The sequence below is a fragment of the Mus musculus genome, chromosome 10, assembly GCF_000001635.26.
Source record: "Mus musculus strain C57BL/6J chromosome 10, GRCm38.p6 C57BL/6J".
In the NCBI taxonomy this organism is placed as follows: Eukaryota; Metazoa; Chordata; class Mammalia; order Rodentia; family Muridae; genus Mus; species Mus musculus.
The window spans coordinates 87,746,882-87,815,578 of NC_000076.6; the positions used below are offsets into that span (position 1 = coordinate 87,746,882).

The window sequence follows — 68,697 nt, forward strand, 5'->3', positions numbered from 1 at the left end:
TCAGTTGAAATCATGTCAACATTAAGATTCTGTTTCTGAAGACATGGATATGTGTTTATTATATATCTACATTTAAAAAATCACTAAATAAATATCTGCCATGGTGATATGGGTTTTCTTTGCCGTGCCTCTCTGTCTTTTTTCAGAATTTTCAACCATTGGCATGCATTTCTCCTTAATCGGATGAAAACAATAAATGTTACCCAAAAACTTGCAAACTAAGTTTGCAGCTGACCACAAGGCCCATCACAAATAAACATGCTGGAGGGAGCCATTTCAAGAAAACACACATAATAACTGACGGGGTGGTGGGAAAGCATCCGAGCCAAAGGTTCTTCTCCTTCAACAAAGTAAAGATTATGTTCTTAAGACACCCTGGGAAAAGAGTGGAGCCATCGAGGAGCATGAGCATCCAAGAACTGCTGGAAGGAGAACATATAGGTTTACATCTGCCGTTTAAATATGTCTTGGAGGAAACTTTAAAGCAAACAAATCCCTGCTCTGCAGTGGTCGAAGCGAGCTGCCAATCCACAGCCTGAGCCAATTCAAGCTTTGGACCCTTAACTTGAAGGCTCTTAGTGGAAAGGGAATAAGAAACTTAAAAACTGAATTCATAGCCCACACCTCTTCTTTGTGTACACTTTGTTTGGCTTCAATTCTACTGCCGACCCACATGATTGAGAAGGGCCATTGACCTTCTTTTCCTAAACCCCAGATGGTGTCCTGTCACCAGGACATCAGGATAGATGTGGGGCACTCTCTTCCAGCCCTCTGTCCTTGTCCTTGTCCCATCTTGCAGGGTGTTAACATATCTCCATATGTGAATGTCCCCCTCATAAAAATCCTGGATCTCATTTCTTCTTGGATCTGCACTATGGTCTGACTCCTTAACTGAGTTAGGAGCACAACACCCACAATTCCTCTTCGTTTTCCCATGTGCTGAACTTGAGTTTGGATAATATCTTAACTGAGTGAAAGATGATGGGTGTGTATTAATTATTTGACTGGTAGACACACACACACACACACAAACACACACACACACACACACACAAATCCCTGAAAACAGTCCATAAAATTCTGACGGGACAGCATCAAGTACTATAGATGCTCTCACATGGGTGGCAAACACATGGTTGCCTCTTTGACACTGATTATCTGGGACAATGCTAAGCTGCTTAGATTTCAGCAGTCTGAGCTTTTTCTATAGGACCCCTTCCTAATGATACATCTCCAAACAATTGCACTTCCATGCTTCCCAATCCTCAAATATGACCATTTCTTTATCTCTACCACATACAGCATTTGGTTTTTCCTTTTCTTGTAGCTTTTCTTTACAGGTTTGGAGTCTCAGTATGCACACACACAGCAGTATTAATATCTCAGACTCAGAATTGCTCCCTTTATCCTCAAACATGTATTCCCACATCACAGAAGGGCAGAGACTGCATGCCTCAGCTCCACCTCCAACTCTGTGTTCAATACAGGACAGGCAATACCTACCCACATGGTAGGTGTGTGGAAATTTTTTATTAAATGAGTAATTGGGAGATACATACTAATGAAAAGGTCCAGGAACTGATATTTTCTGGATCCGTGTTCCAGAAATCAGACATATATATCTCCTAAGTAAACACAATCAGTTTCAAAATTATAATAAACTGGAGGGATTTTCTGGATTTTGAAATATCAATATAGCTACATGTGCATGCTATTCAGATATTATTAACATCCAAAGACTTTGAAGACAATAAAGTGTATTTAATACAGGACTTCGACTAAAAGTGAGCTCAATTTTCTTTGATGATTCAGAAGGTACTCATGACCAAATAATACCCTAGGGCCATCATTATGCATCAATTACCCTTCCCAGCAATAACTGCTAATAGAAATTTCTGGTAGTTAAATGCCAAATTAACAAGCTGTTCCTGCCTTTGGAGCCCATGTGCACGCAGACTCTGCCAGAGAGAAACTGAACGAAGTATTTTTTGATTGTACTGCTTTTAGGGTTTTCCCAGTAGAGTAATACAAAATCTAATTGCTTTTGGGTAAATTTCAACTGGTTTACAACATGACTAGTTCCTATACCTGCCTCCAAAAAAGATGTCATTTATTATACATCATATATTGGCAATGGGTAGCAACAGGCCTGGGCTCTGCTTTTTGTGACTGTGTGTGGCTTAGAGAGAGAAAAAAATTACTTCGCTTGTCTCTTGAGAATTTCAGTCTTTAACTTCAGATTTTTAAATATTGCTGTTATAATTATCATCATTAATTATCCATCCATCAGCAATGAGGAAGGGTCTTACTATGTATCCCAAGCTGACTTCCAGCTCATGGTCACTCCATGCCACTCTCCCTGGTGCTGGAAATATAGGCATGTGCTCCCCTTGTAATTAATAGATATTATAACTATGCCTTCTTCAATGTACTTGATTTCCTGCTCACCACTGACACAACTTCCAACTAAAAAATATCATCCCTTCACATTGTTATTTATTAATTTGGATTATTCAGCATTTCCTATTAGTATCTACTCTAATTTCTAAATCAAACATGGGTAATAAAAGAAGAAAAAAAAGAATCAACATCTGCCTTATAAGAACTCATGGTCCAATGGAGAGACAGATACCATCAGAAGGTAAGAAAGCTATCAAGTATGTGCATATGTGCAAGCAAGAACAAGGATGGAGTGACCAGACTTGGGAAGGGCTTTTTTTAGGGGAATCTTAGCAGAAGAAGACAGAGTCAGGTGACTGTGAGAGGCTAAACACCAGCAGTTTCAGGTAAAGGACCACTTACCTGGAAACAGAACACCAAGCAAAAATAGATGTGCTCACAAAGAATGGAGACTTCAGATGGCTTAGGATCACTGAAATAGAAGACATAAGGCAAAGAGAAGAGAACATAGAATGAGAGCAAGAAGCAGAGCCTAACAAACAAAGGTACTTTTAGTTCACTGTTTCTCAACCTGTGGGTCAAGTTCCCTTGAGGGAGGGTCAAAGGACCGTTTGCAGAGCTCACATATCAAATATCCTGCTTCTCAAATATTAACATTATACTTCACAAAAGTAGCAAAATTACAGTTTTGCAGTAGCATCAAGAATAATTTGATATTGGGGAGTTATCACAGCATGAGGAACTATAGGAAATGGTCCCAGCATTAGGAAGGTCTGAGAAGTACTGTTTTAGATCATGAGTCGAGGAAGTCATTAAAGCCCTCATACAGCATCATTACCTTAGTCTTCCTGCCCTTTGCATGGCTCTAAGAATTTCAGACAGCTGGATTATTAGCCAAAGTTTGCTCCTAAACTAATGAGTATTTAGCAGGCAGACTTTGGACTGAGTTTGGGTCAAGATCTTCAAGAAGGAAAGATTTCCAGAAGAGTTCATTTGGTCAGGAATGCCTTATTCTTCCTTCCAAAGAAAGCCCCCACATAGGCAGTGAGTGTCTAGATTTTAGAAGTCTAGAACTGAGCCCTGACTTCATATAATTCATGTGCCCTGGCCTTAATCTTGGCACTTTAGTAGTGCTAAAGGTCCCCAGGCCCTCCCTTAGGGTCAGAACATGGTTAATAAGAGACACAGGGCATGTGATTACAGACTAGCAAGAGTGTTACACTCACAGGTGCCTCAGCCCATGAGTCATGGCTTGTAGCCTTGCATTCCAAGAAGTTCTGGATCCCTGCAGCTCAGCCAATTTTGGACATTAATGTCCCCAGAACAACAAGTAGATGCTGTACTGTGGCCAAGGCAACAGCAGCTGCTTCTGATGCTACCATGAGGTAAAGAAGGGACACAAAACTAAATTCACCTCATATAACAAACAAACCAGAAGAAAAATCAATTAAACCTCCAATACTTTTTTTATTTTTATAACCTAAAAAACTATATATACACCTGGTAAATATGCAATGTAATACAGACAATTGTGTTTTAATTTAAATTATTTCTCACAAGAGGCTTTTTTAAAAAGTATATTCACTAAAATATTTGGATCATTGTGAAAACTTCATTTACTGCTTGAAATATCTAAAATTCTCTACCTCGCTTGGTTGTATGGACACAGTTCTGAATTGCATTTACCTCAAAGAAAAATACCAGATATGCTGATTTGAAGGAAAAGAAAAAAAGCTTGGCATTTGAGAGAAATAATGAACCTCCTCAAAGCATTCCTTTTTTTTTTTTTAAAGAGCTTCAGAAAAATCAACAAGAAAGAAAGGCTGATATGCAGTGCTTTTAAGCATTCTGTCAGATTTGACCATGTACAGATCCCCACATATCCACAGAGTTGAAACATGTTCTCTCAAATTTAAAGCAGACTACCTGAGTGATCACATTTAAATCCCCCTTAATCCAGAAAAATGTGAATGGTACACCTGCCAACACATCAATAATAAACGTGGTCACTTAGGCCTTGAGGAAGAAAGTCATCCAACAATCAAACAAGGATGTGGTCTTTGAAGGGGGCTGTGTTGGAAGTCTGTCACCATATGTTAAGGATCTCAGATACGTTTCTCTAAAACAAGCCAGGGAACAAATGGATTTGAATGTTCAGAGAACAGATAATCCAACAACTTCAGCTCAAAGATTTTCAGGATGAAAGCCAAGACATTAATCACTTTTCCCTCAGTCCCAGGTCATTCATGTATCTCAATATTTTACTAAAAATTCACTGCATGAACAAACATGGAGGGGATACTATGATGGTTTGCAGGTCCTGGTTTTCTATGTCTTTTTCCATACTCATTCTTAAGTTGGTCCAGTAAAATCCCTTCATGTGAAGACATACACACCAGACAGTGCTTACAGTTGCAATTGTTTTGAGGCTTGTTTATATATCACACCAAAGCATAACACAGATTTTAGTCTGCAATCTACAAGAACCATCAGACTTCGGATACTAGGAAGTTCTGCAGGTCACTTTACATTAAGCCTCAGATCTGTTCACTGATAATGTATTTGTCTACTGAGGTTATACCTCTGCTATCAGATTAGAATTTCCAGAAAGACAAAGATTGGGATTTCCCTTCATAATAAAGGGCTGGTTCTGGTACGAGACCAGGAAATGTAGTGTGTGAGAAATGTGTTTAGTTGCTTACTGATTCTCTGACCATGCACAGTTTTGTAAGAAGATACACGATTCACTCATGCTTTCACATTTAAGAAATTAAGTTTAGGGGTTGGTTGAACATCCTCAGTGGACATGATCCCTATTTGGGGTGGGTGGAGTGGCATAGCTCTGAGATCCCAGTTGTGGTTCATACTATGTGCTTGCTCTTGAATAACTACAGATCTAAAGCTAAGTCAAAACATAACATGTGGGAATTGAGCACAGCGGCCAATTTCTAGTTTCTATCTGTCAGATTTTGGAACACTACACCATGAGAACATAAGCTCTGAACTCCCCAAAGAAGCCTAGAGGATCACCAAGCTAATCAACAAAGCAGAACTGGCTTGGTGCATAGAAGGGGATACATCCTGGGGAATTTGCCTGAATATATGGAGTAAGCAGCTCTGCTGCTTTCAAAGAGGCCAAGGGAAACAAATAGGGCTGGATTTGGGGTTATATGAAATGAGACCATGTCAGAGACATAAATCACTGGGGAAATGTTTCAAATCCAAGGTAAACCGTCACCAACTGTTCTCTGTCTGGACAGCTCACCCTCCAGGAGATCTGTATTTACTCAAGGGCAAATGAAGACCAAGGTCAGACACAGGACCTGGAATTAAATCTTTAAATCACAGCTTGCTCCAAACCTAAGCTAAGTATTAGAATCAAGGCAAATACAAGTCTCCTATCTGAAATATGTCAGCCTTGAGTAGAACAAATTAAGTTCACTGAAATAATATAAAACTTAGTTTTAAACAACTTCGTTTTAGACTGAATGGAACCTTCACTTTGAAATGTGAAGAGGGTCCTACATGGATGGAATCCACTTGCCAACACCAAACTGACACTGAGCAATGTTCAAAATCGGTAGGATACACAAAGACCTTTTGTATGCATCGCCTAATTTGACCCTCTCAGCTACCTTGTGAAAGTAGGTTGCTGTCTCAACTGCAGCATCCTGAATCCACAAGAGGTTAAAGAGTTTCAAAACTTTACTAGCGAACAAAGGGTGGTGCAAGCAAGCATAGTCACCAAGTAAATGCAAGTTTAGTGCTCTTGCTGATGGGTGTGGAATACAGTTGGCAAAATGGAAGGAATATAACTAGGACGCATAGCCTCAAGGAATATCAATGAGGATGATAATAAATATTTAAATGTAAGAAACTCTCAAGATGTCCAAAAATTATATTTTTCCAATGGCATTAAAATATGAGAAAAAAACATATGTGATGCTGAATTAAGGATTCCAAGATGTGATATAAAAGAAATAACCTTCTTCGAACCCATAACCTAAAGCAATATATATTGACATAGGATGAATATAACCCTGCCGATATACTTTTATTTTTAATCTTGCAGATTTACAAATAGTTTAGAAAGATGTGAGGTGACATGGGTGTGACATTGCCAAGCTGAAGTTCAAATCAGTTTCATTGCCTCATGGAGCTTTATGATCGGGAGCGGTAGGAAGAAAGCCAGGTTTTGGGTGTGACACTTGTGACATCTTCCAAGGTTTCTTGGTAGGAGTCTCTAAGGAGTGGAGAAATCATTTGTTGCATGATGTGAGCCATAGTTTAAGTTACTCTTTGGGGAACTTTAAACCAGTAGATCTTCATGTTGATATATGTGTGACTACTAAACACACTGCAATAAAAATAGAATTCTGGGTAACAGAGAAGGAAGTGAAAATGCCACATCAGGCATTTTATATGTATTACCTAAAGCTGGACACAACATGTCAAGACTAAATGGAATTTTCTAAACGATTTTGGGAATTCCCCATGCTTTATGAGCCATGTTAGACTTGAAAGAGGCTCTTTCTGTCTTATGACCTTCAGGACTCCCAGGAAACCTGTCTCAGTCTCAGCATCAGCTCTACCAAGGACCAGAGGGATGGAAACTCTGCCTGGGTCATGGGAATGTAGAATCAGCTGTGTTAGAAAAAGCACAAAACACTGGTTAAATAGGGGGGATATGAAGGAAGGCTTTCTTCCAACCTGAAGACAAATGATGATTTAAATCTAGCAGTTAAGTATGTATTATGTGAAAATGCTGGCTTTATCAGGCATGTTCTTCCAGACTCTTATCCCGTGGTGAAATAAATCTGAGAAATTCTGAATATTAAATAGTCCTTCTAAAGACTCACAACAGACATCAACACAGTGTTGTCTAATACAGTGTTGTTTAGGTCCTACAATGTACAGAGACACCTATCTCATTTTAACATTTAAGTTGGCAGAATGGGCTTCAAATCTGGTAAATCTTGAAGTCTGTATTCTTAACTGTGCTGACATATTCCATTTTTTTTTTACTTTTTATTGAAAATATTCTTTTCTCATACAGCATATCCTAATCATAGTTTCCCTTTCCTCTATTCCTTCCAGTTTCTCCTCACCTCTCCTCCCATCCTGATCCACTCCCTCTCTGTCATGAGAAAAGACAGACTTCAAAGAGATAACAACCAGACCTGATGAAATAATCTGTAATGAGATGAAGCAAAAACTATCATATTGAAGGTGGAGAAGGCAATCCAATAGGAGGGGCAGAGCCCCAAAAGCAGACACAAGAGTCAGAGACTCACTCATTCTCATAGTCAGGAGTCCCTTAAAAATCCTAAGCTAATAGCTATAATATATACAGAGGATCTGGTGCAGAGCCATGTAGGCACTGTGACTGCTGTCTCTGTGAGCTCATATGCACCTTGCTTAGTTGATTCAGAGGGTCTTATTCTCCTGGTATCCTCCAGTCCCTCTGGCTCTCACAATTTTTTCTGCTTCCTCTTCCAAGGGATTTCCTAAGCTCTGAGGGGGGAGGATTTAATGGAAACCTCCCATTTAGACTCTCCACTCATAATTTCTGGCTGTGGGTCTCTGCATCTGTTCCACTCTTCTGTCAGAGGAAGATTCTCTGATGATGACTGAATAAGGCACTGATCTCTGAGTATAGCAGAAAATCAGTAAGAGGCATTTTATTGATTTTTAAGACTAGTAGTGTTTGGTTTTCCATGGGCTATCTAGTTTCTGGTTTCTGAGGTAGAGGGAGAGAATATAGGAACAGATGGATAGAGCTGGAAGGTATTGGGGGGAGATAGTATGGAAATCTAATATGGTGGAAACTTCCTAGAATGTCTGAAGTCAAATGTAATGAGGATTCCTAGCAATAGAGGATACAGTCTCAGCTGGCCATCTCTTGTCACCAGGCAAGGCTTCCAGTAATTGTACTGGGTTGTATTCATTTGAGTTGCTGGCTAAGAGGGTCCTATAGAAGGTTCCAAAGAACCCAGGATTCTGCTAAGACAAACAGACAGCAGGGTCTCATTGTGGAGGACAATACCACATAACTCATTGGCTATGGAAAGGTTGGACTGGTTCCTGCATGGAGCCTTCACCCCTATGTTCTAGTCTCTTTGATGTGGAAAGGTACTCTCTCTGTAGGCTAGTAAAAAAGAAACATAGACACCCATAAAACCTCTGACCTACAGTCTGTCCTGCCTGCATAGTATATTAGAGCAATGGTGTCACAGAACTTGTGGGAGGAGCCAAAAAGTGTCTGATGTGACTTAAGGTCCACTCCACAAGAAGAAACCCAAGCCCGGCACTGCTGGACACACTCCATTCTTAATGAATATTTTCCTAATTTTCCTGGTTTTGTTGTTGTTGTTGTCATTTGTTTCAATGTTGAGAACCGAAATTATACTTAAAAAATAGTGAAAGAATCATACCCATGTGACTGACATGAGACATAAAAAAATACTAACATTTGTTTGTTTCTGAACTTTACATTAAAAAAAAAAGAGCACTGATATAAAGGTGTATAAAAGTGAAGTCTCTTTTGCTCTCCCTACCATGTGCCCCCTTTTTCCCAGAAGTAAATACTATATTGAAATTGGAATGGATCCTTAAAGGTATTCAACATTACGGCAGATGTGTATTTTTAAACAGTACAAAGTATTCAACTTTAAAAATGTTTTATGAATGCTCTCCAGCTGTAAGTACCATTCTAAAATTTTTCATTCAATAGACATTTATGAGAGCGGGCTATTGTTTTAACCATCTTTACATGAAGAGAAGAGAGCACTTTTTATTCTTTACAGATGGACATGAGGTTGCTTCCAAGTTTATATTACCAAATGTCCTTGTTCTTCGGTTCTTGAACTCCTTTAAAGACAGTCTTTAGAAGCCAACTAGCCAGGCCATAGAGTTTGCATGTTTTCAATTTTTGATTGTCAAATTACTATCAAGCAACATTGTTATCTTAGTCTTTTGAGTCCATGTACTCTTCCAAAGCCCAAGACACTTTTGAGAAAAGCTAAAAAGTAAAAGTAAATAAATACTAAAATCAGCAAATTTGAGCTCCAAGTGCCATGACACTCAGGCAGCAACTAGAAATTCCTATGTCTTATTTCTCAAATAGAAAATGAGGATAACAATATTTTGCCCAACTTATTCCCTGGGCTTTGATATAGACATAAATAAAATCATGACAATGAATGCTCTCTGTAATCCCAGACATGCTGATTACTTTGTTTAAAAAAAATGCATACATAAAATGATCCCCTTCGCTGCTCAAATCTGAGTGTTAATGGTAAATAAAGTCTTGACTTCTACTTGAAAAATGTGGATGTGAGCAGCTTCATTTAAAGGTTTTCAATTTCTTAAATGTTGAGAACTTTGTTCATATTTCTGATTTATGACAGCAAAATAAAAAAAATTTTTCCTTTGAAATCCAAAGCAGGGTGCGCAACAGGATAATCTGATGGTCAGGTGATCTTCATCCAAGATGGCCTATGACTTATTTGAGAGAAGGGGGACTCATATACATGCTATGAGCAGCAGAAGGAATTTAATATGATTTAATAACTTAATATATTCCCTCTAATAACCCCATGCTATAAACTCACCTTACAAGGAAGGGCTTTGTAGCATAGAAAATTTAATTATCCTACTTGAGGTCACTCCATCAGAAAACATTAGAATCAGGTATTGAACACAATGCTAGTATTATCAGCTCTTAAAAAAACAAACAAACAAAAATGAAAACAGAAACAAACCCACCACATTATCTGACCACAAGTAGCGACACTGAATGCACATGATGACAAATGCGTGGCAAGAGAAAGCATCAGAGATTCTGGGAATGTGTGTGCCCTGGACAAAGCCACCTCACCTCCTACCACCTCGCAAGCATCCAGCAGAGCAATTTGAGCTAATAGTACTTCCCTTTCCAGCAATGATCTCAGAAAGCATTAGTAGAGAAAAGGCACTACAAAGAGAACGTATTTCCCTGGGATTACAGACAGAGCTGTTTCGCAAGCCTGTCACAGCAGAGTGGTCGGTCCTGTAATATCTAACATGTGTGTAGCTTTCTGTAGCCCACATGCAGAAGGTATTTGTAATATGTAAAAAGATGAAAGGTAACCTTGATATATGATTATTGGGGAATTTAGAGACAGTTTTCCCTAACTCTATTTCCCTCCCAAACAAATGCTCATAATTCAAAGTGCATGTCTACACTATATAAATTACTATAAACATGAACTTTGAGACACCTATATTGAAACCAAGTATGAAACCAAACAAATTTCCCCCCAAACAAGATCCTTTTCTATCAAATGTTTATAGAATCATCTTTAAAGATTAGAATTTTGTTTGAAGCAGCAATAATCAAATCAAATAAATAATGAAGTACACGGATCAGCAGCAAATTTACAACTTACCTATGAATAAGATTAAGGTTGCAAGAAAAAATATATAATAGGTTAATCTCACAGTGGGCATTGTCTGATTTGACATCACTGTTTAACTTTACAAAATATGTTGGATGGAGTTCACATTTTCTTTTATATTATTGGGAGTTATCTATTCCTTAAAGGTTTGCTAGAACATCCCCATGAAGATAATTGGGCCAGATCTTTTTTTGAGACACACATGGTTTCTACCTCTGTTTCCTTTGTGTTTATTAGACTATGGTACTGAGATTATTTTGTCAATTTCTTTAATTTTCTTGACTTATTTAGGATTCAAGTTCCTCTGTACAAAATGGTTTGTGAAATTTCTATAATTTTCAAAACATTTTTGTACCCTCTGATGGTACAAAATTTGTTTCTGATCCTATTGTCAATTCAAATTCTATTTGTGTCTTCCTTTTTCTTCCAGTTATTATTTTTCCAGAGTTTTAATTACTTTGTGAGACTTTTCACAGAATTGGCTCTTGGTTTCACTTAGTAACTCTATGATTTGATATTTGTACAGTTTTCTAATTTCAACTTTGGTTTTCTGTTGATAATCCCCATTCTAATATTTCTTTATTCCTTTTACCCCTAGCTTCCTGGATGGGAAGACTAATTTATTTTTAAACATTTAAACCTTTTTAAACTTCCAATAAGCCACTTACGGGTATAAATCTCTTTTCAAGAACCAATTGACTACTATCCTATAATTTTTATTTTCATTCAATTCTAAGCATTTGTTATTTTCATTAAACACACAAATCAAATTAACTCATTTTTGTTTGTTTTAATGTGAGAATATACAATCCTTTCATAAGCTACATATTGTCATTAATTGTTAGGCTTCTGCTACTGCAGTCACTAAATATGATTCACACAGTATTTCTCCAGGGGCTTCCTGTATGGTCATACTGCATCAATCTGCAATTGTTCCATTCCATTGTGTTAAAAGCCAGATCACTCCTATTTATTGAATTCAGAGTCTTATTATTATTATTTGGACATTCTTGCTAACTGTATAATTGCAACTACTATATATTGTAATACTGGTCCTTTTTCAGTTTATTCTTACATTCATCTATGCTTTATCCTCACTAAGTTTGTGCTTCACTTCACATCTTTTGAACATTTGTTTAAATCTGTGCGGGTTTTGTCCTTTATGTCCCCATTGCTCTAGAGCTGTGCAATCCACTTCTCTTCAAACAGTGCTTATCTTTGTTTATTTAGCTTTCAATCTTTTTCTTCAAAATCATATATTTCAAATTCGGTATTTGTCTTATCTCCCATCACTAATAAGTCAAGAACTTTAGACTGTGGTCATTCCTTTTAGTGATTCCACGCACTTATAAACTCCCGAACATGAATAGTTCTTTTAAGTCTTAAGTGTTTATATTTGTTTTTTTGACTTTGGGAGCTCAAGATGTCAAAAGAAGGTTGTGACAAGTTCACCAGAGCAAAGTTCTAGGTCTTTCTAGGTTGTCACGTAGGTTCTGTGACCAACCATGCTGGCAATACAGGAGCCAAAAATGTGGTTATCATCTCTTGGAATGGAATCAAAGGACTGGCTGAACAGACTTCCGGCTGCTGGTGGGTGATATACTGATGGCCACAGTTAAGAAAGGGAAGCCAGAGTTAAAAAAAAGGTCCATCCTGCACTGACAGTTTGACAATGAAAGTTGTAACAAAGAAAAGATAAGGTGTGTCTTTGCTTTGAAGATAATGCAGAGGTTGCAATAAGCAATAAAGTGAGGTGCAAGGACCTGCCATCATAAATAGATCAAGTTGCAAAGAAATGTTAGAACTTATATCCCAGGGTTGCAGCCAATGCTGACAGCACTGCATGATTCTCCCTTGTGTTAGATAGATAGATAGATAGATAGATAGATAGATAGATAGATAGATAGATAGATGGATGATAGATAGATAGATAGATAATATATAAAGATATATTATCTATGTATATGTAAAGATATATTATATGTATATATAGTTATATATTATAATATATATAAAGAATAGATATATTCTTTAAAAAGTCTTTGCTCAAAACAAAAAGATTTGAGCTTTTAATGTTTATTGTTATTGTTGCTGTTGTTGTTATTCTTTCTCTGTGCATGTGGAGTCCAGAAATCCAACTTGGGTGTCTTCCTCTATCTTATTCTATTGAGACCTGGCCTTTCACTAAATCCAACACTTGCCATTTTTGCTAGACTGGCTGGCTAATGAGCTTCTAAGATCTGCCTGCCTCATCCCAACCTGTGCTGTAGTTATAGACAGTGCAACTCCACACGGCTTTTCCTGGGTGCTGGGTGTGGGTATTCAGGTGCTCACACTTATATTGCAATTGCTTTACCCACCAAGCTACCCTGCCAGCCCCAGTGTGTTCATATTGATTCCTTTGCTTGGATTCACTTTGTTGTTGTGTTTCAGCTGTGTGGTTGCTCTTTCCCCTTCCTCTAAGAACATTCTTGGTAGTTAACTTCTATGTCCACTGCTTATTTGAGAATGTCCCTATTTGATCCTTGTTATCCCATGAGAGATTGCCCACATAGAAATATCCCAGACTCAGCAATAATCTATAGAGGAATGAGGAGGACTCTTGGAACTAGAAGGGGATTATTAGGGAAGGAGGCTGAGGGAGAGGAGAGTAAGAAGGGATAGATATGATCAAAGTAAGCATATATGTACACACAAGAGTCACCAGAACACTCATTGTTTTGTATAATTAATACAGTCAAATGCCATTTTAAGTGCTTTTCTTGCTTATTTTCTATACCTAAGAAGAGATGCCCTAGTTTTTTTTTTTTTTTTTTTTTTTTATCTGTGTGGCCTTCTGGAACTGCAGACAAATCTCACAGCGTCAGGCTTGCTTGTTGTGAGTTTATCTTCTACAACAGATTTCCCATCTCTCTGTCCTCGGGTCTCCATTTCCCTCAAACTGTAGCTCTCCAGGCTGCGTTCTTCCTGTGTTCCTCACTGAGCCTTTTGTATAAACAATCCTAACTTACTTATGGTGTCTGTGTTCTCTCCTTTACACTCTATAGATTTTGTTTGGATTCTACAAGCTTTTTCTTTCCTGCTACCTATTTGTTTTCGGCCCTGGGGATTATTCACAGAGCTTCACATACCACCCCTAAGCCAACGCCAAGACATTCTCTGCTTTCTGGTGTAAAATGTGATGTTTTTTTTATTACTTAAACTTTAACTATAGCTTTTATGTTATTTTTCTGAGTTTGGCTGGGGAAGAAAATATTTCCATATGTGTTCATTTAATTTCACTCATCCTTTTCAGTGTCCGTATTCACTTTAAGCTCAGATCCCAGGCTGGGGCTGTAGTTGAGTAGTTGAGTATTTGCCTAGCTAACACCTATGAGATTCTGTGTCATTCTCCAAGCACAAAAACAGCCTCATTTCTCACTATTTGCTATTAGTATAGCTCTTTTTGCCCAGGACATAAATATGGATACATGTGCTTCCACAAATAGACTCATGTTTTTCCAGGCTCTGGTCATTGCACTGGGGAGGGGTATGAACCTGGATTCGCAGGAGGCAGTGGGCACGGAAGAGAGCTAAACCCTAGATGTTCCTGACAATAAATCAATGGCCAGTGGGAACAGTAGGCTTTTCCCTATGGTCTTTACAGCTGGGTGTGACAGAAATGATTGGATCATAGGGCAAAGAAAGAAGAGGCATCTCGGGACAATTTCTAAGTGTCTAATTTGGATGGCTGGGTAGATGGAGAAGGTGGAGGTTTTTTGATTTGGTTGGAAGGGTGATTTGGGTTTCATATTATCTAATTGTATTATCCTGCTAGAAATTTCTAGCTGAGCATGCTTCCCACTATAGCTGTGAACTCAGCATATAGATGTAAAAATATCAGCAAAGCTCAAGTGGGATGGGCTGAGTTGGCCGAGAAAGATGGGAAAATAGCCAAACCATTAAAGGGAGGAAACCATTAAAAAAGAGGAGGGGAAACAAAGGAAACAGATACAGACAAAGCTAAGAGGAAAGAAATCCATGAGGAGAGCATAGGCATGGGAGCCAGAGGATGCAAAGATTTTAATAAGGGATACACATCTACTGGGACAAATGCCATTTAGAGGTTAAGCCATTGGAATCAACTCTTGTTCTGAAATAACGTTGACTACCAGCCTCGATCTTCAATGTTATTGCAAATCATTTCTAAATCCCTTAATTTATGTGTGTCTTTGGTGGGAAATCAAGAAATGCTTCGGTAAAAGCCATTCTCCGGTTGACTTTCAAAACAGACATTTATGCTGCTATTGGGTTTTTGTTTTGTTTTTAGTGCTTTTGCATTTCTTGGGGTCAGAGACCATTTAGTTGCAAATAATAGTATCCTATTCAAATTAGGGTGTGCCAGAAAAGGGATGTTTTTACAATAATGTGAGTGAAATTTATAGAACCCAAAGTCAGGAAGTCTAGAGAGGCCTCTGGGGAGATCGGACTGGGAAACTGGAAAACTATCAAGGGCTAAGATAACATTTTCTCCCTATCTGTTTCTCCAAAATCACCATGTCCTGTCTGCTCTGATTTGTTCATCTTGCTATCTATTCCTCTCTGTAACCCAGGTCCATATTCCTATATGCACAGGAATGAGAATGGCCTCCAAAGTGCTCCCTGTCCTCTGAGTATAACCTGAGCTTGCTGAGTATGCCTGTGACTCTACTCCAATTTTAAAACATTTATGTATTTATTTCATGTTGGGGGGGTGTGTACTTGCCACAGGGCAAATGTGGAGGTCAGAGAACAATTTAGTCGAATCAGTTCTCTCCACCAAGGGGATTCTGGGAACAGTGTCATCTCACTTGGCAGCAAGCAGCTTTATCTGTTCAACATACATCAGACCTAGTGAAATTGCCAGTTCCCTGCTCTTCTCTTTTAAAAGCCCTTACTCTAGTTTTATCACATTAAACATAATTCTAGTTCCCACAGAACATCATTTCTGGAGATAGTGAGTGTCATCTGCCTAGTGTTAAATATGTAACCCTCCTTCTTTCCTCTGCCGTAAGTTTCTGCAGACCTAGAGGATTTCTTTTTCATGGAGTGTGTCTTGTATTCTCAGAGGTTTTTCTTCTTTCTGAAAGGAATCTTTCCTAATGAATGGTCACTTAACAGTAGACAGGAAGTCTCAGCTGTCTCCTTTCATGATGGAGGAGTGTTTCCCCACTGAAATACTGGGAATGGAGGAAAAGTTCATGGGAACAGGTTCTTTTTTTTTTTTTTTTTTTTTTTTTTTTTGGTATTTTCCTCATTTACATTTCCAATGTTATCCCAAAAGTCCCCCATACCCTCCCCCCCTACTCTCCTACCCCCCCTCCCACTTTTTGGCCCTGGTGTTCCCCCTGTACTAGGGCATATAAAGTTTGCAAGTCCAATGGGCCTCTCTTTCCATTGATGGCCGACTAGGCCATCTTCTGATACATATGCAGCTAGAGTCAAGAGCTCTGGGGTACTGGTTAGTTCATAAAGTTGTTCCACCTATAGGGTTGCAGATCCCTTTAGCTCCTTGGGTACTTTCTCTAGCTCATCCATTGGGGGCCCTGTGATCCATCCAATAGCTGACTGTGAGCATAACCATGTATTTCTTTCTTCCTTCCTTTCTTGCTTCCTCTCTTTCTTTCCTTCCTTCTTTCTCTCTTTTCTTCCTTCCTTCCTTCCTTCCTTCCTTCCTTCCTTCCTTCCTTCATCCTTCCTTCCTTTAGCCCATTGGCGAATAAATGATAATGATTTGAATTTGACTCTTTCTTTAAATACAAATGTCATCATGTCCATATCATTTATAAGGGCTCCAGATACAAGAAAGAATTTGAGTTTCAATTCCACTTACTTACTAGTCCCAAATCCAGACCCTTAAGAAGCTAGTCCTGTGTAGGAGAAATGCATGAGCTATGCCCTCATATACATTGTACCCTAGCTTTATAACATGTTTGCCATTTCATGAGGTCCAAAGGATGCTCAGGCTTCCTGACAGCCTTTCCTGTGGCATTCTCTCTGCCTGGACTATCTTCTCTTTCTTTTTTGCCTTAATAGTAAACTCCCACTGAGCAGCTCATATTCAGTTGGGTCAAATGTCCCTGGCACACAGGTAGGGTGGAACTACCAATCTTCTCTGTACCCACAGTATGAGAACTTGTGTAAGTCCCCCAAACCTGCTAATGCGCCTTGTTGCTATTGTTTTTTTTTTAAATAAATGTATCTGTTTCCTATCTAGAGTAAGAGCTCTTTGTGCACTAGGACCACATGTTTTTCATCTCTACATATCTGGAGACTGGTAAAATGCTCCACAAACATAGAATGAACAATTAGTATCATTGTTTATTCATTTCACATAAGTAAAAACAAAAGCACACACACTGGAAAATGGTTCATAATTATTTTGATTAATTCTCAAGAAGTTTGAGTTATTTATCAAGCCTCATATTCTTCACTCAGAAGCATTCATCTTGATCTGTAATCATCAGTCATTTCTTTTTTATATATTAAAATTCTTTCATTGAAAATAGATTTTCTTTTGTTCACTATATTCTGATGGCAGTTTCCCTTCCCCCTACCCCTCCCAGAACCTCCCCACCTCCGCATCTCTGCAAATCTATACTCCTTCTTTCTCTTTGACACTAAAAGACAAATAGGTATCTAAGTACTGCTGCTGCTGCTAATAATAATAATAATAATAATAATAATAATAATAACAATAATAATAAATAGTAGTAGTAGTAGTGATAAGGAGAAGGAGAAGAAGGAGAAAGAGAAGAAGGAGAAGGAGGAGGAGGAGGGGGAGGGGGAGGGGGAGGGGGAGGGGGAGGGGGAGAGGGAGAGGGAGAAGGAGAAGAAGAAGAAGAAGAAGAAGAAGAAGAAGAAGAAGAAGAAGAAGAAGAAGAAGAAGAAGAAGAAGAAGAAGAAGAAGAAGAAATAGCCCAAAGAAACAGCATCAGAAACACATAAAGATGATGAGTCACACACATCCATACACGCAGAAAATCCGTAAGAACCAAAGCAGAAACCATAATATTTAAGCAAAATATCTGTACAAGAAGAAATAAAAATGCATAGACAAAGCATTATGGGACAAGACAAACAAACAAACACCCTCCAAAAATACCACTGAGTGAAAAATCATGCTGACATCTACTGCTGGTCATGGGTATGCCCTTAAGTGTGCTTTATATATACAATGATACTTCTGTGGAGAAAGCCAGTTTTTCCTGTAAAAGCAATGACAGATTGGAGGTAGATTCTGCATTAGGGATGGGAGCCTATGTCCATGTCCCCTCCCATTGCTGGGGCTCTATCTACCTTAGACCTGTGCAGACCTGTGCATGCTACCAAGGTCTCTACCAAGCTCAAACAGGTGTTGATCCTGTTGTATGTAGAAGTCATGGTTTCCTTGGTATCACCCATCCCCACTGGCACTCAGAATCTTTTTAAAGATGTACTCGGAGACAAAAAGGTAAATAAACTGTGTATTTCTTAACAAAGCTCTTCACTCCTCAAGATCTTTTTGTGAATGAGCCAAGAGATGAATACATAGCTCAAGGAACATATAAAATATCTAGTGAAAGATAATCTCTTCATTTGTGAGACATTAAACAGTTTAAATACACTTACAACTCATACAGTCCTTAAAATAATACCCTATGAGAAAACTCTGACAGACCCATTTCACAGATTCACCAGAGACTTTCCTTTTCCTGTGATCGAAACACCTGACAAAGACAACTTAGTGTAAAAAATCTTTTGGCCCTTGGTCTCAGACTGTCACCAGGGGTGGGGGGGGGGGAGGCAGGATGGAGTTCCTGATGGCAGGAGTGTATGGCAGTGGCTATTGTCACTGCAGCGGACCTAGAAGAGGAAAGCAGGTGACAACCTTCAAAGGCCCTTCTTAGTTACCTTCTTTACTAGCCAGCTCCCACCCCCAAATGGCTCCACACCCTCCCCAAACAGCACCATCACCTAAGAAACAAGCATGCAGAATATGATCCTGAGGGGGGCATTTCAAATCCAAATCGTAACAGACACAGAGACTCCTAAGGCTCAAGAGGTAAAACAATGTGCTCAAAGATTACCCTGCCAAAAGGTAACGAAAGAAGCAAGTATACAGAAATCTGCTAGCTCCTTTGCTGGCCTGTTCATTTCATCTAGCAAGTTAGCAGAGAAACTCAAGGCGCTTATACATTCCATAACTTAGTCCACAGATGGCGCCTACACCAGTAACAATTTACAGTAATTTGGTTTATGATTTTTATGTTATTCAGAAGGCCTCATGCCCTTCCATTTGCTTCATGTAGCAACCTAGTAAAACAAACTAGTGTACATTCTTCTAATTTTTAGAAGATGAGAAGTCTGAGGTCTGAAGACACTAAGTGACTTTCTTTAGGTTTTGCAAATTTAGTGACAGATCTAATTCCTGGTCCTTCTTCTATTCATTTACCCTTGTTCTATTCATTTATTCATTTAGTTAACTGATGCTCATGTCTTGATATAATGAGAAGGTTCAGGAATAACTAAAGAGTGAATAGATTCTAGAAGAAGAGAGATAAATAAAAGCAATTAGTTTCCATCTAGACATCTTCGGGGCTGTTTTAATAGTTTTGACAATGAAGCAATCCCCTCTGTATAGATTTCTTAAGGATCTATCCAAATGTCCAGTTATGTTTTGTTCAGAGGAGCTTATTATTGGCTGTGAAGCTAGATTTTTAAATTAAATGGGAAATTCTATACTAGTAATTAATCTGCACTCTTCATTTTTTGGAGGCCATCTCTTAAGCTCTTTGAATTCTATAGTGTGCTTAATTAAATTTTATGTCTGGTATTGAATAATTCCCTTCTATCGAGTATACACACACACTTAAAAATATTTACTTCCAAATTTGCACATACACATACTCAAATATGGACATGATATTGCATAAATATCTCTGTGCATACAAACTTTATATATCTCACACACACACACAACCTCACACACAAAATCTCAAATTCAACACAGATTAACAGTCACATGAACTTTCAGGTCCTGAATATACTTATTATGCTTGAACTTTCCACTCTGGCCTGAGATTTCTGAGGAAATATTTTCAGGCTCCACAGGAGGAGAGACTTGGGCATGCTGCTCACACAGGGAGAACGTAATTTTTTCTCTTTCCAAAAAAGGAAAAAAAAAAGCAAATGCCACAGCAGTATCACAAACAAAGACATCTATCCACAAACACAATTCATCAGAAGGTTCCTTTGGTGAGCTATGCAGAGCCATCCTCAGAGTCTGTTTACATCCCTGGGACAGCCAGAAACCTAGATGCGCCTCTCATGCTCTCTGAGGTTCAGATTTCTCATGTGTAAAAAAATGACTAGATGGCACACTTAGTATGGTAGCATAGAGTAAGGGAAGGACCATGGCACATAGCAAGTGCTAACCCACCCTATAATACATGCTAAGCTCTTAATTCAAGATGGAATGGGTGTTTCACTTTGAACACATAAACTTAAGACATGTATGCAGGGTGCCATGTACAAAGGATTAGCACTGTAGCTGAATTTACCACTGATTAGAAAAATCAAGGGAAATCCTTACAAATAGAATGGATCAGGTTTTTCCTGATGTCAGTGGGATTTTTGTTGTTGTTGTTTTGTTTTGTTTTGTTTTTTGTTTTTTTTCCCCCACTTTACGGACCAATCACAACCTCCCTCCCTACTCTCCTCCTAGTCCCACCCTCACATACCCCTTTCCCCATTAAATTCTCCCCCTTCCCCTTAGAGAAGGTGAGCCCTGTGGGCCCCCCCCCATGTGTTCCAACTTACCCTGGAACATCAAGTCACAGCTTGACTAGGGACATCCTTGCCCACTGAGGCAAAGCGAGGCAGCTCAGCTAGAGAAAGGGGATCTAATGGCAGGCAACAGAATCAGAGATAGCCCCTGATCTAATGGTTAGGGGACCCACATGAAGACAAAATATCTGTACTTGAAGACAAAGGAAAGGACCTAAATCATTCAAGCAAAGAACAGGAAAAAGTTACAACACAGGAAATGAACCAGCAAAAAGGGACACCTAAAAGATCAAATCTTCAAATTACAGGCATAGATAGTGGAGAAGAATCCCAGGTCTTTAGCATAGACAAGATCTTCAAGAAGATCATAGAAGGAGGTCTGGAAAGCTATTCTGCAGAGGACATGGGTTCATTGCCCAATATTCACATGGTGATTTACAACCCTCTAACACTCCAGTTCCAGGAAATGTTATGCACTCTTCTGGCCTTCACAGGCACCAGCCATGCACATATAGGGATGTAGGCAGAACATTCATACACATAAAGTAAAATAAACAATTTTTTAAATTTAAAGCTCCTGGAAGAAAAGTTCCCCCAAATAAAGGAAAGACAAACCTATACAAAAGCACAGACACCAAATAGACATAACCAGAAAATAAACTCCCCACATATTATGTTAATTAAGCATTAAGTATACAGAACAGATATTTGGAGATATTGGGACGAGCAAGAGAAATACCACAAGTCAAGGAAAAAAATTATCAAAATAACCACCAATTTCTCAGTGGAAACTTAAAAAGCCAGAAGAATCTGGATCAACGCATTCCAAATTCCCAAAGACCATAAATGTCAGCCAAGATTATTCTACCCAGCAAAACTATCTTCCATGATTGAAAAAGAACTTCCCTGATATAAACAATTTAAAAGAATTTACATCAACAAAACTAGCCCTACAGAGGATACTGGAAGCAATACTTGAGAATGGAGAGAAACACAAACATATAAAAAGAAACTATATAAACATAAACACACATAAAAAGAGACTATAGAAAAGGAAACAAATGAAGCTATAATTACAGAAACACAAAATAAGACTAAAAGCACAAAGAGAAAAAATACCAACAAAATAGCAAGTCAATATACACATTTCAATAGTAACTTCAAATATTGATGACTCCATCTATCTAGCCACAAGAAACTCATCTTGCTTTCAATGATAGCAAACACATTAAAATGAAAGAATGGGGAAAATATCCCAAAGAATGGGCCTAGCCAACAAGCAGATGTGACTATCCTAGTATCTGACAAATATACTTCAAACTAAAACAATCCAGAAGAAATAAAGAAGGGAATCTAATAAAGGGGAAAGCCCACTGCTAAGACAATACAATACTAAACATACATGCACCAAACTCTGGCACACCCTATTTCATACAAAATATACTAATGGACTTGAAAGATATAAATGAACTCCAACTCAATAATAGTAGGTGACTTCAATGCCCTGCTTTCTCTAAAAGACAGTTCACCTGGACAAAAAACAAACGCAGAAACATCAGAATTTCATGGCATCCACAAAGAATACACATGGAGGGACCCATGTACATATGTAGCAGAGGATGGCCCTGTTGAACATCAGTGGGAGTTGGTCCTGTGAAGGCTAGATGCCCCAGTGTAGGGGAATGGCAGGACAGAGAAGCACAAGTGGCTGGGTTGGTGAGCAGGGGGAGGGGAGATGGGAGGGGGGATTGGAGGAGAAACTAGGAAAGGGGGTAACATTTGAAATGTAAATAAAGAAAATATCTAATAAAAGATATCAAAAAAATAATTACATGGCATCATATATAAAATGGATCTAACAAATTTACAGAATATCTGACCCACACGCCTGAGGGTGCATTGTACTGAGGAGCCTTCAGAAGCTTCTCTAAAACACACCACATACCAGAACCCCCAACAAACCTCAACCAGTTCAGAATAACTAAGACAATCCCATGTATCCTATCTGACCACAATGCAATAAAACTTAAAATCAACAGTGGGTGGATCTCCAGGGGTCATACAAATTCATGGAAATTAAACAACATTACTGAATAATGAATGGGTCAAAGATGAAATCAAGAAGAGAAATTTAAAAAATTCCTGGAATTAAATAAAAACTGAAAGGAGCATAACAAAACCCCAGGGAGGCAGTGACAGCAGTCCTAGGATGAAAATTTATAGCTCTAACTGTCTACGTTACAAAATCTGAACGAGTACAAATACATGGTTTAATGATGTGACTCAAGAATTTGGAAAAGCAAGAACAAACCAAACCCAAATCTAGATGGTAAAAAATAATAAAAATTAGAGCAGAAATTAATAATAAAAAAAGAAACAAAGAGAACAGCACACAGAATCAACAAATCCTAAGAGCTGGCTCTTAGGGAAGATAAGCAAGATTGACAGACCCTTGGCCCAATTAATCAAAGGAAGGAAGACCCAGATTAATGGAATCAGAGATGGACAGAAAAACATATTAGCAAAAGTCCAGAATATTATAAGGGAGTACCTTAAAACCCTATACTTCATTAATATGGAGATTCTAAAAGAAATGGATGAATTTCTAGATTTATCCAAACCACCAGTTTTAGACTATGGAGAGAGAGCAACAGTTTAAACAGATTTATAAGAAATAAGGAGATTGAAACAGAAAAAAAAAAACAACTTCAAACTAAAAAAGAAAAAAGAAAAGAAGTAAAGAAAAAAATCCCAAGTCTAGATAAATCCACAGGTCCTATCAGACCTTGTTCTTCAAAAAAATATAGTTTATTGTATAAAAGCCTTGCAAATAAATATATCCTCTCACAAAAATTGACCAGACCCCAAGTCTATACAATTAAATAAACTACTATATAGTAAGATTTGGTATTCAGAACCTAAGCTATGAAGCTTGACATTAAATTTTCATTTTCAGTATCAAATGTCTTTGATGTACCCATCTACCACCAAAGCAAATCTCTACTTCAAGGCTTGGGTAACATTGTAGAAGAGGGGCAGAGTGATTCTGAGAGCCAGAGGAAATCTGCTTAGAGATCGTGCCTTCAACATAGGTCAGGGAAGCTGTACCCATGAAATCTCAGCAATATGATTGCCTAAACAAGATCTGAAAGATGACAATACCAGTTCACATTCCTGTGTTGATGAAGAGCTAAAGGCAATTAATAACTGCTGAAAAGATAATTGGTCTTTGCTAGACATGAGCTCCGACTGGCTGTCTACTCCCAAGTGACACATAACACATATGAGCAACACCTAGTGAAGTCAGAAGGTGGGATTCATCAACAAGTGTGTGTGTGTGTGTGTGTGTGTGTGTGTGTGTGTGTGTGTGTGTGTGTGTACATATGCAACAAGTGAAAGTAAGAGGCCATGAATTTGAGAATCAGGAACATGGGAGGAGTTGAAGAAAGTAGAAGTAGGAAATATACACAGTACTCATATATGAAATTCTCAAATATCAATAAATTTTTTAAAGAATTATATGAGATGTAGCTTGCAAATTGCTTGGAATCAGGCTTAGAATACTGTAGTAGTGTTACATTTATGTTCTTATCCACCTCATAGTTTTATGGCAAACAAAATAAAAATCCTATAAATATTATTTTTAGCTTCATAAATCAAACTTTAACCCAGCTATCTGTGCTTTGAGGATATATATTTCCTAATTCAAGTGTCTTCATTCACTCATATCCATAAAATGTGTCTTGCCTTTACTCTTGCATGTCAGCATTAGCATGTCATACTTGCTCCCTTTTCTCTTGTCCTGATTTCTTCCCTCCCCCTTCATAGTCACTCTGCACTGTTGCAGCTCACTAAGGAGAACCACCCCCACCCACCTGTACATGTGTCCAAATAAGCCATGAATTCACCAAGCAACTGCTTACTAACAATATTTATAAAACACTTGTGTTCATCTGCAAGTTGTTTGGCCAGATGTAGCCATCCTACAAAGCTACAATAAAACATGAAATAAACCTTTCCATAAAACATTTAATAAAGCTGTAAAAGTTAAATTGCTCATCATAAGCAGCCATATAAAAGCATGCAGCTCTTCTCTGTGTCGTTCCCTTTCATTAGAGGTGGGGGCATAGTTCAGGCTGGCCTTCTGAGTGCCCAAGCTTACAATATGGTACTGAATCGCAGGTATTGTTCTCAGGACTCTCTTTACTGTGAAACCAAAGAATTCCCAATTATTTCACTGACTTGAATTTAACATGATCATATTCCCTTCTCTGAGGTTAAAAAAAAAAAAAACAAGTATTAATTGAAATGGGGTTTATTGAAATCCTTGAAATTTATTTCAGACAAATGAAAATGGAATTTTGTGCCTATTTCCTTGAGGGTGGCATTAAAAAAGGAGTGGGCATTTATTTTCCTTCCCACCATCCAGTTCTTCTCAGCAGGATCCTATTTCCTTAAAAAAGAAATAGTCTGCATTACATGGATTGTTGAGGTTCTGCAGCTCTTGCACAAACCAGCTTTCCTTTCGGCCATTGAGAACTGACAGGTAACTATCATGTGACTCATACCTTGTATTTTGAGACTGATGTAGACCTGGGCCAGAGTAATAGCAACAGTGTGCAAACTGGGCATAAAGAGTTGGCAATGATCAGTTTTGACATTCTTTTGTAGCATCCTATTAGAATGGCTCAAGCATCCCTGGTCCAACTCATAAATAAACCTGCCCATCTCCTTAGCTTCCCCTTTGCTGTTATAAGTCCCTGTATTGCTTACTATTGCTTGTGCTAAAGGATCCTAATTGCTACAAACCATCAAGTAGAAAGATATTCATTCCATTTATTTTCAAGAAAATAAGCAAAGTACAGAGAAGACTGAAAATTATGAAATGTCAATTTGTTCGTGTTAGCATTCCTCCCTCAAAAAAAAAGAATCTATTTAGAATATGTCTAGGTCAAATTATATCTAAAACAAACAAAACAAAATGACTCTCAAAAATATATAAAATATTCAACAAATGGAAAAGTATAATTTATATATATATATATATATATATATATATATATATATATAGAGAGAGAGAGAGAGAGAGAGAGAGAGAGAGAGAGAGCACGAAGGCATGGATTAGAAGCTTCTATTGTACACAAGATGATTCTTAAATGGCTCAACATCTGAGAAGTTCATATAAATCATGGCCTGAAAGATACCAAGAAGAAATTGAATCCCTGTGAGTTGAAACCTTATAGCTTATAGTTGGCTCTAAATCGTTTGAGTCTAAGAGGATTTATGATTTATAAAAGACCTGTATTGTTACTCTTGCATAAAACAACTACCCCTAGCAGGCTCGATTATAATGGGAGCTGTTCACTTGAGCCAATACGATACACAAAATGGAATACCTGGCTCTATGCTCTGTCTGAATCCTTTTGCTGTTCAAGCCAAGTCATCTGAAGTAGGAAAAAAATCAGAAACTTGGGGAATACATCGATATTTAATATAGTTCTACCAGCTTGCCTTCTCTCCCAAAGTTGCAGTCACTGAGGGAATCTTAATTAAGAGGGCAGAGAAATGTCACAAAATGTATTTGTAATGGATGGAATCTGATAGCACCTGAGAATGTTGCCTTCTCATGAGAGTCAGGGTGGAACCCAGCCTGATAGGAGGTTCACCAGAGGTTCAAAACCATCATGGAGGAATCCTGGATACTGTCTTTTTAAAACTCTCAGGGCTCAGATTGTAGGTCAGATTTCTTTCCAGTTCTCAGTGGTATGGGAGACATGGCCAGTATAAATCTTGTTGTCACAAAAGGACAAGTTATAGTATATATTCAACCACACACATACAAAAACTTTCAAATAACATTAACTTAAACCCACAAAACCAAAGAGTCTGAGGCAAAGCTGAAGAACCTCTGCCCTTAAGTCACCCCCATGTGTTTAGATATCAGATACCAAGGCCATCACGTGCTCATCGGGGCTGGTCCACACGATTTTAACACTTAGGTTAGATATACTAAAATACAAAGGGGAAAAATGAAAAGAAGGAAGAAAAAAGAAATAAATTGATGTGTAAGTCTAGTTGACAAAAGATCAATTTCTTCTTGTGATTTCCTCTCTCTCTCTTTTTTTTCCATGTCAATGTGTAGAAGTAGAGACCCTTCTGGTCCCTATTCAACACCAAGAGATGGGGGAAATTGAAAAGAGACCATGTCTGAAGCAAGTTGGAGACTTTGCCCCTAGAATAATAGGTTCTAAGTTCTAAGTAAGGACTTGATAAAACACATGTACCCTTTAGCTGAGCAATGTACGATCTTTAGTGCTTCATTCATGAGTCAAGTCTCTAATTTTTCGCAGGGTCACTAGATCTAAATGGTTAAAATACAAGCCTGTCCTTGGAAATCTGATCTGAAGTTAATGCCAAATATGACAGAGAAATAGTGCCACAAAGCAGTTGAGTCTAGGAGACTGAGGCGCTCCAATTTATAGCAAGGAAGACTGTTTGTATGACTGGTTGGTTGTTTTGCTTTGTTTCTTAACAAGGTCCAGAAGTCACAACTGGCCATGTGAATCCAGGCAGGGCACTTACCTTTCACTGTAATAGATATTGCACTTACAAAATAAGTCAAGGATCAAGTACCCCATAAGGCTGTTGGGATGAGTAAATGAAGTATCTCTATGTGTAAACCTTCAATCCACTGTCCTCATATCTGAAAACATCAAACTCCCAAGTCAAAAATAAGAGACTAACTCATTGAATGAGTCTGGAAGGAGGCTTGACGGCTTCTTTATACAGAAACTAACTTTCAGACAGGAAAAGGGCTCCAAATGCTAACCATTCATCCCACAAATATGCCAATCATGCTCCAGGCATGAGGGATGAATTCAAAGATGAACAGGAAAAAATGTCCTGGGCTCTCCAGAAAGTATTTGTCTAGAGGTAGCAAAGGCATGGAAACCAGTTAGGCAAAACCAGGAAGTCTGTTCACTGTTGCTGTCTGTCTGACATGGGGACTGTGCAGCCTAGCTCCAGAAATCCCACGAGAATCCCATCTTCTGTTCCCTTTCCACGTCTCTCTGGTCCAGCTAAAGGACCTGAAATCTTCCAGGGTTGTTGCCCTGGACCATAAGAGTTTCACGCAATGAGCAAAACACTCCAGTGACTGAGAATGAGAACTCCATTTGTCAGGAGCTGCAGTCACAACTCAAATGTTAGGAGCTAAGTCACCTTCTTTCCCAATTCTTAGGTTGAAACACCAGCTCCCTTTTCTAAGCGTTTCAGAGTATGACTGTGTTTGGCCTTTTATACCGTGATAAAGTTAAAATGAGGTCATATGTGCAAGTCCTCACTCGATCTGATTAGAATCTTTATAAGATGCAATGTCTACATGCAGAGGAAGATGCCTGTGCACGAACACAAGGCAAAGCTGGGTAAGGGCACACCAAGAAAGTGACTGTAAAGCTGGTGAACTGAGTAGCTGTTGCTGTCCAGAGGACCAGAGTTTGGTTCCAAACACTAATATCAGGCGGACCACATGTATCTCTAATTCCAAGAGATCCAGAATCCCTCTCCTGGCCCATGTGCCATATACACACATTGCTTCCATTCACAGGGGTACCAGAGAACTTTGTAATGTTACTGTACTGGCTAGTTTTGTGTCGACTTGACACAGCTGGAGTTATCACAGAGAAAGGAGCTTCAGTTGAGGAAATGCCTCCATGAGATCCAACTGTAAGGCATTTTCTCAGTTAGTGATCAAGGGGGAAAGGCCCCTTGTGGGTGGGACCATCTCAGGGCTGGTAGTCTTGGATTCTATAAAAGAGCAGGCTGAGCAAGCCAGGGGAGGCAAGCCAGTAATGAACATCCCTCTGCATCAGCTCCTGCTTTCTGAGCTCCTTGAGTTCCAGTCCTGACTTCCTTGGTGATGAACAGCAGTATGGAAGTGTAAGCTGAATAAACCCTTTCCTCCCCAACTTAATTCTTGGTCAGGATGTTTTTGCAGGAATAGAAACCCTAACTAAGATAAATTGGTACCAACAGAGGGGTATCCCTGTGAAAACCTGACCATGTTTTGGGGAGGACTGTGGAAAGACTTGGAAACTTTGGACTAGAAGATCCATTTGGTATTAAGAACTCTGTTGGATGTTGTATAGGAGCTTGGAAGATAATGTTGAGAACAGTGCAGAAGATGGAGGCCTGGATTGTGAAATTTCAGAAGGAAAATTAAAGACTCTTTTCAGGGCCATTGCTGTTTTGATTGTGAAGACTCTGTAGTTCTGGTTAGCTGGGGCTGAAGAATCAGCTGTGATTAACAAGATACCATAACTACTAAAGCAAAACCTTTGCATTACTGGGACTATTGATGCTGGTTAGCTGGAGCTAAGAAATTAGCGGTGATTAAGAAGAGACCAGCATCATTGAGGTGACATCTTCTGCGAAGTGTTTTCTGAGAGCACAGACTCTGTGTGTTCCAGAGATAGCCAAGGTTGTACTCCTGCTGCAGCGGGACTTGGTAATGTGTAAAAGTTACCCAGGTGGTACTGGTTTTGAAGGCATGAAGGGGTCACACAGAGCAGCTGAGGCATTGCACTGTGAGTGAGAGGCCATGGAAGGCCATTGGTGAAGGTGCATCCTCAGTTGCAATTGATGGCCCAGGAATGAAGGGGTCATGCAAAAAGAGTTGAGGCTTAGCACCATGAGGAGAGCCTATGAGAGGCTATTGTTGAAGCCAAGTTACATTGGAAGACAGCAGCATTTTGGAGATGCCAGCACCATGAGATGACCACCAAGAACAGCAGCACAGTGGAGTATGGGTGGCTGGAGCCTAGACAACAACGTGTGTGCTACAAAGGGCATGGCTGGAGAAGTGACCCAAGCCCTTGGAGGAGCCCAGAAGATCCTGAGTTGAATCCCAGACATTGGACAGTTGAGATTGAATTTTGCTTTTGATTGTGACTGTGCCCTGATGTTTTTTCCCTCTTGAAGGAAGTTTTTAGTGAAGCCCACAGTTAAAGAGACTTTGAATTTTAAAGTACTTTGAATTTTATGTAAATACTGTGGGACTTTTAAAGTTATTTAAGATCTTGGGGATGAATAAGAACTAAGGGTTGAGGCTTACCAGTGATGTATTTGTGTGTCAAGTTGACAAGGGGTCAATTGTACTGGCTAGTTTTGTGACAACTTGACACAGCTGGAGTTATCACAGAGAAAGGAGCTTCAGTTGAGGAAATGCCTCCATGAGATCCAACTGTAAGGCATTTTCTCAATTAGTGATCAAGGGGGAAAGGCCCCTTGTGGGTGGGACCATCTCAGGGCTGGTAGTCTTGGTTCTATAAGAGAGCAGGCTGAGCAAACCAGGGGAGGCAAGCCAGTAAAGAACATCCCTCTGCATCAGCTCCTGCTTTCTGAGCTGCTTGAGTTCCAGTCCTGACTTCCTTCTTGATGAACAGCCGTATGAAAGTGTAAGCTGAATAAACCCTTGCCTCCCCAACTAGTTTCTTGGTCAGGATGTTTTTGCAGGAATAGAAACCCTGACTAAGACAGTTACCATCACTGAATGTAGTTTTCTCCTGATGTGTAATTGTAATACTTTCTCCCTAGCCTTAGTCTAGAGAAGTCCTGGGGGAACACAAATGGGCTGCTTCCTTTTGTTATTACCATTGTCTAAAATGGTACTGATGAAAGTGAAGACAGTTAATGAGTGTTTGCAGGATGGATGCCTGAGAGGTCTCATGTCAGTGTGTATATAAACAGAGAGTTTATTTCTATTTTGACTAAGGCTTGACTGTCCATATACAGAACCCAGTTCTCCAATGATGAGGCAACTTCCTGGCTTGCAAAGCCACCCGAGCACAGATGTCACATAACTAAGAGGAGGCTGAAGGCATCGTATAAGTTCAAACACAGACATCCTCCAGGCAAACTTACTGGAATATGACAGTAAGCCGCTCCCTGAGTGAATTTTTATCTGTGATGAGAAAGAGAGAGAGAGAGAGAGATGAAGAGATGAGACATAGATAGCTTGATCCCACCACTGAGGACTTGGTTTACATAATTGACACAGCTCTATAGCTTTTTGTTGTTGTTGTTGTTGTTTTGTTTTGTTAGATATTTTCTTTATTTACATTTTATCCCTTTCCTGGATTTCCCCTCTGCAACCCCCCTATCCCCTCCCCCTCCCCCTGCTCTCCAACCTACCCACTCTCTCTTCCTGGCATTCCCCTACACTTGGGCATAGAGCCTTCACAGGACCAAAGACCTCTCCACTCGTTGATGACCTACAAGGCCATTCTCTGATACATATGCTGCTAGAGCCATGGGTCTCTCCATGTGTGCTCTTTGGTTGGTGGTTTAATTCCTGGGAGCTCTGGGAGTACTGGTTGATTCATATTGTTCCTCCTGTGAGGCTGCAAACCCCTTCAGCTCCTTGGGTCCTTTCTCTAGCTCCTCCACTGGGGACCCTGTGCTCAGTCCAATGGTTGGTTGAGACCATCCACCTTTGTCAGGCACTGGTAGAGCCCCTCAGGAGACAGCTATATCAGGCTCCTATCAGCAAGCACTTGTTAGCATCCACAATAGTGTTGGGTTTGGTGACTATATATAGGATGGATCACCAGGTGGGGCAGTCTCTGGATGACCTTTCCCTCAGTCTCTGTCCACACTTTGTCTCTGTAACTCCTCCCATGGGTATTTTGTTCCCCCTTCTAAGAAGGACCGAAGTATCCACACCTTGGTCTTCCTTCTTCTTGAGCTTCATGTGGTCTGTGAATTGTATCTTGGGTATTCTGAGCTTCTGGGCTTATCAATGAGTGCATACCATGTGTATTCTTTTGTGATTGGGTTACCTCACTCAGGATGATATTTTCTAGTTCCATCCATTTGCCTAAGAATTTCATAAATTCACTGTTTTTAATAGCTATGTAGTACTCCATTGTGTAAATGTACCACATTTTCTGTATCCATTCCTCTGTTAGGGACATCTGGGTGCTTTCCAGTTTCTGGCTATTATAAATAAGGTGCTGCTATGAGCATAGTGGAGCATGTGTTCTTATTACATGTTGGAGCATCTTTTGGGTATATGCCCAGGAGTGGTATTGTTGGGTCTCAAGTAGTACTAATTTTCTGAGGAACCACCAAACTGATTTACAGAGTGGTTGTGCCAGTTTGCAATCCCACCAGCAATGGAGGAGTGTTCCTCTTCCTCCACATCTTTGCCAGCATCTGCTGTCACCTGATTTTTTTGATCTTAGCCATTCTGACTGGTGTGAGGTGGAATCTCAGGGTTGTTTTGATTTGCATTTCCCTGGTACTAAGGATGTTGAACACATTTCTTTAGGTGCTTCTCAGCCATTTGGTATTCCTTAGTTGAGAATTCTTTGTTTAGCTCTGTACCCCATTTTTAATAGGGTTATTTGGTTCTCTGGAGTCTAACTTCTTGAGTTCTTTGTATACATTAAATATTAGCCCTCTATCAGATATAGGTTTGGTAAAGATCTTTTCCAAATCTGTTGGTTGCCATTTTGTCCTATTGTCAGTGAGGTATCCTTTGCCTTACAAAAGCTTTTCAACTGTATGAGGTCCCATTTGTCAATTCTTGATCTTAGAGCATAAGCTATTGGTGTACTATTTTGGAAAATTTCCCCTGTGCCCATGTGCTTGAGGCTCTTTCCCACTTTCTTTTCTATTAGTTTCAGTGTATCTGGTTTTATGCGGAGGTCCTTGATCCACTTGGACTTGGGCTTTGTACAAGGAGGTAAGAATGGAGTTCTATTGCTTTAAAAGAATCACATCTGGAGTCTATTTTAAAATTAATAGGCCCAATTTACTTCTTATTTAATGAAATTAGTGAGGACAGTGTGGCATGGTGTGTAAATGTGTGAGCCTTTTAATCGAAGAACTCAGACATACTCCAGTGTGTCTGATACTTAATATGTAAGTCAGGCTTGCACATTCATATACACATGCATATATGTCACTTCCTAGCCATACCCCTCCTCTTTATATCTCACTTATATGATCCCCTTGATAGCAGGGTTCTCAAAAGCATTACTTACACACATGCTTCATGTGTTTTTCATTTCATGTTCTCTCTGCTAACCCTGTTAGATGTTTACCAAGTTGTTCATATCAAGTCTGCCATTACCCTTTACAATATTCCCTTCCCCATTTTTGTCCTGTTGGGCCTTTCTGTTGCAGACCTTGCCTAGGACCACCTCCTCTGTCTGATGCATTTCTCTTTTCCCCTGATGACTGCAAACTGAACAAACCCCAAGATTCCTCTGCCTCCCCTGCTGTTTTCCAGCCTATTCTTTGTGAAGCATTCAATGCCTTGCCCTGGGATTTTTATTTAACCTATGTATTCCGGGAGCAACAGTAGATCCATGTAGGATACGTTGGTTCCAAACTCCTTTTTTAATTTGTATTTTTAAATTAGCCTGCTAACTAGTGGTTTTCCAAAAAGCTTTTTCAAGGGTCAATATTTTAATTTATCCCCCCTTACTGCCCCATTCCACTACCCCTGCCTTGTTTAATCCTTCAAACGCCAGAAGCCAGCTCTGTTCTTTCATGTCATATGCATTCTATCTTTCCAAATTTCATCTAGGCCCCACCCCACAGTTACCTGGCAACAGCCAGGTATGGTATGCCTGACTCACTATAAAAGGGGCTGCTTGTCTCTCTTGTGAGGCTATGGAAGTGCCTGGTAAGTACAGAAGTGGGTGCTCATAGTCATCTATTGGATGGAACACAGGGCCCCTAATGAAGGGGCTGGAGAAAGTAACCAAGGAGCTAAAAGGGGTCTGCAACCCTATAAGAAGAATAACTATGAACTAACCAGTGCCCCCCAGAGCTGTGTCTCTAGTTGTATATGTAGCAGAGGATGGCCTAATTGGCCATCAGTGGGAGGAAAGGCCCTTGGTCTTGCAAAGATCATATGCCCTAGTACAGGAGAATGCTATGGCCAGGAAGCAGGAGTAGGTGAGTTGGGGAGCAGGGCTGGGGAAGGGTATAGGGGGCTTTGGGGGTAGCATTTGAAATGTAAATGAAAAAATATCTAATAAAAAAAAAACTATCTTAAAAAAGGACTGCTTGCCCTCTCCTAACTCTCTTGCTCTTTTATTACTCTTCCTCTCTTCCCCCTCTCTCCACTTTCTCCTTATGCCCCTCCCCCTCTCTCCATATTCTCATGGCCAACCTCTATTCCTCTCTCAATCTCTCTCTCTCTCTCTCTCTCTCTCTCTCTCTCTCTCTCTCTCTCTCTCTCCCTCCCTCTCTCTCTCTCTCTCTCTCTCTCTCTCTCTCTCTCTCTCTCTCCCCTCTCCCTTCCTCCCTCCCTCCCTCCATTTCTCTCTCTCTCCTACCCCCTCAATTCCCTTCCCCACAAACTCTACTTTATACTATTCTATATGCAGTCTTGAGGCTGGTACCGCAAGGGGAAGGGATGTGTCAGCATGGGCCTGCAGAGGCACCCCTTTCCCCACACCTTACCACACCTCCACCAATCCAGTCCCTGGCTTCTTTATCTTTTTTATAAAACACAACTTCCATATGTTTTCCACAGCCCTTCCTTTGCTCCTCTTCTCCATGCCCTGATGTGCCTACCCTTGTGGTCCACCATGTTTAAGCCTTTACCCCAAAACAAGGAGGTGACTTTGCCCATCGTTCACTGTAGTATTTCATTAGCTCTGAAGTATTTTTTGTCTCTCTGTGTTATTCTTTCAGTTTACTGGACTGTGGGGTGACTTGAGGACCAGGGTTGGTACCTGGATTCCTCTTGCTTTGTCCTTTCTGAGATCCTCTGTGGTACACTATCAAGGAGTCATGACAGACAGAAGGACACTCTCTGCTGCTTACCAGAACGACAGGTCATTGCCTGCTTCCTGCTCTCAAAATCTCATTTATGGCTGGGAGAAAGCAGATCTCACTTTTTTCTCTTTTCCTTGGGCTGAACCTTCTCCGGAGATGCTCTCTAGATTAAAACACATATAGATTAAAACAAGTAGAACACTTCCTCAGTAGCATGGAACTCTCAGTACTCTGGCCTGGAGAGGTAACTGTTTCCTTTGTTTTGTGTCAGAGACTTGGGTGTGTGGGATGGAGGCAGTGGGTATCCTATTGTCTGTTTCACTGGGAACCTGTGAAGGAGACCCAGAAAGGGAGGAGGTGGGGAATTACCTTGCTCCCAATGGCATCTGCGTTACTTGTGAACTTGTGAATCCATCTTCAGCACCATAAATCATCATCTTCTGACCACATCCTTCCTAAATTCAGGATTCTAGCAGCAGCCATCAGAATGCTTCTGGAGAAGTCCATAAAGCTAGAATACACAGGCCCTAAAACATAGTATGTTTATATGGTTTCACTTGCTTCAGAGACAGAGAGAGAGAGAGAGACAGAGAGAGAGAGAGAGAGAGAGACAGAGAGAGAGAGAGAGAGAGAGACAGAGAGAGAGAGAGAGAGAGCAGTTAAAATGGTTACTAATAATTAAAAATTCTGGTAATTTTAAGAATAAGGTAGGGGAGGGGAAAAAGAAAAAATAAATAAAATAAAAATGAATCTGGATATTTGTTTTCTTTAAAACAATTTATGAGTCTCAAAACAGTGCCTGTATTTCCTGATGGACTCCCCAGAGCTGGGTAGGAGACCTCCTTCAGATGTATAGCCTCTCATTTCCTATATAATCCAATATCCCCTAACTCCCTAAAATCTAGACCTGTGTAACACACCAGGCATCCTAGTAACTAGAACACTGTTTTCTAAACCAATTGCTGAGAAAAATAACTACTTTATAAACCCAAGCTCAACAAAGAGAAATTAACACTAGACCAAGAAGACATCCTTCCTTTAGGCAAAGTGAGAACAGGAATATTTCTATTTGAAAGTGATGTAGCATGTGCATGAAGTGTGTTTGTGTCCAAGGACTACACCAGAGTTGTAGAGAGAATATGGAGCATCAGTTAAATCCGAGTTTCAGATAAATGACAATCTATGTGCATCTCTTCCCAAATGCTAAGACGAGCGTACACAGAAAAACAATTTGTTGGCAATTTAAATTGAGCTATATTTGCTTCTCTCTGTAGTCTGGGAAAACTACTTAAGGGACTATTAGGAAACAAACCAACCTCCCCATTCATTATTAACCTATACTGTCTGGCCTTTGCTATAGCAGTAGAGGAAAAGGAGAAGAAAAGGTCCCAGAAAATCAAGAACTGTCAGACTGCATTTGTCAAAGTGCTGGAGAAGAGCAGCCTCCTTAAATATAAAGGGAAAATTCTCTATTTCAAGCCCAGATGCAGACACTGAGTAAACACAAATGAAGAGAATATGTCTCGTTGTTAGGGACCTTGGAACGCAGAGAGAATAATTCTTGGATAAAATATTAAAGAGTATAATAACATGATCTCAGAACAAGGTCATCAGAAGAGAGACAAGGGAGACATGGCTGGCGCTGTAGCTTAATAAGAAATGTGCCTGATTAGTATGTGAGACATCCAGAGATGAATTTCTAGCACAGAATAAAACTGGTACAGTGGTATGCACCTATAATATTGGCACATGGAAAGCAGAGGTGACCTAAGTAGAGAGAATAGGAATATGTGAATATTTGAACTAGACATGAACAGATACAATATTATAGCTATCCTTAGCTAAGGGATTTTAATCAAATCCCTTTTGAGGAACAACTAGAAATTAATATCATACCGTGCTCTCCAAGATTCTATGTGACTGTGTTTCTGTGAACTGTTCTATAAGCTAGTTGTGATTTCACTCCAAGGATCATATGCATTCATTCATTGACTCCTAGGTAGGTCCTTTAAGAAGAACCAGATTCTGGGGCTAAGCATATCTGAGTCCAGTCAAGTCTTGGGTTCTGTTCTGCAGAGTAAAATGGGTATATTTTTAGAGTATCAATAAAATGATTCCTAGTGATATTGTGCTACACTCATAGATCAGTGCTTTCTCTGGACATTGTCAGAGAGACTTCTTCCAGCAGCAGATGGGAACAGATGCAAAAACCCACAGCCAGACATTGCCTGTAGAGAGTGTCTAAATGGGGAGATTTCTATCAAATCCCTCCCTCAGAGCTCAGGGAATCCTGTGGAAGGGGAGGCAGAAAGATTGGAAGAGCCAGAGGGGATGGAGGACATCATAGACCACTGAATAAACTAAGCTCGTGTGTGTCGTGTGTGTGTGTGTGTGTGTGTGTGTGTGTGTGTCTTCCTTCATACACACACACACACACATACACATATACTCACAGAGACTGAAGCAGCAAGCAAGCACAGGATCTACATGAGTCAGTACCAGGTCCTCTTAATGTATACTATAGTTATTAGCTTACTACTTTTATGAGAGTCCTGACAGTGAGAATAAGTAGGTCTCTGACTCTTAGGTCTGCTCATGGACCCCTACCTCCTGCTGGATTGCCACATTCCACTTCAACATTCTAGTTTTTGCTTTGTCTTATTCTATTTGGTCATGTTTGATTGTTATCTCTTAGAAGCCTGTTCTCTTCTATTGAGAGACAGAAAATGAGTGGATCCAAAGGGGAGGAGAAGGGAGGGGAGAAGAGGGGAGGGGAGGGGAAGGGGAGGGAAGGGAAGAGAAGAGGAGGGGAGGGGAAGAAGGGGGAAGGAGAGCTATGATCCAGATATATTATATGAGAAAATAGCTATTTTCAATAAAAGAAATAAAATAAAAAGAAGAAAATGAAATGAGTTTACACCTGACATGGGTGATCTCCTCATAAAAGGCAAAACCAAAAGCAAGTGATGAGACTGTTTAAAGAAGTATTATAAGTCAGTGATCAAAGAAAGTGACAGGTTCAGGAGAGCACGTACTTCTGCCCATTTGGGGTGTTGTCAGAAGGCTTTTTGGAACAGACAACATCTGAAATACATCTGAGACACCAGATAGAAATAAAAGAGATGTGTTTCTAGCAGGGAGGGTGAGAATCAAAGCTGGAAACAGAAGTGGGAGACCAGCAGAGCTTGTTGTCACTGTTTTGTGCCTTCTTGTGGAGCACAGATTTTTCTTTCATAACCATCATCTGACCTCGGAGCATTTAAAGCATGCATGACAGGGTCTGGTTGGAATTTTAATATGGAAAGAGGAGATGCTGAGAGTAGGCACACAAGATTGTTGCGAAGATCAATATGAGGAATGGCCAGGATACAAACTACAGCAATGGAAGAAATAGGAAAGGAATGAGTATATTTAATATAAGTTGCAGGCAAACCAAGAACACATAGTGGTCAATCAAATTGGGGAGATAGATAAGTCTTGGATTAGATAAAGCAGCCAAGAGTGATGTCTAGCCTGGATGATTTGGCATTGCCAACCAAAATAGTCCATAACAAAGAAAAGTAGCTGAATTTGGCCTTGGACACACCAAGTTCTAGATGCCTGTGTAACATCCAGGTAGAAGTCTGGCCTGCTTGTAAGGTACAACATTCTTGTTTCTAGAAGCCCCATTACATACCACAGCAAAGCTCTTAAAATCAACCCACGGTCCCCATTAAATATAACTTTACTCCTAGAGATGCCCCCCATTGATTGCCATTCTTACTCCCAGTCCTCTCCCATACCCCCCCCCTCAACACCTGATCCCATCCCCATTCCCCTCCTTACCCCCTCCCACTCAGTTCCCTCCCTCTGTTTATCTCCAATGACGATTTTTCTTTCTCCTTCTGAGTGAGATTCAGGCATATCTATGGGGGCCAGCTCTGGGAGTAGCTAGAGACTTGGGACAGGGGAAGTTCCAGGGAATCTATGGGGGTGACCCTAGTTGAGACTCCTACCAACAGGAGAGATATAGAGACTGAAATGGCCACCTCCTGTAACCAGGTAGGAATTCCAGAAGAGGAAAAGGAACATCAAACCACCCACAAAACCTTCAACCTGAAATTTTTCCTGCCTACAGGATGTACAGGGATAAGGAAGGAGCAGAGACTGAGGGGGCAGCTAACCAATGACCGGCCTGACTTGGAACACTTCCCATGTAAGAAAACCAATCCTTGACACTACTCTGCTATGCTTACAGACAGGAACCTAGCATTAGATACTGTTAAAATGAGACATGGGGTATGTGCTCACTGTCTGTGAGAATGTCAACTGTTCCAGCCACCATGGAAATCAGCCTGAAGGTTCCTCGAAGAATAAAAATTAAATAAATAAACTATAGCATCCAGCTTAGGCCACTCTTGGATATTTACCCAAAGAATCTTAAGTCCCACATTATGGATATGTCCACCTATCATTGTTTAGTGCAGCACAGTTGATAAGAGCTAAGTTACAGTATCCAATGAGGGAAGACTGGACAAAGAAAATGTGGTATCTATAAACAATGGCATCTCTCAGCCATAAGGAAGAATGAAGTTAGGCTATTGGCAGGAATAAGGATGAAGCTGGAGATAACCATAGGAGAATGTCCCCTAAAGACTCCACTGTCCCACTTCCTCCAGCTCAGCCCAACTTCCTAGGTCTCCAGAACTTCCTTCAAGTAGTGCCATGGTCTGACAACCAAGTACAGAAACCTTGACCCTGAAGGAGGCATTGCATATTCAAACTATAACAAGTGTCTTAGTTAGGGTTTTACTGCTGTAAACAGACACCATGACCAAGGCAAGTCTTATAAATGACAACATTTAATGGGAGCTAGCTCGTAGGTTCAGAGGGTCAGTCCATAATCATTAAGGTAGGGAGCAAGGCAGCATCCAGGCAGGCATGGTGCAGGCAGAGCTGAGAGTTCTACATCTTCATCTGAAAGCTGCTAGCAGAATAGTCATTTCCAGGCAGCTAGGGTAAGGGTCTTATAGTCCACACCCACAGTAACACACCTACTCCAATAGGACCCCCACCTTCTAATAGTACCACTCCCTGGGCCGAGCATATACAAACCATTACAACAAGAGTGAAACAGGGACTGAAGGCATGGGTCTCCCTTGAATGAGTGGAAGGATACCTTGATTTCAGAGTCTCCTCAGGCTACAGAATATATACTATATTATATTGTCTGCACTTTGCATATGTTCATGTATAGAATCACTCTGTGCTTTAAAACATGCCACGTCTCACTGTGAGACTATAAAGCTCAAGTAAGTAGCAACATTTAACCCAGCCTTTTGTTTCACCAGCCAAACCAAGTCTTTTATGGGGACCTGAAGAAAGTATTACAAAGCTTTTCCCCCTCTTTCTCTGCACGCCCCCCCAACTCCTTGTCTCTCTGTGTCTCCTGCTTTCCATTATTTCTAAGAAGAAATCAAATCTTAGGGAGCACACACCATGGTACGATACCTGCATACATACACACACATTTTCCATGATCATGGAGAATATTCTCCTGATGGCAGGACCACACGTCTCTTCCTAGTAATTCCCATAGTTCTCAGAGGTCCTGGAAGAGGAAACAGACAGGAAGGAAACGGAAATCCTCTTCCAAGCCAGTTACATATCAATCCAAAGTAAGTTTATCCAAACCCCATTTGGCCCTATCAATGGGGCTCACTCAGTCACTGGGTTCGTGGAAATCTTCATTTCCCAGTGCAAGCCTGAAGGCTGTAGGTAGATGTAGAGAGTGGCAGGCTAGGATTGGCAGGGATACCTAGGGGACCCCACCCTCTCAGAAGAAAAGGGGAGTGGAATAGGAGGAGGGTCTCTGTGAGGGATGCCAGGAGGGGAGGCAGCGTTTGATGTAAATAAATTAATTAATTAAAAAAAATCAGAGTGGCACTTGGGAGGCAGAGGCAGGCGGATTTCTGAGTTCGAGGCCAGCCTGGTCTACAAAGTGAGTTCCAGGACAGCCAGAGCTACACAGAGAAACCCTGTCTCAAAAAACCAAAAAAAAAAAAAAAAAAAAAAAAAAAAAAAAAAAAAAAAAAAAAATCAGAATGAAATTTATGTGATATGTAAAGCAATTTCTCTCTCTCCCTTACAACCTCCTTTCTTCCTTTCCCTCCTCTCTCTCTCTCTCTCTCTCTCTCTCTCTCTCTCTCTCTCTCTCTCTCTCTCTCTCTCTCTCTCTCCTTTCCCCACTCTTCTCTTGTTCTCCCCTTTCCTCTTCTGCCTCTTCCCCCACCCCCACAAATGCTTCCTTCCAATTCCAAAGGTTGCCCTACTCAGCTGCTCAGAAGTCCTAGGATGTGATGAACAGCTCTCTGCTGACCTTATCCCTAGTTTCTCCTCCCTCCCACCACAGAGAATACACAAACACAGCAGACAGCGGAGCCCACGCTTGGCTCGGGGCTGAAAGTGGGTTTGGCTTGGCTGTGTGGCCCAAGCTGCAGAAGAGAAATGAGCATGCTGACGTGAGTCTGTATTAGTCAGGAAAATTCTAAGAAACTGCCCTCAGAGAGAGGTGGTAAGAGATTTTTTTTCCCTCTATCAGACTTACATAACCTGTAAAATAACAGGCTGCCATTTTAGAATAGTTGGTGTTGGCATACTGTTATCATGGAAACTGCATGAAACTATTCTTTTTAGAAAATATTCCTTCGAGTTTTAGGTTAAAAGTTGATGCCAAACACTGATGACTGGTTGGTTTGCACAATTATTGCTTTTTTTTTTCTTAGAAGTAAGGGCAAAACCTCAAAACATGCCACAGCAAAATGGCTATTTCTGTCACTGGCTAACAATCGAAGGACACCCGCAAACCTTTGGAAATGAATATCTCCAGGAAAATCCATGTGACATAAGTCACAAGGAAGTTATTAACTAAAATTAAGTCACTGACAAGAGATGTTATGAATGACCTCATCAGAATTTCAAGCACATTAACTATAGCCCTGAGACCCTTGTTATAGACAACTCAGAGAATATTAAATCATCTTACAGCAGTTGCTTGGCTGGCTAGAAATCAAATGAAAAGCCATGAAGGGCTTAAGTTCTAGGCGATTCCATAATTCCTGAGGCTTCACACAATTCAAAATGTTACCATCACTAGCCTTGTTGTCTCTCCCATCTATAGATTCATGAATTGTTAATAAGTCATTTTTGCTCTCCTTGCTAATTATTCCCTGTGGCTCTTCCAAGCGCTTAGGGGAGAAGGACAAGAGTCAGAAACATTCTCCAAACTTTGCTTTCCAAAAGTGGCTCAGGAGTGCGGCTTCTTTTCAGATTGGAAGAGGCTCTCCCAAGTATATGGATTTTTTTTTCATTACAGTCCCTCAAAGACATTTTGCACAAGGAAAAGAGGTGTCACATTAATGTCTAGTTCTTTCAACAAAGACTCCAACTCAATTGGCAGGTTAAAAGCCAGGAAGATGTCTCTGCTGGCAAAGGTCTTACAGGTTTAAGGGATGAGTGTGACTCCTGGAGCTCATGATAGGAGAGAACCAGTTCCTACAAGTTGTCCTTTTAACTGCCATATATATGCCATGGTCCACATATGCACACACACACACACACACATTCATACATATGCACATGTATATTCATGCACTAGCATGCAGACACTCACATGTATATACACATACATGCACATGCATACACACATGCAGAAAGGAGACTTGAAAGGGAATAGATAAGAATGAGAACTTTATACAATACAGCACAACAACCATCCACATGGCATCCACATAGTATTATGTGTCATAAGTAATCCAAAGATGAGTTAAAGTATATAGGAGTATTGGCTGGCTATAAACAGATGCTATGCTATTTATATATGAAATCTGAGCTGAGCCTGTGTAGATTTGGGTGTCCGCAGGAAAGTGTTCTTAGTGCCAATCCCCTATAGATACCAAGGTTGTAATACCACCGTCTTTTACAAATAAACTAAGCCCACTAAAGTTTATGTAAATTGTATAAAAACCAATTTTCTACAAGTTTGAGTTGGGCTGTAAGTCTCAAGGCCTCTAGACTTTCTCATAAGTCTTTGCCCTTCCCCATACTATGAAGTTCACTGTGTGTTCTGTTGTGCTTTCCCACATTTGCTGAACTCAGTGCCTGGGGCATCTGGAGACACACTGGAGTGTGCTCTGGCTGAGTTCAGCTTCTTTTGATTTAACACCCACTGACACTGAAGCTTTGACAGGTTGAACCCTTTTCAGGGGCCTGTTCTTTGAGTAATCTGGCGTGTGATTCCATGTTCCACTTCATATAATATATTCAAAACTTGGAATGAGGGTGGGATAGAGGGGGAATGTCAATCTTGGAATGAGGAGAACAGGGCTTGGAGAGCAACCATTGGGTAAAATGAAAAAAAAAAAACACACACACACACACAGAAAAGAGAAGCTGTTCAGGAAAAACCAGAGAAAACATGAAGAAGGGAGAGAAGCAGAAATGAAAGAGGAAGAAAGAGAGGTGCAGGTAACTAAAGGAGAAAACTGATCCTGAAGAGTCCTCCTGCTTGGGAAAGGAGTTTCAGGGAAAAGAGAGAAGAGGAAGAGGAGGAGAAAGAGAAGGAGTAAGAAAGAGGGAGAGAGAGAGAGAGAGAGAGAGAGAGAGAGAGAGAGAGAGAGAGAGAGAGAGATGCCAACAAGCCTTCTTTCTGCATCCTTGCCCAGTGGAGCATGGAAACCTTTCTTATCTGTGGTACCAGTCTCCAAGGACATCCTGATTTTCCTTCCCAGCTTAGACCAGGACAAGTCTCCCCTTTGCTCTCCTGGCCCAAAATCCTGGCTAGATATTTTCAAAGAATTTATTAAGAAGGAATGAGAGGGAAACAGAAGGAGGTCGATAGTCATGAGGCAGGTTGCTGTGGACACCATTATCACTTTCACAGCTCACAGTAATGGCATGTGTTGTACAGGCTCCCAGGTCCCATCCTAGTTGGGTCCAGTGATATTTATTGAATGTCTACTAAGTGTCAAGCATCACCCTAAGTGTTTGGCTAAGAGTGAGTAAGACAGAAACGTTTTTGGCCAGACTCATCTCTCCTGACATGTTCAGATCTTGACAAAGCTGCCTTCTACTTGCTCCTGCTTTGACATTTTCATTTGCAGGTGGTTTAAACCTAATTCAACCAAGCTTAAATCAAAGTGGGAATTTGTTGGGTCAGACATTTTGGTTTCAGGCATGGCTGGATAATGCATTTTGATGCTTTTTTTTTTTTTTCAGGAATCATGGTTTCTTTTCTCTCAATTATGGGCACCTATCCATGGGCTTCACTTTCTGTGTTCAACAGATGAGAGGAAGATGGCTTCAGGCAGCCCTAAGCCTACCACGTCATATGAGTCCCAAGAGAAAGAGTCTTTTTGAGTGAGGCCAATATAACTGACTGGCATGGCTTGTACCAAATGACCACATATGAGCAAATTAAACCCTTTTCATCCCACATAATCTGAACTTAAACATGGAGTTTCAGTCACAAACATGAAGTCACACATAATTCACAAACAGCATCCTTACTCAGTCCCCTCTGAGTTAGCTAGGATTCGAGGATCAGAAGTTTTCAGGGACCTTATTTGGAAATCAAAGGAGAGGTAAAGATGTTTTGAACAAAACTAAGTTTAATGGTCCACCAAGGAGGGAGGGGCTCACTGACAATACCCAGTATCACCTTTTCTTAGGTATATTTAAAGATCTCATCTGTCACTCATATGTCTTCCGCATCTAGTCATTCTCTGAGAGTGCTGATACAGTGAACTGCTTCCATTGGACACTCAAAACACCTGGATAGATTGCCCTGGTAAGCCCCAGAGTTGGAGGGGGAAGAAGGGGAAAGAGAAAAACAAGGGAGAGAGAAAGGGAGAGACTTAAAATAGAAGATAAGAAAGGAAAGGGAAAGAGGAGGGGATGGGAGAGGGGAGGAGAGGGGGGGAGAGGAGAGGAGGGGAGGGGAGGGAAGGGGAGGAGAGGGGAGGGGAGGGGAGGGGAGGGGAGGGGAGGGGAGGGGAAGGGAGGAGATGGGGAGTGGGTGGGGTAATGGAGAAGAGAGGAGAATTGTAGGAATAGGCAAGGAAAAGTAGGAGAAGGAGAAGGAGGATGGAGGGAATCAAGCAAACCTTAGGATACTTGGTTGAGAAGCCATGCCCTAAAGTTAAACATTCTGATGGTCAGATCCCACACTACCATTAACTTGAGATCCATGAACAAGACATTGCAAGTCTTTACTATCTTTTCCTCACAAACAACATACATATCAACATCTCCCTTCCCTGAGCCTTTGTGACAGCTGTGTACTCATGGTTATAAAACTCTTCGGTCCAGCTAGTGGTATGATTGGTACCCTTTGAGGAGGATCCCTAACATTATCCTTCTTTTAGGCCAGCAATACTGTTGTTGGGAGTCAAGGGGGGGGGGGGGCAGAGTGAGACTCACTAGGGCCTCACAAGCTTCTCAGAGGCCATGGACAGCCAGCCTTCTAAAGAAAGTCAAATTGCATTCTGGAAAAGAAAAATCTGTTACCAAAAAACTAAGACCATTTCTAGAATGCTATCCAAACCAAACTTTCTTGAAGGTCATAACGTGTTCTGAGGTTTTGGTCCACTATTTTTCACTTATACAGTCCTCAGTCCTGCCAGGGCTGAGCTAGGATTTGAGCTGGACACAGCCAAATACCATAAAGAGAAGAAGAAGAAGAAGAAGAAGAAGAAGAAGAAGAAGAGGAGGAGGAGGAGGAGGAGGAGGAGGAGGAGGAGGAGGAGGAGGAGGAGGAGGAGGAGGAGGAGGAGGAGGAGGAAGAGGAGGAAGAGGAGGAAGAGGAGGAAGAGGAGGAAGAGGAGGAAGAGGAGGAGGAGGAGGAAAGGGAGGAAGGGGAGGAAGGGGAGGAAGGGGAGGAAGGGGAGAAGGAGGAGGAGGAAGAGGAGAAGGAGGAGGAAGAGGAGGAAGAGGAGGAAGAGGAAGAGGAGAAGGAGGAGGAAGAAGAAGAAGAAGAAGAAGAAGAAGAAGAAGAAAGAAAGAAAGAAAGAAAGAAAGAAAGAAAGAAAGAAAGAAAGAAAGAAAGAAAGAAAGAAAGAAAGAAGGCCCTTTGCCCTGAATATATTTCCAGCCTGGCAGAGAACTGAAAGCTCTGGAAAGTTCCAGGCAGCCACCTTTCAGTGATGCTGCAGAGCTGTGGTTTGTGGGTTTGGAAGAGCTAGTGGCAGTCTTCAGCTTCTGACCTCACAGGCCATGGATACTGTGAGGACTCATGCCAATCTGTGAGCTCCAATGACCCCCCTCCCCCAGTGCAGGCTTGAGGATTAGGTGAGTGGGAGGGGGGAGAATCTCTTCCTGATAAGACTCTGAGAGGGCAGGGTAGGGGTGTGTGTGTGTGTGTGTGTGTGTGTGTGTGTGTGGTGTGTGAGTATGTGTGTGATATGTGAGTGTAAGTATATGTGTAAGAGTATATGTGTGTGAGTGTGTGTAAGAGTGTAACAGAGAGACCAAGAGATACACAGATTTCAAAGAAGAAATCTAAATATCTCATTTTCTTCTAAGCACAATGACTTCATCATTTAAAAACCTAGAAAAAAACTAGAGACAAACAAGCCTTTGAATCATGTCATTTATTTCATCTTCCTTTTCTTCTTCTACAAGAACTAATTGATCATTTTTTAATGATTTGTATATGTACACGTGTGTGCCTCTGTGTGTGTGTGTGTGTGTGTGTGTGTGTGTGTGCAGTAGCCTTGGAGACCAAAAGAGGGATTCAGGTCCCTGGAACTGAAGTTCCTGATGATTGTGAACTGCTACATAGGGCTAGGAAACCAACTTGGGTCCTCTGCAAAAGCAGCCAGTTCTAATAACCAATGAGGAATTTTGGCAGCCTCTTAGTTGCTAATTTAATATGATAAAATATATAGCATGTAGTGCTGGTACATAGCAATCATAAGGTGAGTAGTTAATTATAAAATAAAAAATAAAAAGATTTATGCTTCTAAATAAACTTGTGACTCCTCCCTGACATGGGCTGCTGTCAAAGCCAGTTACAGTTGTAGAAGTCTCAATGTCCTTTGTACCTCAAGTTCCCTATTATTCTCAGGCTACAGGTCAGTCACAGTGAGAAGATGAAGATGGAGTGTATCTGGCCTTCCTCTTAGCACCTTCTCCTTCAGCCTCTCATCCTCTCCTCCCCTACACATCACCACATACATAGGCACGCCCCTCACCAAGCTTAGAGATTTTAAGAAAACTTTGTCTGTCTGGGTTAAGCACTGGCATTGAAATGTGAGGAAAGTACCTAGTTTGAGGTGGGATAGGGATGAGACCACAACATATTGTGTATGGAGGTGAAATTTGAACTTGAGTGAGCATACAGCAGTCTAGAAATCTGATGACTCAGTATTGCTGTGCTCTGCCCTAGAGCATCAGTTTGCAGAAGCTAAGTCTGGTTCCTCCTGCCAGCCCCATATCTCCAGAAATAACACTCACACTCAAATATATTTACAAATACCTTGGCCATATAGCTAGGCTCTTCTCCAACTAGATCATAACTTAAAATAATCCATTTATTCTAATCTACATTCTGTCACATGACTGGTTACCTGTGCTTAGGTACCATCCATCTTGTTACATCTTTCCAGACAAATCTTCACTCTTATCTCAGAATTATTTCTGCTTCCCGGATGTCCCGCCTTCTATTCTACCCTTTTTTATAGGCCATTGTTTTTTGTTGTTGTTGTTTTGTTTTGTTTTTTATTGACAGGTAAATAAATATATAAATAATATACATAAATAAATACATATCCATGTAATATAAAAGATATTCTCTCTATACCAATTTCCTTTCCAAAGCACATACTCACGCTTAGGTTACTAACTACGTACTGAGAACATGGGCTAAGAGTTAGGGGTATTTCTAAGGCACTATCGCCAAACCCAGTTCTCTCAGTAATAGAACTGGGAGCCTGCAAGGGAGCTGGGTAGAACTAGTCTTACACGGCTGAGATCCCATCCAAGGTACTAGGTTGGATCCTTGAAGAAATGGGGTAAAAATGAAGATAACCACAAACATGGCTATTTACTGATGGATCAAAGTGACTGTGGAGAGCAAAGGGTTGACCAACACAGGCACAGAGAGAAGGGGTCCCCTGGAGAATGTAACTTCTTTGAAAATAGGAGGTCCAAAGATAATGTTTTTGTTAACTCCTGGTGGGTATATTTGTATTTGTGGGCAAGAAATTGAAGTTTCATAATACTTTCTAAGAAGTAAGCTGTCCTTGTCAATAGCTCACGTCAGGGAGTCAACTCTATTTGGAATCATGAATGTTTTTATGTTAATAATAATAATATATAAATGATTGCTTACTGAATGCTTGCTAGGCACTACTGTGACAAATCACATACTTTAGCACAATAAATTACCAAAAGCCTGGAGAGATGCCTCAGTGGGTAGGAACATATCCTGAATTCTCATACAGAGCAGGGACCATCTTCTACTTTCTGAGCTACACAGTCCTCCTTACATAACACTATTTTCTCCATAGTAAAATCTAATTTATAATCAATGACAGGGGGTGCCAAATGGCTCTATAGCAGAACAACTGTCTAGCATTCAGGGGCCTAGATTTAATAACCAATGTCACATATAAGAAGGGGAAGTGTGTGTGTGTGTGTGTGTGTGTGTGTGTGTGTGTGTGTGTGTGAGTGTGTGTGTGTGTGTGCATTGATTATCAGTGGAGGTGCCTACCTGCAAAATTGGGCAGTTTATAATATATAAACTGCTTGATAGCAATCACTCAGGAAATGTCTACAGAGCACTAACCTAATATAAACAGTTTCCAGAGGGCCTCTGGCATTCATTATTTATAGATTATTTCCACTATTCTTATACAATGAGATCTAGCACTGTGCTTCCCAGACAACAAACTCTCCAGAGATGTCTTTTCCCTTCTGGTGCCAGTTTCCAAAAGAGCAATTCTCCCTTCCACTGTCTCCCTCAAGATAGTTAGCCCTCTCCTCCCCTTTAGACAGATGACTTCAGCTAGTACTTCTTAGAAAGTATTATGAAAAATTTCGGATTTCTTGCCCAGAAGCACAAATCTATCCAGTTATGAGCACACTATCTTTTAATCTTCTATTTTCATGATGTTGTACCCTCCAAAGGGAATACTTTCACCTGCCCTTCTGTTGGCCTCCCCTTTCATCCCCCAAGGCACTTAGGTTTAGAAAAAGATAGTGCCTTGCTTCTTCCCAAATGTTGAACTTCCCTCTTCCTCTCAATCCTCGATATAAGACAGTGGAGGGGAAACTAAGCTAAATGTCCTCCCTAGGTCTCCATGTAGGATGCGATCCTTCAGCCTCTTTCCTAGCAAGCTTTTGGAGATCTAAGATCCCCCTTGCTGATTTCCCTTCCTCCTTTTAGGATACATGGCCAGCTGGCTTCCAGCCACCTCTCCACTTACTCTGTTCTGGGCAAGGTCATGATGACCGCTGTATTTACAGATCCAACAATGGCTCCACAGACCTTACCTTACCTGACCTTCTACTGCATTTGGTACCAGGAACCCTTCCTTCCTTGAAACTGTCTTTTCCATTGAATCCATCTTTCATTCCAACTATCTCCCACACAGCACCGCTGTTATACTGTGAACACTTCAAAGTGTCAAAACTGAACTCTGTCCTTGGTTCCAAACCAAACTATTCTGTTGCTTGTTCATGACATACTCACCCTCTTGCTTAAGTTCACCCAAACCAGAAACTTTGAAGTAGTGTCAGCCTTTCGTTCTAGATGCAGTTGTTCACAGGATATTCCTATTATACTGACACCCTGAACAACATCCTTCGTATTGATCTCTGTCCCTTCTTCCTAGTATTGCTGTTTTAGTGTGTGTGGGTGTGTGTGTGTGGGGGGGTGTCTCTGTGTGTGTGTACTCACTCAAATGACTACAATGGTCTATGTGGTAGAAACAGCTCCAGCCTCTCTTTACACAAATCCATCTTTAAGGCAATTGATAGCAGTATATCATACTGGTCAAGAGGATACACGGCATGGGTTCAAGTTTTTATGTGACCCTTTAACAACTGTGTGGTATTGAGCCATTGATCTGTCTTCCCTGTGCCTCAGATTTTTAGTCTTACAATAGGATAGTAATCTTCCCTGTAGGCTTCTCTGTTGATGGCTTTGCATTTTGAGGAACAGGACCCGAGTCAATACTAAGTATAATGAAGTATCAATTGTTATTATTTAATACTAAAAAGTAGCACATTTAAAATATTAAAAACCAGCTTAATTTAAGAACCTGTTTACTTTAGATCAGTCCCACAACACTACATATAGTCTCTCCAATCAGTTTTCCTACTTGTTCTTTGACTTAATATCCTGGGCCCACATTCAAATCATATGTCATCCATACAGTGTAAGGTGTGTCCTATTAAATTAGTGATAATCCTATGTGATTAATATGTACCTGGTATATTCCTACTCTTCCAGTTTACCACATAAGCTTCCCTTTGCTCCTCAATTTCCATATGTTGCCTGTGAATTCTAACAATTTCTACCAATATCAAATAGAAAAAAAAATTACTTCTGTATAACTTACATAAGATTGCCCAGTGTATTCTCTAGTGTAAACACACACACACACACACACACACACACACACACACACACACACACACACAAATAAGCCTCATGCTCTATTGAACTTGCATTTGTTCACATTTATCTCTCCTGGTGTGTTTATTTCTTGCAAATAACTATCTGACTTGGAACAAGAAAGATGGCTCAGACATCACAGAGGACCTGAGTTCAGTTCCTAACACCCATGTTCAGTGACTCAATACCACCTGCAATTCCAGCTCCAGAGGATCTCACGACTTTTTCTGCCCTTTGCAGGTACCTGAGCTCATATGGCCATACTTGTATACAATTACACATGCATATACATAATTTACAATTGGAAAAATCAAAGAAAATATCTAACTTAGCAGATAAAACTTGCCCTGTAGTGGACCCTTGCAACTTGAATAGTTTATACTTCTTTGTGCCTTATAACTTACAGACTGAAATCTCCAGCAGACTCAGTTCTTCATAATCCTTCTCTTTGTCAGATGATGCCCAAGCTTTGAAAAAGTGAGAGTCTACTGACAACTGGAGACCTATGACAAAGAGGTAAGGCAATTAGGTCCATGCATTTTCTTCCTCCCTATACCCAGAAGAGAAAGTTGAGCTTTGTGTTGAAGGCAGTCTCCTCTCTTTGGGTAGGCTGACACCCTGTTTGCTTAGGGTGTGCTTGAGACTTTCCCAGTTTTAGTACTAAAAGTTTCATATCCTAGACCCCTTAGTCCTGGTAGTCCAGGACAATAGGGCATTCTGCCTTCATAATTTCTACCAATGCCAAATCCTCTCAAGCGTCTGGGGTAAGCCAGTTGGCTGTTACTCCCGGAGATCTCTGGGTTGGAAGAGGACATTGGTTACCTCCACGGTTAATTTCCTCATAAGCCCAAGAATCACTGACTATTCTATTCCCCTTCTCTAATCATGCCCAGCCACACACTCCAGTAGAGCTTGCCAGAGGTTAGACAGCAAACTGGGCTAACACAATGAAGGCCACCCCAATGTTACATAAGATAAATTCCCTGTAATTATTCAATTCACAGTGAAATGTCAGCCCAAATGCTAAACCCCAAATAAAGCCCCATTTTTAAAGCACACAAAAAAATTAAATGCACAACATGAAAACTTATATCGTCTCCAATTTATTTCTATGCTTAGTCTCAGCCAGATGGGATTTGGGTTCCTTCTGTGTCTCTAAATACAATCCTGAGGTGTTAGTGAAGTCCTGCTACCTTCTGAAGCACAGGATTTTTGCCATCATCATCAAGGGCAACAAGCAATGTTGCAGTGATAGCCATTGTTATCCTCGGAGGTCCTCACCACCCCTCAGGTTGATAGTTCAGAGCAACAGTGTTGCTGTCAGCCACAAACCTCCTTGAAACATGGTGTCCTCTGGGGAAAGGAAGCTGAGAGAAAGAAAAAAAAATACACCAAAGTGAGCACTTGAAAGGTAGTACTCCTTATTCAGCCCAGTGAGAGATGGAGGGAGTCATCCCAAGGTCTTGTTTTAGTTTGTGGCTTTGCAATTCCAAGCTCCAGGGAAGGCAATGCCATGGTTTAAATGTCCCCACCAAGACTTACCCTGAATGTTATTGACAATTTTACGGGAAGAAGAGGTGGCACCTCTAAGTATCAGTGAGACCATGAAGAATGGATTACCACCATGATGGTATCATGAGTTAGTTTTTGTGGGAGAGGGTTCCTGATAAAAGGGATGAGTCTTTTGGATTTTGTCAGACATGTAACAGGCCAACTCAAGATCTCTGCTCTATGATCTTTCTAGCCTCCAAATCCCTGAGCCAATAAGATCTCTATTCTTCATAAGCTCCCAGTTTATGATGTTCTGCTTTAACAATAGAAAACAAACAAGACAATAATTCTACATAGCTCCTGCCATTAGAGGCCCATAAATTTATATTTTAACTATTCTTGGCATCTATTCCTGCAATGCAATCAAAGGAGCCTGTCTATAGGACCATTCTTAAGAAATCAGTTGCTGGAAGGCAATTTTCCAAGAGTCCAAAATTCCCAGTGACTTAATTCACTGAAATGCCATCTTTCATAGACTGAGAAAGCTATCAATAAAATGCACATTACATGAACTTGGGAAAATGAGTTCTGGGAATGTAACTGGTAGATACGAAGAATGAGCTGAATTTTTAAGACTTTCATGACTAAATTGCATTATTACTCATTTATCGACTCTTAAATATTAATTAGCACTTGGGAGTCTAGAAGAGCATTTCTATTTTGGGCAAGTTTCTACACACATGTGTCATGGTTTGATATAAGGCTTATGAAATCACAGAACGTCAGAAATCTATCTGCCCAGGAATGGAGTTCTTAAGAAGTTTCCTGCTTTAAGCTTTCACCTTTCTTACTCTCATCTCTAGCCTTCCTTCTCTCTCTCCCTTCCCCCTTCTCTCCACATGGCCATGGCTGGCCTCTCTCCCTCTTTCTACCTTCTCTCTTTCCCCCTGTCTTTCTACAATAAAGATCTAAAACCATGAAGAAGAAAGAAGAAGAAGAAGAAGAAGAAGAAGAAGAAGAAGAAGAAGAAGAAGAAGAAGAAGAAGAAGAAGAAGAAGAAGAAGAAGTTGTTTCCTAAACTGCAAAGATACAGGTGCCTCAGTACCCCAGCAGCCATAGTAGACAGGATCAAAGGGCATAGAATTTTAACAACTATGTCCAGGGTAACAGGAAAGAGAGATTCTCCATGTTGGACTGGTGGGACAGATTTGGGGTCACATAAACATGGTGACTGCTCTCCAGATTTAACAACCTCATGGACATCTCTCAGGACACATGCTCCACTATGTTCATAGCAGCCTTATTTATAATAGCCAGAAGCTGGAAAGAACCCAGATGCCCCTCAACAGAGGAATGGATACAGAAAATGTGGTACATTTACACAATGGAGTACTACTCAGCTATTAAAAAGAATGAATTTATGAAATTCCTAGCCAAATGGATGGACCTGGAGGGCATCATCCTGAGTGAGGTAACACATTCACAAAGGAACTCACACAATATGTACTCACTGATAAGTGGATATTAGCCCAAAACCTAGGATTTCCAAGATATAAGGTACAATTTGCTAAACACATGAAACTCAAGAAGAATGAAGACTGAAGTGTGGACACTATGCCCCTCCTTAGAATTGGGAACAAAACACCCATGGAAGGAGTTACAGAGACAAAGTTTGGAGCTGAGATGAAAGGATGGACCATGTAGAGACTGCCATATCCAGGGATCCACCCCATAATCAGCATCCAAACGCTGACACCATTGCATACCCTAGCAAGATTTTATTGAAAGGACCCAGATGTAGCTATCTCTTGTGAGACTATGCCGGGGCCTAGCAAACACAGAAGTGGATGCTCACAGTCAGCTATTGGATGGATCACAGGGCTCCCAATGGAGGAGCTAGAGAAAGAACCCAAGGAGCTAAAGAGATCTGCAACCCTATAGGTGCAACAACATTATGAACTAACCAGTACCCCGGAGTTCTTGACTCTAGCTGCATATGTAACAAAAGATGGCCTAATCGGCCATCACTGGAAAGAGAGGCCCATTGGACATGTAAACTTTGTATGCCCCAGTACAGGGGAACGCCAGAGCCAAAAAGGGGGAGTGGGTGGGTAGGGGAGTGGGGGTGGGTGGGTATGGGGGACTTTTGGTATAGCATTGGAAATGTAAATGAGCTAAATACCTAATAAAAAATGGGAAAAAAAAAAAAAAGACTAGCTGGCACTTCGAGGTCAGCCTGGAAAGGCAAAGAGAATGTTTCTCTCCAGGTCAGCTCCTCATCCAGATGTGGCCACGGGGACATTCCAACACTGTGTTCCCCAGTTTGAGACTAAGTTGGACTATTTAATCAAGACTATCTAAATGTTCAGTAACGATGGAAAGAAATAAAATGCAGATATCAGCTAAGGTCCCTACCCCTCCTCTTTCTTCTAGGGAAAATTTTTTGAAATTGCTTTCAACATTTCCTCCATCAACAGGTATATGGCCTCTGCACTACTGTTTGGGAGGAATCTAAGAACATTTAAGGATCTGATTGTCTTGGGTCTCTTTTGATGTGGTGTTCTGGGTGTAGATTCTGCCTTGTGGTTGAGCACAAGAAATCACCCTTTAGTCACATTCTTCCCAATGGGTTCTCCAGTCTGCATACACATGGCACACAATAAACTGTTACACACAATCTATACGCTATTAAAAAATGTTCTGACTTATAGAGGAGAAAGTGGGGAAAAGCCTTGAAGATATGGGCACAGGGGAAAAATTCCTGAACAGAACAGCAATGGCTTGTGCTGTAAGATCGAGAATTGACAAATGGGACCTAATGAAACTCCAAAGTTTCTGCAAGGCAAAAGACACCGTCAATAAGACAAAGAGACCACCAACAGATTGGGAAAGGATCTTTACCTATCCTAAATCAGATAGGGGACTAATATCCAACATATATAAAGAACTCAAGAAGGTGGACTTCAGAAAATCAAACAACCCCATTAAAAAATGGGGCTCAGAACTGAACAAAGAATTCTCACCTGAGGAATACCGAATGGCAGAGAAGCACCTGAAAAAATGTTCAACATCCTTAATCATCAGGGAAATGCAAATCAAAACAACCCTGAGATTCCACCTCACACCAGTCAGAATGGCTAAGATCAAAAATTCAGGTGACAGCAGATGCTGGCGAGGATGTGGAGAAAGAGGAACACTCCTCCATTGTTGGTGGGATTGCAGGCTTGTACAACCACTCTGGAAATCCGTCTGGCGGTTCCTCAGAAAATTGGACATAGTACTACCGGAGGATCCAGCAATACCTCTCCTGGGCATATATCCAGAAGATGCCCCAACTGGTAAGAAGGACACATGCTACACTATGTTCATAGCAGCCTTATTTATAATAGCCAGAAGCTGGAAAGAACCCAGATGCCCCTCAACAGAGGAATGGATACAGAAAATGTGGTACATCTACACAATGGAGTACTACTCAGCTATTAAAAAGAATTAATTTATGAAATTCCTAACCAAATGGATGGACGTGGAGGGCATCATCCTGAGTGAGGTAACACATTCACAAAGGAACTCACACAATATGTACTCACTGATAAGTGGATATTAGCCCAAAACCTAGGATACCCAAGATATAAGATACAATTTCCTAAACACATGAAACTCAAGAAAAATGAAGACTGAAGTGTGGACACTATGCCCCTCCTTAGAAGTGGGAACAAAACACCCTTGGAAGGAGTTACAGAGACAAAGTTTGGAGCTGAGATGAAAGGATGGACCATGTAGAGACTGCCTTATCCAGGGATCCACCCCATAATCAGCATCCAAACGCTGACACCATTGCATACACTAGCAAGATTTTATCGAAAGGACCCAGATGTAGCTATCTCTTGTGAGACTATGCCGGGGCCTAGCAAACACAGAAGTGGATGCCCACAGTCAGCTAATGGATGGATTACAGGGCTCCCAATGGAGGAGCTAGAGAAAGTACCCAAGGAGCTAAAGGGATCTGCAACCCTATAGGTGGATCAACATTATGAACTAACCAGTACCCCGGAGCTCTTGACTCTAGCTGCATATGTATCAAAAGATGGCCTAGTCGGCCATCACTGGAAAGAGAGGCCCATTGGACACACAAACTTTATATGCCCCAGAACAGGGGAACGCCAGGGCCAAAAAGGGGGAGTGGGCGGGTAGGGGAGTGGGGGTGGGTGGGTATGGGGGACTTTTGGTATAGCATTGGAAATGTAAATGAGCTAAATACCTAATAAAAAATGGAAAGAAAAAAAAATGTTCTGACGGATTCCAGAAAAACTGATATCTCATGTCACATCTATCAAGCAAGTGAAAAACTCTTTCTTGAGTATTTATTATCCAGAAGTCCCCTTTTTACTGGGGGCCACAAAGCCTTTTCATAAGCCAATCCTGTCTCCTTGGAGCTTCTTTCGCATCTCTCTTCTTAGGTTTTGTTGTCTTGCTCTGTTATCCATTCAGCATCCATACAGGAGCCAGTCCTTGTCCTATGCCTACCAGTTTTGTGACCTCTTGAGCTACTTGAAATGCACCATTGGGAGCTCCTCTTTTCATTAGAAGTTCACCAAGAATTTTTCCATATAGGTACAAAATATATTTCTAAGACCAATTCTACTAAGCAAAATTCTCTCCGTCTTCACATGGGTGTACATACAGGGGATAGAGAAATCAGAAAATCCAAAGTACTGCCTACATTGTATGCTGACAGACAAGCTTTGGGTGGTAAGCATACAGAAACTCATGAATACTAAAATAATTGAAATGGGGACAATGAATATTAAGTAATGTTTGTTTAGTATTTAGTTTCTATATGAAGATATATCTATAAGTTTTTCAATAGAAAAAGATCACATCCTGCCAAGTGGATATGACCTTGTGGCCTACTTGTAGTCACATGACAGCTATAATATTGGGATCAGCCCCATTGGGGAGTAAATTGTCATACAAGACCAGTGATCACATCAGCCCTATGCTTGGGTTTATGTTCTGCAGTAAATGTCTTATCATTCTTTGTCATTGTTGAACAAGAGCTCAGGTCCTGTTCCATTTTGTACTAACCCCCATGACTAGCACTTCTCAATACTTAAGTTTGATATAGAAATATTTCCACTCAGGGAATACAGCAGTATTTCAATAGCACTACAAGTAGCCATCCCTATAGACTGGCTTTGTCAGATAACACAACAGTTCTTCGAGATATAAAATAGGTTTCCCCTGGCTCTCAGCTCCTTACAGGGGAGACAGCTGATGTGGCAACCTTTATGGGTGTCAGCTTCATTATCTTATGGCTTTGGAAGCCAGCCATCCTCCCCATCATTTTCTGTAAGAAAGTCAGCATACACCACTCAGTAGTGTAGTTAGTGCTGGATCTCCAACAGTGCACATCCCTTCCCCAGTACTGTCCCACTTCCAGAGCACACTGCAACCTTCCCAGGACTCTCTGCTCTTTCTTGTGTCCACTGGGATCATACACTTGGGCAGAGACAAAGAAGTTTCAACAAAAGGAGTCCTGGGGAACAGGTGCTAGGAAAACCAGGGAGGTTTCCAAGCGGTGAAAGAAACCAGAAATTGGAAACGAAAAGAAGGCCCAGAGAACATTTTTTTAATGTTATAAATTAAATTTCATAATGCTGGCAGGAAGATGAAAACACCAGAAAAGGCCAGACTGGAGTGGGAGGCTGACAGCTGTAGGCAGCTGGAGTTGAGAGGAAGAATAAGGAAAACCATCAAGGCACAGCAGTGGGAAAAAGACCTGGAAATAATGAACGGAAAGCCCCACTGAGGAGCAAGGTGACACAATTAGAGGTACACAATGGTCCAGTAACACAGTTACTTAGGGCCTTTATTCTCCACTAAAGGAGTTTTAATTTGCTACTAAGAATTTTGATGTGCTAACATGTGCTGCCTGAGGAGAGGAACATGCTGTCCAATCTCAAGGTCATTGAAGCTGAGTTTTGAGGCTTCTCCAAGTAGAACATATTGAATCCACCTCTGGCAGGGAGATTTGATTGAGGCAAGACCTGCCCCAGAGAGCAATCCTCTTGTATTCATGTGCATTCATTGTTCAGACCCCAAGGATGCTTGGTGGTGTTTGGGGATTCTCTTTCTATTGGAAGATTAAAGAGGGGGCAACCTTACAAACTGGATTCCCAGATTAAAGCTCGGCCCCAGGGGGTAGCATCATATGGACAATATGGACCTACTGCAGAAAACATCTGAACAGTTGGAGAAAAATTTGAAAACAGAACCATCTGTTACATAATCAGATCCAGTAGACTCTCCGCTTTGTACCACCAGCTGCTGTCAAGTGGGAGATTATGAAACTTTGAAATAATGCTCCTCTAAGCCTGCTGTCTTGTTTCAAGGTTAACTTGGGGCAGTACCACAAGGCTGTATGGGATGAAATTCCCAAGTCCTCTTATGCAAGCTTTTCCTGGTGTTCATCTTCCTCTTGGCTCACTCATCTATCATAGATGCAGGAGTGACATGGAGCCCAGATGTGAACTTAGAGAGGGCATAAAGGGTGTACTCCACAGCAGCACCCTGCCTCTTGTCTCCTCTAGCATATGAGTTCCCTTGTCTCCTCTAGTACCTCTTCGCCCACCTTCCATTCCGGACTCTGGCCCCATGGAGAAATCCTCTCCAAAGAGACAAAACTGAAATAGACACAAAGACCAACACTCTAGGCTTTTCTGCTTGCTTTCACCTTTGCCTACAAATAGGAAGGGGATGACTGAGTTCATCTCATAGAGTCTCAGTGATGGAGAGGAAATCAGAGAGCGTTCTCTGAGCTTCTCAACTTGCCTGATTCCCTCGCTTCAGCTCCAGCTCTTAGCTGGTTTGAACATTTTTGTTCCAAATGGAACTTGCTCACTTTGATGACTGATTGTAGTCCCCACAAGACAGCATAGACCTATGGGAATCTGGAATGGTGATTTTTATTTCCTTATATCTAGTTACATGTTTATCAACAGAAATCAAGTCTGGATGGCGTAGAGTCAACTAAGCATGCATGCTTTTGAAAGGCTGAACCATTCCCAAGGGGTACCACCCAGCAATGTTACCACCGTTTACAGTTCTTCTCTATAGTCACCAAGAGAGAAAAAAACTCCCAGTTTCCTTCCAGTGGGGAAACTGAGGCTCAGTGACATTAGCATGACTTACCCCCTTGGGCCAGTAGACAAGGACAGTGCCAGCCAAAACATTCTGATTTCCCACTCTGCAGGCTGTGTCTAATTAGCACATTAGTTTCTTCTAACATCCCTGAGACAGTGGACAGACAGGACCTTAATGTGTGTGGAAAAGGCTTCCCATTACACACATGCATGCCAACCCTGGCTGGGAAACCCCTGTCTGCCTGCCTACATCAAAGAGGATTATGACGGGCTCTCTCTTTTGCCACACAAGTGGAAAGGGGGATCTTCCAAGCAGCTGCCTGGTATGTAGCAAGACAAAAGACAGACAGACTGACACTGTCTCTAGCTGCCTACTGGGCATGTTGTTTCCTCTCTTTCTCAACTACCACATTCTACCTAACAATGAGTCATTAAGTGGAGACATTTTTTCTCCCCAATGATGTCATCTCCTTTTTTGATCCACACCCAGCCCTTAGCTGTGAGACAGCCTATCTGAACTCAGGTCTCTCCTCCGCTGTCATCCAGGTGGTGTGATCTGGGGAAATTATTTCTCGACTTCAGTTTTCCTATCTCTAAAATGAAGTTATGAAGGCAAGTGACTTTGTGAGAACATCGCGAGACTAATGTTTTGGAGAGGAAACAGTGGATGGTAGCTACCATCATTAATGTCAGGAGGTCCTTGATAAAATTCCTCTACGTTATTATTTTTCCTTCCTAGCTGGACCTCCTAATTTCTGTGTTGGTGACATGTGGCACATGACAGCAGTTCAAGGCTCTTTTTCTTGTCCCAACAGCATTGCCTGTACCCTGAGCATCACCTGAGAAATCTTATTCATGAAACATTAGAAAATACCCACACCTGTCCACTAGTTCTAACTGTGTAGATCAGAGGTTTGCAGGACAATGAAAAGGAAATGGTCCGCGTGTCTTATACCTGACTGTCTAATTGCCTTGACCTCACAGTGGTGTCTAAGTAGAGTGACCTCAGGCAACAAGACCAAGAAATGTAAGGAGGATCCTTCATTCTCTCCTCATTTCCTCCACTGCATCAGAACCAACAACAAAGTGTATCCCTTCTACAAATACATCCAAATGCATCCAGATCTATGCTGTAGCCCCTACTCTAGTCTAGGCTACCATCCAGAACCAGGATGAATGTCCCTGACTTTTCCCCAAAGTCTTCATTTCTACCATTGCTCCCCTACAGGTCACGTGCCGCAAGGCTCCTTAATATACAGGACCCAGTCACCCTTTAGCTTTGAACTCGAAATGCCCTTTAACTAAGCTTCAGAGGAAATTGATCTTCTTACCCTTTTCATGAATCTACCAGCTTGTCCCTGTGTCCTCCTCCTACCTCAGCTGACCATTCCTCTCAAGTGATTGCAGCTAAGTTCTACGTGCACAGCACAATTCTCTTTCCTGTTCTGGGATCTTTGCACAGGCTGTCCCTGTTGTCTTTAGCTCTCTCCTCCTTGTCCCTCACCCTCCCTCTGTGTGACAGCAGAGTAACCTGAGAGCACTGGGCTGAGCAGTGGTTCCTTCTTATAGCTACCGGGGAAGTTTTCTTAACAGCACCCATCACACTTTTGCTATTAATTTATAAAAATTGCTTCTTTGTGTATTTCTATTGCTCTTTTCTCTCCATGTCTAATGAAAATTTCATGAAGCCAATGGCCATGTCTTATCACCATAGAAGAATTTAAGAACAATTTGCATAACACAGCAAATGTTAGGAGAGTACATAGCTCAGATTCTGTTTGTCAAACGACTGTTAGATCTGCCATTGTGCACCAAGTCATGGCTGGGGGCCAGCAGTCGATAACTGAACGCAAATGCAACTAAGTGAACTGCTACAGTTGAAGCCGACTGAGAGAGCTTTCCTACTGGAACGACTGTCTGAGCTCACAGCTAACGCTATTTCACATGTGTGCCTATGGATTTTCTTTCCGTTGAAGGTTTCAGGTTCAAGTCACAGGGAGAAGCTTCCAGAGCTCCCTTAAGAAGCTAGCTTTGAAAAATTGACTACTGATTCATGTACACAGACTATATACACATTCACACATACAAATCAAACACACCTCACACTCACACACAAATACATACACCACACACACATATAACACGCACTCACATATACACACCTCACACTCATATAAACACGTTTTCAAACAAACATATACATACACCAGAAACTCACATACACACACACACACATGCCACATACATACACTAAACGCTCACATATACATGCACACATACACTATATTTAGATACCTCATACTCTCATACACACATATAAACACCACACACTCATATACACATACACCAAACAAACCATGCATTGCTTCCCTACAGGTCACTTGCCACAATGCTTCTTAATATACAGGACCCAGTCACCCCTTAGCAAACCAAACACTCACTTATGCATACCACATACATACACACCACACATGTACTTATACACACACACACACATATACTTATACACATACACACATCACACATACCACACACACAAAAACTAACCACACACATATACTTACACACTCATACACACATGTAGACATATTCATACACACATAACTATACTACACATATATACCCCCCCCACACACACACACACACACACACCACATAATACACTTGACACACAGATACATACTTACACACCACATACACAAATATATACACATGACATACACTCAAATACCATGCACACATACATAAATACATACACATACCATACATGCACATATTCACACACCATACATACCACATACAGACACAACACACACACACACACACACACACACACACACACACATACACACACACCTTAAACTTGAAATGTTGTCCATGACTTACACTCACTCCAGAGAATTAAAGAGGACTCCATGCTTTTTGTCAAGATTTTAAAGGGAATGGAAGTCTAGTAAACCATTTGACTCAACATGAACTTGTGGCAACATAATATGTGTGTCCAAACATACACATGGATGTGTACAGTCAGAGGCTTAAAAAGAAAGCAGACTGTTAGGCCAATCAAAGCCCCAGAAGAGAGCAGTGCAGCTTAGCTCAGTCCATATGCATATTGAATTTTTTTCTATGAATCTGAAACTAGGAAAAGCCCAAACAAGCTGGATCCTTCCTCCCCTCTTGTCTTTTCTTCCCTGCTCACTTTACAAATGCTTAACTCCTAAGGAGTCTCAATACTGGGTCCTAGATCCTCCCTATGAAACGCTGCTAGAGTGAGGTCAATAAACATAATCCTTAATCTGGAAGACCTGGATGGAGGTAGAAAAGGCATGTGTGTAAACTAGCAGTGAGCCTAGAATACCATGGCTACAGGATCCGATTTGAACAGCAGTAGGAGAAAGATGAATTCCTTGGGAGGGTAGAGTGCAGGGTTACAGTAAGGAGACTGGCAGTGCCAGTGACGACTGCATGGACTTCGGATATTGTGTGGGAAGTTAGTTAGTGTGTGGTCAGGTAAATAATGAAAGAACCTCAGGTAAAACCTGGGCAAATGGCACACACTGCTACCCTGACTTCTGAGACCAGCTAACTATTCTTGTCTGGAGAATAGTACTGCCGAGGCCTACCCGGCCCTGAGAGGGAGAGTTTCCGTCTGCTAGGGAAACTTGATACAGGGCTTATGGGGTAGAGGAAAGTTTAAAAGGTAAGAGTCATGTGAGAAACTGGAGAAAGGATCAGAAGAAGCAGCAGCAGCATGGACATAATATGAGACATGGCCCACAGAATCAAGTGACTAGGACTTACCAGAGATTAGGGATCCTGTAGGGATCTGACCTGGGTCCTCTGCATGTATGTTGTAGCTGAGTAGCTTGGTGTTCTTGGAATTCTAACAGGGGGTTGTCCCTGACTCTGTTGCCTACTTCTGGAAGCCTTTTCCTCCTACGGGGTTGCCCCGCCCAGCCTTGCTGCGATGGTATGTGCCCTGTCTTATTGTAGTTTGTTATGCTGTGTTTGGTGGATATCCCTAGGAAGCCTGTTCTTTTCTGAGGGACAGTGGAGGGGGCAATGGATCTGGGGAAGAGTTATGAAGTTGAGAAACTGGGGGAAGGGGAAGAAGGGGAGACTGTGGTTGTGATATAATATATGAGAAAAAATTATTTTTAAAAGCAAGTGGTATAAAGGGGGAAATGGGAAAAAATGGACTGGAGGTCTTTAATTGGATATGAGGAGGGATGTCAATACAGGAGATAGAGGAAGAATAGAAAAATCATACTAAGGCTATTTGGAAAGCCATAAGGAATCATATTGTTTTTTACTTACCAAAAAATATATGTAATGTATATGTGTAAAGTGTGTGTTTAAATGTGTGCGTGTGTGTGTATATATATACATATATACATATATATATACATATATATATATACACATACATACATATATATATATAGCATATATAACGTGTGTGTGTGTGTGTGTGTGTGTGTGTGTGTGTGTGTGTGTGTGTGTAGTTTATAAGTGAGGTTAAGTCACTTGGGCTGATAATGCTCCTGCCAAGAGCAATAGATTATCTAACAAAAACAACAGTGCCAAGCATGATATCTTAGGGTTTTACCGCTGTGAACAGACACCATGACCAAGGCAAGTCTTATAAAGGACAACAGCTTCAGAGGTTCAGTTCATTATCATCAAGGTAGGAGCGTGGTGACATTCAGGCAGGCATGGTGCAGGCAGAGCTGAGAGTTCTAGATCTTCATCTGAAGGCTGCTAGTGGAAGACTGACTTCCAGGCAGGTAGGGTAAGGGTCTTATAGCCTACACCCACAGTGACATACTACTCCAACAGGGCCATACCTTCTAATAATGCTACTCCTTGGGCCAAGCATATACAAACCATCACACACATGATAATCCCACTTTTGAGTTATTAGTCAGGGGAGTCAAGAAGATTCCTCAAACAATATAGGCCAGTGTTGTTGCCCTTGGTTGCCTCCCAGAGGTTGAAGGTAAGGCCCTATTGCTGAAGACTCTAAGTACTTGGGACACACAACTGGGAGGACCTGAGCTGGATCTGCCCTGAAAGAATACTGGAGGTAATCGTACAAGCTTGAGAGAGGGAAGTAACCTATAGTCCTACCTATCTGTGATTAATGGCTGGCATGACAAGATAGCTCTAAGGGTGCAGTAGGGGATTCACATCTTGGCAGTAACCAACAACTGGACTCAAGGCCAACTCAACCAGGAGAGAAATCATGCCTGGTATTGGAAATCTAACCAACTACCCAGGGCCAGTGAGGTCATGGATCTTAGAAGAACGCCTACTATCTCCACTTTAATAAGCCAACAAAAACCCTAACTATATTCTAATTATTTGTCCTTATATCCACAGAGAAGTATAACTTTCATCCTCATCAAAGAACCTTCCTTCTGCAACAGAGACCATTATAGAGAAGTCAAATGATCAAAATGCATAGGCCAACTGATCGCAAGGTGCATGATCCTACTGGAAACATAGAACATGACTCCTGCCTCTAAAACTCAAAAAGAAAAAGAGAGAAGGGGGGAGGGAGAGGGAGGGAGAAAGAGAGAGAGAGAGAGAAGGGAAGAAGGAAGGGAGGGAGGAAGGGAGGGAGGGAGAGAGAGAGAAAGAGAGAGAGAGAGAGAGAGAGAGAGAGAGAGAGAAAGAGAGAGAGAGAAAGAAAATAATCAAGAAAGAGATGGTGCAGAGATTGTGAGAGCTGGAGAATCTGCTGCACAGTCTTGTGTCCTAGAAGTCATAGGGAAGCTTCACCCAGCATACTACAACTTCCTAAACAAGTCCTGACCAAGAACATCAATAGACATGCTAATGTAGACGGAGGAGATCCCATGGGTCCCCACTCCTACAACACCTAAACACCGTAGAGAGGGGGAGAATTGTCTTCCCCAAGGATGAACCCCCTAAGTGGTCATACAATACTAAGTGGTCAGCCCTAAAATCATATACACACAGCAATGCTAAATGGACTCAGTGGGTCATTTATACATGTATGTATTTATATAAACATACATGACAACAGCAAGTAAAAATAAAGAAGCTATGAATTTGAGATGAAGTGAGGAGGCATGGAACACGGGAGCAGTGAGAAGGAAGAAGGGGAAAGGGGGAAGTTATTTAATGATATTTTAATTAAAAGTTAAGTAAGGAAACAAATTTTAGACTTTCAGACTGTTCAACAGACCTTCCGAGCCTGCTAGCCCTTCATGCATCAGATGGGAAAGAGGGTGGATCTGAGAATGGGCCCGGGAAAAAGTCCTGAGCATTCTCTTTGAGCATACTTCCATCCTCTGCCAACTCTCTGCAGAACTGCCTGAACTATCATTCACTCTTTATGTGAGAAGAAAGTGCAAACCTGCCCAACAAGAAACAGGGAAAGGGGATAATATTTGAAATGTAAATAAAGAAAATATCTAATAAAAACAAAATATTAAAAAATAGCATTGATATGAAAACAAAACAAAACAAGCAAACAAACAAAAACCAAAAGACTAAAGTTCTTGTTCAGACTTTGCCACTTCTTTCCTGGGTGATTTTCATTAAGTTCCTTGACTTCTCTGGATCCCGTTGTTCTTCCCTCACTGGTAAATGGAAAGTGAGAGTCCACAACACCCATCTGGTCACAGAGTCCCCAGTGAATGGTGCCTCAGCCAGCCTCAGCAACAGTGTCAGGCCTGGGCTGCTCCTGCCTCCCACTAGTGTTGGAGGCCTCCACACTAGGATGCCCTGCCAGAGGCTTTGCCCAGCTCCTCACACCACACCAGTCAATCCCCTCTGACACACACACAGACCCTAAATGGTCAGCTGGTCATGCCGCCCTGCCCTAAGCATGCATCTGCCCAGGATCACAGAGATGTCAGGGGAAGCTGCTCTGACTTGGTCTCCAGCACAACCTGACACTGGAATCTCTCTCATCAGGCAGCGGAGGAAACATGTGGGATCAATTAACAGGACCAACCAGGGAAGCAGGCGGCAACTTCATCTGACTTCCATGGGTTTATAGAAAGTGGAATGGAGCAAGCTAGCTTCAGCACAGCACTGCAGGGGGCTTCTTGCTATCCCTGAGCGCTTCAGCACCTAAGCAACCCTCAAGCCTGAGCACTCTGCTTCACCACCAGGGGAGGGATTGATCTCTCTGTGCTTAAAGAGAATGGTAAATAAGAAAGAGACAGCAGGGACCTCAGGGGAGGGACAGACTCAGATGCAGATTTGCAAGGCAGAAACGCAAGTAAGGAAATCGGAAGCAAGGCAAATATGCTAGTCTGTACTCACAGCCTAGCAAAGACAGGAAGAGAGAGGTCTACGTCACTACACAGGATACATGCAGCCATAGGCTGCATACACCCAGGAGCATTTCTTTTCCCACCTATCCTTGCCAACAATTAAGTCTTTGTCCTCACTGGTTAAGTAGCTTTTGCAGTCACAAATTCCCCCAGGGTAATTCAGCAGGGGCTGTGGGGCTGTGGGGGGTCCTGGATTACTTTCCTCTCCTTCTATCAACCATCCTGACCCAGACCTGCAGCATGGAGTTAGCTGTCCCTGAAGGCTCTGTTTGCCTGGCAGGGTATTACACAGGTTGAAAACTACACTGCCTGTGTCCTGTCGTATTGGCAGGTGTCTGCCAAGCACTCATACACACACACACACACACACACACACACACACACACACACATATGGAACATCCTCTGCTTCCTGGGTACATGGTGGCTACTGAGCAAGGAGGATGAGAAGCAGGGTGTCCTCGTTTCTAAAAGGCACTTGAAATGTGCAGCAGCGGCAGGCAGTCTCCCATTTGGCTGGCTGCCAGGCACAGAGAAGGCACTTTTGTGCACCTGGATGCTTTTGATCAAGTGGAATGAATCTCTTCCTCTCCTGGGGAGAAATGTTTATATGCAGGAGTCTTTAGGGATAGTCATGGTGACAGCCTGGTGTGTGTGTGTGTGTGTGTGTGTGTGTGTGTTAATGCCACAATGGACCCATTTAATTTATGCACTTAATATGTACCGATAATTTTTAAAACACATATGAAATGCAGACGCTTAAGACAAGGTTAAATACCACCAGCCCTGGACCCTTGGGGGAGAAAAATCATCTTTGGAAATTCTAATGTGATTCCTGCCTCTCTTCTCAACAGCGCTCCATAGCTCTCTTCCCTGCCAATGTGTGCTTCTGTCATTTTTTACAGCAACTCCTGTTCCCCTCCAAGGGTGATGCTCCAGCTGAGGCTGTCTTGCAGGCTGTCTCTGTGACCCATGCTCTCCAGCATCTAGCCTCTCCTAGGAGCTCCCAAATCCAAACGTGCCCAGTTCGTTACAAACTCTTATGCAAGAGAAAGGATGTGTTCAGGAGACTTTTCCTTGCCCCTCCAGGGTTGAAGAGAGCAAGCCAATGCTATGAAATGTGGCCCACAAAAAGCATCGATTCTCATTTCACATGGGCTTCCAAGAAGAGAAAGCCAAAGGGTTCTTGGAGCTATCCCAGGCCTTGCCTTTATGGGAAAGGGACAGTGGTGGTGTACACCCTTAGGCACATGGCTCTTCCTTTCCTTCTTTATCACGTTTGAAAGGTGGTACAATATGCAGAGCATAACACTTAACCCTTCTGCCCCCTTTAAGTATACAATTTGACAATTTTATTATTCTCACTGTTAGACAACCATCATCACAGCCCCTCCCCTGTTTTTTCCTGCCTATCAAACACTAGCTCTCTATAACTCACCATCTCAGCCCTTGAAACCCATTCTTATAATGTCTTTATCTATGGATTTGGCTAATTCTGTGTTCCACTGAGTGGAAATGATATGATATTTGACGTTTTGTATGTCTGGCTTATTCCTTTGAGTATAATGTCTTCAACAACATATCATGATTCAGAACTGACTTCCCCTAGAAGGCTTTATGATATTCAATCATACATATGTGCAACAGCACTTGGGTTATTTTTATTTATGACAATTGTGAGCAAAGCTTCCATAAATATGGGTGTCCAGTATCTCAAGACTGCTGTCAATGCATTTGGAGTCTCTACCCCACAATGAAAATAATTGACCTTGTGGTAACCCAGTGTTGATGTTCTTGAAAAACAACCTCATTGTTCACTCTTAGCTATACTATTTTAAATCCCACCAGTAGTGGGCTAGATCTCCAGTTTCTATGTATCCTTGCCAATACACGCTTGTTTCTATTGTTTCTCTGTTTGTTTCAAAAACGGGGATTCTCTTTTGTTTCTTATTTCAGTGGGAAGGACTGTTGGATCACCCTACTTTCCTTTGCTTGGCAGGAACATCTGTCTTAACAATGACAGTCAGCTTGAACAATGACAGTCTATACTCAGTATAGACTCTATCTGAATATGTTATATGTATATATACACATGAAATAGATACATATATGCAAATTCAAATGCTTGAAGACATTGCATACACATTGTTTGGGGGCCATCAATTCTAAACAGTGACCAATTAAAATGTACTGAAAATTTTTAAATTTTATCATTTTATTTTATCCATACTGTTACTTTGTCTCCATGTATGTTTGTGCACCACACACATGTACCCCTATAGGCCAGAAGAGGACACTAGATCTCCTGGAACTGGAGTTACAGACAGTTGTGCACTCTCACATGGGTGCTGGGAATTGGATTTGGGTTTTTTGAAAGAACAGCAGTGCTCTTAACTACTGAGATTTCTCTCTAGCTCCATAGTGAAATGCCAAAGAGCAATCTCCACCCTTTTTTTAAAAAAGAAAAATTTATTGGTTATTTTATTTATTTACATTTCAAATGTTATTCCCCTTCTCAGTTAAACCTCTTGTCCCCTCCCCCATTCTTCCTGCCTCTATGAGGGTGCTCACCCACCCTCCCACCCTCCTTCTTCATCGCCCTGGCATTCCTCTATGCTGGGTCATGGAGCCTCCATAGGACCAAGCGTCCCCCCTCCCATTGATGCCAGACAA

The 68,697-nt window shown here is 41.2% G+C and overlaps 1 long non-coding RNA gene and 1 pseudogene across 5 annotated transcripts; one reads left to right on the forward strand and one right to left on the reverse strand.

The window, feature by feature from the left end:
- The first annotated feature begins 12,261 nt into the window (after nt 1–12,261).
- Gm20006 lies at nt 12,262–12,685 on the forward strand (annotated as a pseudogene).
- A 17,670-nt stretch (nt 12,686–30,355) lies between these two features.
- Nucleotides 30,356–51,491, reverse strand: Gm30073. 5 transcript variants are annotated; one of them, XR_380661.2, is made up of 6 exons: nt 51,273–51,491; nt 50,484–50,582; nt 39,912–40,011; nt 34,791–34,948; nt 34,470–34,584; nt 30,356–30,585 (listed from the first exon to the last, which is right to left on the reverse strand). It is a non-coding gene; the product is annotated as a predicted gene, 30073 (long non-coding RNA). The 5 variants fall into 5 exon arrangements; XR_380662.2 differs by lacking the exons at nt 50,484–50,582; nt 51,273–51,491 and having other exon boundaries at nt 39,924–40,375; XR_380660.2 differs by lacking the exons at nt 50,484–50,582; nt 51,273–51,491 and having other exon boundaries at nt 39,912–40,375.
- Between the last annotated feature and the right edge of the window lie 17,206 nt (nt 51,492–68,697).